General features: G+C 40.8%; 1 protein-coding gene across 1 annotated transcript; it reads right to left on the bottom strand.

Moving 5' to 3' along the window:
* Positions 1-24027: 24027 nt before the first annotated feature.
* Positions 24028-59943, bottom strand: FDX1 (ferredoxin 1). Its single transcript, XM_023208205.2, has 4 exons — positions 59522-59943; positions 53556-53680; positions 30474-30603; positions 24028-25161 (listed from the first exon to the last, which is right to left on the bottom strand). Exons 1-4 carry the CDS (start codon positions 59704-59706, stop codon positions 25047-25049), a joined length of 555 nt encoding a protein of 184 aa, XP_023063973.1. The 5' UTR covers positions 59707-59943; the 3' UTR covers positions 24028-25046.
* Positions 59944-65630: the final 5687 nt, after the last annotated feature.

The raw sequence follows: 65630 nt of genomic DNA, 5'->3' as shown, positions 1-65630 counted from the left end.
TTTTTTTTTTTTTTTTTTTTTTTTTTGAGACAGAGTCTTGCTCTGTCACCCAGGCTGGAGTGCAATGGCACAATCTCAGCTCACTGCAACCTCCACCTCCTGGTTCAAGCAATTCTCCTGCCTCAGCCCCCTGAGGGCCGGGATTACAGGCACCTGCCACTACGCCTGGCTAATTTTTGTATTTTTAGTAGAGACAGAGTTTCACCATGTTGGTCAGGCAGGTCTTGAGCTCCCAATCAGGTGATCTGCCCGCTTTGGCCTCCCAAAAGTGCTGGGATTACAGGTGTGAGCCACCGCACCTGGCCCAAAATATTAAGTTTTACAATTGCTTTTTTCTTTCTGTATTTTCCAACGCAACAATGACTTTGTATGTTTTAATAATTGGGGAAAAGTAAAACAATTGTTTTGACCATGGAATACTATGCAGCCGTAAGAAGGGATGAGATCATGTTCTTTACAGGGACATGGATGGAGCTGGAAGCCATCATCCTCAGCAAACTAACACAGGAACAAAAGACTAAACACTGCATGTTGTCACTTATAAGTAGGGGCAGAACAATGAGAACACATGGACATACTCGGCGGGGGAACAACACAAACTGGGGCCTGTCAGTGGGGGGTAAGAGGGGAGAACATCAGGAAGAACAGCTAATGGATGCCGGGCTTAATACGTAGGTGATGGGTTGACATGTGCGGCAAACCACCATGGCACACATTTACCTATATGACAAACCTGCACATCCTGCATATGTACCTCAGGACTTAAAAGTTGAAGAATGAAAAAATAAAATAATTGGTTTTGAATACATACAGCCTCAGATTGCCCTTAGTGATGACCTCCGTTTGTCACGGTTGCAGTGTGCTGACTGGGCACACCCTCTCCCTCCAGCTGGCCCTGAGCTGCCCACAGGGAGACGAGGTAGGCACACCCCAGGCTGGCTGCCAGCAGTTTTTGGATGGTTTCTAGCCAGGCTGCCCCATGGAAATGTTCCAAATATTTTTTCATCAGTTGGCTCCCTCAAAGAGTGAGACCCACATTTCCAACACGGCGGCCTAAATAATATAAGCTCCATTTTCTTGATTTATGGAGAAAAAGTGAAAGGGTGTCCATGGACATTAGGGCAGTCTCCTGTTTCCTAGCCTTGGAGGTAGAGTTAATACACAGAAGCATGATATGCAAATTCCCTGGTAAGATGTGCTTCACAGTGCTACGAATCTAATTAGTCTGACTAAGAGGGACACTTAGCTAAAATTCTCAAACCTTCCAGACAACAAAGGGTTGGCTGACCAGAAACCAGCACCCAAGAACCAAGATAACTCCTTGCATTGCCTCAGTTCATGAACTATCTGCGTGATTAGAAAAATAAGTTACCACAAAAATCACAGAGTACGAGACAGGAAAGAAGAGGAAAGTTTTCTTCTCCCTGCAACCAAATATGCATAGATAAAGGAGAGGTTAGGTTCAAAATGTTGTCAGTGTGACAAAAGCTGAATTTCTGCTTGGGATGGAAGATCAGGAAATGATTTTTGCAGTTTATTAATAATTTAATCATAGTCTTTGCAGCTGCCATCATGAATGAGTAATATCCTTTCCGACAGACACAGGCGTGGAGTCAAAGAGAAATGTATAAGCAGATACCATGGGCATCACAGGCTTCTGCCTTAGAGATCCCTGCATAAGACAGCAGCAGCATAATTTTCAGCAATAGGCTGGCTGGACATGTCTGTGTAATGCTGCTGCAGGTGAGTGAATGTTCCTGAATCCAGGTGCAATGGGAAAGCACAAATTTCCTTGGCATTTCCCATTTTCCCCACAGCAGCCTCTTCTTCATTTATGTATCTCTTCTTTCATCTTCTCTCCTCCCCTTCAAACATATTCCTCCACCCTGGATTGCATTGCTGTATTTCCTGCCAAGCCTTGGCTAGATAAGAGGTTAACTAATAAAAGCATAGGGTGTGCCCAGCTCCCCTGCAGAGGCATTCACTAATAATGAGAGGGTTCTTTGTGGAGGAAGAAAAAAAACACTGTTTTCCATTATGAAAGGTAGCTGTTAATATTTTAGTATAATTCCTTTCAGTCTTTACTCTGTGCATAATTTTTGTTTGGACTTTTGAGTATAGCTGAGTTGACATTGTATGTATGATTATAAAGCCTACTATGTTTTCACGTAACAAGCATTTCTCCAAATTATTATAGACTCATAGGAAGGATCATTTTTTTAGGGTACATGTAATATTCCACTCAGCTGATGGGCCATAATTTACTGAACTCTTTCTCTATTGTCATAATTCCTCTTAAGGGAGGAATTGTTGTAAACTTAGATGCTTTTTAAGTCCTAAAGTAACAATAATTGCTCTATTACTATATAATAGTAATAATAATTGAATACTCACTACATACCAGATATTCTAAACATTCTTTATGAACTCATTTAATCCTCACAGCAAATGTTAAAACAAGAGTACTATTAATTTTACTATCATGCGGTAGGTAACAGTTTGCAAACCTGTGAAATGAAGGTATGTTCCAGAGAACAAACGGAGGTTTCCAGTTTTACAGCAAAAGTTTCTGCCCAGATGTCCAATCAAATCTGTTTATGCAAATAAAAGTTGCAAACTTGCCTAGTTTCCATTGATTGGCACAGCTAAGTTCTGGTTGGTCAATACAACTGATCCTTGATTGGTTGATATAGCTGAGCCCTGATTGGTTGGCTCTGGTGAGCTCTGAAAGTCCCAAAGTTAAGCAGAGGTGGGATTTTTCTGGAAACTCAGAGTATCGCCATGTGGCGTTATTTTTAAATTTAGGCCTACTTAGCCTCCTGGGCTCCATCTTGAAGGACTGGCTTAGCCACCCAGGATCCATCTTGAAGGACGTTTTTAGGTTCACATTTGTTCACAGTGTAGAGATGGCAAGGAATTTGCTGAAGCTCCCAGCTAGGAAGTAGGAGAGCACAGCTTTTGAATCCATGCATTTTGGCTCCAGCACTTGCGTTCTGAAGTACAAGATGGATGATAAGAGGCAAGGGTCCAAGTGTCAGCTGGAGTCACAAGTTCAAAGTCCAAGAACAAGAGCAGAACTGCTTAGCATGAGACAAGGAGAGGAACTCTGTTGTTGAAAGAGTTCAACAACAGGAGGGGAGGTAGAAAATGAAGGAAAAGAGAGAAGAATCAAATGATGATGGGGAAAGGACCAAGAGAAGAACTTGACAGTGGTGGGGAGCCAAAAATAGGACTTTAGAGAAAATCTGTTTAAAGCAGATTTTTAATAATAGCTTTATTGAGGTATAATTGACATAAAGTGAACTACATTTGAAGTATACAATAAGTTGAAACTATCGCCACAATCAAGATAGTACAAATGTCCATCACCCTAAAGTTTGTGTTCCTTGTAAGCTCCCAATCCAATCTCTGCCTAGCCAAGCAACCACATCTTCTTTCTGTCATTATAAATTGATTTGCATTTTCTAGAACTGTGTATCTACATACGGAATCATATACTATATACTCCCTTTCTGTCTGGTATATTTCACTCTGTAGTTATTTTGAGATTCATTTATGTTTTAGTATGTATAAATAGTTTATTCCTTTTAATGCTGAGAAGTGTTTCATTATATGAATATGTCAAAAATCTGTGTATCTGTTCACCTGTTGATGGATATTTGGTTTATTTCTAGTTTGGGGCTATTACAATAAAACTGCTCTGAACATTCCTGTTCAAGTCTTTGTATGAACATCTGTTTTCATTCCACTAGGAACAGAATTACTGAGTTATATTTTTTGTTGAACTCTGAAACTGTTTTCCAAAGTGGTCATTCCAGCAGCATATAAGAATTCCAATTCCTCAGTATCCTCACCAATACTTGATACTGTCAGTCTTTTTAATCTTAAATATTCTAAAGATGTGTAGTAGCATCTCATTGTGATTTTAATTTGCATTTTCCTGATGACAAATGATGTTGAGCATTTTTTCATGTGCTTATTTACCATCCATATCTCTTTGTTGATGAAGTGTCCATTAAAATATTTTCCCCATTTTTCTTATTGAGTTGTTTTATTGAGTTTGGGAGTTATTTATATATTTGGATATAAATACTTTATCAGATATGTGATATGCAAATGTTTTTCCAGTCTGTGGCTTGACTTTTCATTCCATTAACAGTGTCTTTCAAAAAAGCTGAAGTTCTTAATTTTGATTAAGTCCAATTTATCAATTTTTTTCTTTTATGGATTATGCATTTGGTGTCATAGCTAAAAAATCTTTGCCTAATGCAAGGTCACGAAGATATTCTATCTTTTGTTCCAGAAGTTTTATACTTATAGGCTTTACATTTAGATCCATGATCAATTTTTAGTTCATGAGCAAGTATAGATCAAAGATGATGTTCCAGCATATGGATAACAATCATTTCAGCACCATTTGTTGAAAAACTATCCTCCTTACACTGAATTGCCTTTGTAATGTTGCCAAAATCAATTGACCATATATGCGTGGTCAATAGAACTCTCTGTTCTGTTCTATTTATCCACACATCTATCTTTACACCAGTATCACACTGTCTTGATTATAGATTTGTAAAGTATTCAATGAAGGTAGTGTATGTCCTCAAACTTCGTTCTTCCCCTCAAATTTGTTTTGGTTGTTCTAATTCCTTTGCATTTCCCTACCCGTGCCAATTTCTACCAAAAAAAAAAAGTGTGTTAGAATTTTCATTCGGAGTATGTTAAATCCATAAATTAATTTAAGGAAAATTGGCATCTTAACAATATTGCATCTTCCAATCCACAACATTGGTATATCTCTCCATGAAAGGGATTTTTTAAAATGTTATCTGGCATGTGCTGATTTCAGTAGCAGTCATCTGCAAAGTTATAAAGTAATAAATGTGTGCTTGTAAACGTGCTTTAGTTGTGTGTTTGTTTAAATACTATTGAAAGGGTTGCTGTTTGCTGACGATATGATTGTATCCTAAAAAGTCCTAAAGACTCCTCCAAAAAGCTCCTAGAACTAACAAAATAATTCAGCAAAGTTTCCAGATACAAAATTAATGTACACACATCAGTAGCTGTCCTGTATACTAACAGCAACCAAGCTGAGAATCAAATCAAGAACTCAACCTCTTTTGCAGCGGCTGCAAAAAAAAAAAAAAAAAAAAAAAAAAAAAAAAAAAAAAAAAAAAAAAACACTGCTGAAAGAAATCATAGACGACACAAACAAGTGGAAACACATCCCATGCTCATGAATGGGTAGAATCAACATTGTGAAGATGACCATACTGCCAAAAGCAATCTACAAATACAGTTCAATTCCCATGAAAATACCACCATCATTCTTCACAGAACTAAAACAAACAAACAAAAATCCTAAAATTCATATGAATCCAAAAAAGACCCCACATAGCCAAAGCAAGACTAAGCAAAAAACAAATCTGGAGGCATCACATTACCTGATTTCAAACTATACTATAAGGCCATAGTCACCAAAACAGCATGGTACTCATATAAAAATAAGCACATAGACCAATGAAACAGAATAGAGAACCCAGAAATAAAACCAAATACTTAGAGCCAACTGATCTTTGACAAAGCAAACAAAAAACATTAAGTGGGGAAAGGACACCCTATATAACAAATGGTGCTGGGATAATTGGCAAACCACATGTAGGAGAATAAAACTGGATCCTCATCTCTCACCTTATACAAAAATCAACTCAAGATGGATCAGGGACTTAAATCTTAGACCTGAAACTACAAAAATTCTAGAAGATAATATTAGAAAGTGCCAAGTTTCATGTTTTGAGCATCATGGTAAGGACTAAAGCCACCTGTGTAGAGCCAAGAGCAGAGGGCTCATGGGAAGGCAAGTCCCTAAGAATTAGTAGAAATTTGGCAGTGGACCTTTATGGGCAGTAAAACTGATGGTTCCGGAGAGACATTATCTAGATCTCAGGGGCCAGAAGATGACAGCTGAATCATAGACTGAGAGCCCCTTCTCGGAAACAGAAATCTCCATTAGCCATGCCACCTTGGATCTGTCCCCAGAGCGATAAAAGCACAAACATAGCACTTCAGAAAATCTGCCCACCCCTACTCCACATGATATATAAAGCTCTAGAGCACTGGATTGCAACTTATTGACCTAGCAACTAATGATACACATGCACTCAATCACCTTACAATCATATGCAGGTTTGGAAGGTTGCAGATGATGTGTTTAGGGAGTCTCTCTCTCTTTTCCTTTTTCTCTTTCTACTTTTTCTCTTTCCTTTTTATCTCTCTCTTCTGCTTTTCTCTCTTCGTCTTTCTTTCCCCCCTCACTCTCTCTTTCCTTCTTTTTAAATTTAAGTCCTCTTTTGATAAATATAAAAATCGTACATCTCCCTAACCATCCTCCCTTTGAGAATCTAGTATGCCCTTGGAAGATGTGTGTCTTGGCCGGGCGTGGTGGTTCACACCTGTAATTCCAACACTTTGGGAGGCCAGGGCGAGTGGATCACCTGAGGTCAGGAGTTTGAGACCAGCCTGGCCAACATGGAGAAACCCAATCTCTAGTAAAAATACAAAAATTAGCCAGGCACGGTGGCATGCATCTGTAATTGCAGACGGGAGACTGAAGCAGGAGAATCGTTACTCGGGTGGCTGAGGCAGGAAAACCGTTTGAACCCAGGAGGTGGAGGTTGCAGTGAGCTGAGATCACGTCATTGCACTCCACCCTAGGCAACAAGAGCAAAATTTCATCTCAAAAGAAAAGAGAGAGAGAGAGAGGTGTGTGTCTCTCACCTCACTTCTCCCTTGTCATTCACACTAAGCTGATGTACCAGGTGGAAAGTTCGCCTAGCTCTACTTGATTCCCAAGCTGTAGAGAAAACTGTTGACTTCTGAGGGTTGCTAAATGTTTCCCTGCTTGTCCATTTTTGTTGTTGTTGTTGTTTTGTTTTGTTTTGTTTTTTTAACATGGCAAGACTCAATCTCACAGTTTCTGGATCAGTCAGGGTAAGGGTTGGAATTGTTCATAGGACAAGGATTCTATTTTATTTTTCAGTAGCTTCCTTGCTGAGAAACTTTCAGTAGCTACTACCTTTCTTGTGTCCATTAGGAACTGAGCAACAGGATAACAAAACGCGTCCTCCAGCTGGGACTTGGACTCTACCTCGACAAAGGAATAAAATGAGTGTATCAACTACAACCAGCAAACGAGAACTATCTTAGCTTACTGTCATAGTCCTTGCTTCTAGGAATGACTCTGGTTGTTTTCAAAAGCATTCTTCTTGCCCACAGCCCTGTGAAGAATAACTTCCTTGAGGACTGTTGTTGTTCTCTGACAGTCCTCTTGCCTGGCTTTAACCTGTTCAACATTTTCATCAGTGAGTTGATGGAAAACACAGAAAATCATGGAATTATGATAGCCAGAGAGGATCAGTACTTACCAGGCATTTCATGTTTTCCAACCTGTACTTACCAGCCTCCCCTGAAGTTAGGTTGGGGTCATGTGACTGATTCTGGCCAAGGGACTATGAGCCAGGCACTTCCTCCAACTTACTCTTCCCTGCAGCAGAGACCTTGGGGGCCCTGTGTTCCAGATGACCCTATCAGAGAGAGGAGGGCAGCCGGACCCCCATTGACCCTCACATAAATGAGAAATAAACCTCTGTGTATTAAGCCATCAAGGCTTAGGGGGGTTTGTCAGTTAGGACAGCTAACGTTAATTATGATAATGAGTATAGCCAAACCTCGCACAGCTGAGAAGCTGTCTCTTGGCATAATGCCAGGTCAGGCTGAGCAGCCATCAAGTGCTGTTGGCTAAAATGGAGGGAGCTGATGCAAAAGCCTTTTTGCCTTCGATTCTTCCAAACTAGCAGTGAAATTCAGCTCAGTCACCACTCAGAGAACGATGACCAAGGGTAGAGAGCAGCCTTTGTGTCATGATAAAAATGGTGTCTTGAAACAGAAACTTCAGCAACCCCTGTAAACAAGAACTCTATCCCCTACTTGTTTACTATACTTTGGATTGCAGACTGGAGGAATAGCAACTTCTGCCTTCCTTTGGTCAGAACCCAGCTAAGCAGGCGTCACTTCCAGAGGTATACTAGGTTTCCATTCATGCCAAGGGGTGATATCAAAAGTTCTGCAACAGGACAAAGCAGTGAAGTACTTGCCTCTTGTTACTGCCAATCTCCAGCTTGTTATGGAGGAGGGAGAAGCCCTCCTCAGCTGGAAGACTGGAGGTGGTTTTCATGATTCACTGGTTACGTAATGCTGTCTCCCTTGGAAATCATACTGTAATAGGAATACTGGCAGCTCTACCTTCCCCACCAGCACCACCACCAATAAATAAATAGATAAAGCACTTTTCTCTGGCTCCAAGCTTACCTTAGTTTTGCCTTGGAGCAATCACAAAGAATGCATCAAATGATTGCATCAGGGCTAGAGTCTTCCTCAAGAGGAATAGATATTATCTACAGGAAGAATGAGGAAGCTGCAACTTACCCATATTTCCTCTTAGACAAGGATTGCTCTCTTTTTGGAGTGGTGCTGAACCAATCTATTTGGAGATCACCGCTTACATAGCAAAGTGAGCTCTGGGAGAAGGAAGAAAGGGACTTTTAAACTGCACAATAGACTCAGAATGGCAGAGACGTCCACGTCGAAAAGGAGGAGAAATACTCAGGACAGTTTTCTGCTCACCATAGAGCTCAGGCATTTTAGAATTTTTTCAGATTTGAGATGCAAAGGACTTTTGACAAGTTAGCCAAAATGACAGCCTGATGTGACAGGACCAAGGAACAATTTTGTCAAAATGGGCTTCTCTTTTTGCCATTTTACCTATGCAGCAGCTAAAGCTCATTAGTGTTACTTAAAAGAGACCAGTTCCAAGGAGTCCTCGATGCCTCCAGACAGTCCCCTGATGAGTACCCTAGTTTCTCCCAAGCCCTTGTAGTGTGCACTGTGTGTACAGTTTTAGGTCTGGATACAGCTTTCCACTGGGAGAGCCAGGCTGGGTGGTGGCCTCAAACCGTCGTACGAGGCATCCTTTTTCCAGGTTTCTCTGCAGGAAGCCAAGGCCACAGAGATCACTCCCTGGGACGCTCTCAGTCTGCTTTCTCAGCAGGATGCTTGGCTGTCATTCCTCCTCTAGCTCCAGTGACCCCTATAGCCTGAAGGGGATGAGCTCATCCGTGAGCCGAGAAGGATGGTTCTGAAATTGGACCACAGGTACGGTGTTCAACTGTGTGCCTCGTACAGAACCAAGTTTGTTTACTTAGAATTCCAGACACGGTGAAGCCAACAAACATTATAAGGTATATTGACAGATGAAGTGATGTTCTATCTGGGGTTTGTGTGAAAATAACCAGGGTACTGGGGATAGGCAAGGGTGAAGGGTAGGTAGAGGTTATAAAGTGATCACTAGTTGACACTTATTGAATCTGCGTGATGAGTACATGAGGTAATACCCTTATAGGATTGTTGTGTGGATCACAGGCAAATGGATGTGCCTCAGTAAACAGTAGCTATTATCCCCACTTTCCATTTGATGATGTGAGATTCAGAGAGGCTAAGTACACTTCCCTGAGCTCCCAATCCATACCATACATAGCTCATTCCAAAGTCTACGCACTTGGCCCCTTAGCTATACCCAGTCCCTCGCAGAGTGCCTGCCACACAGGCCACAACTCATCACTTACTAGGTGCCAGCCACGGTGTTAAGCACCTTGTATGGATTACCGTATTTATCACCACAGCCCCAGGATCAGGTACCATTAGTACAGCCTTTTACAGATGAGGAGGCTGGGCCAGTAGGGGATTTGAACGTTTTGCCCTAGGAAAAAGTCAGTCAGGGGTGGGACTAGGATTGGAGACCTGGTCCTCTGACTCTAGAATCTGCCCTCCTAACCATGGTACTGGGTTAATGCTCTCTCTGGGTTAGACTGTGTGCAGAGCCACTTCAAGGGGAGGGCAGGTTGTGGAGATGGCCCTGGGTGATCTCTGGGCTGTCTTTGGAAGCTACCAATAAGAATTGAGTTGTTTAGAAACAATCAACAATTATCCCCTTCTTGATACTTTTCTTACCAACAGGACTAAGTCAACTTCCCCTGGTCCCCACCATTGTCCAGTCTTTATGTATCTGTTTCCTCTGCTCTTCCAGGTTTCCATGCTGTTTCCCCATTTGGCTCCTTTTTTCCCTTTCAAGGTTGTATTTGCCTAATTCTTCCTCACTAAGAGCTGAGTGGACTGAAACCTGGTTATAAAGTCAAATATCTCAGTGATTCATCCAACTATCATTAGAGTGACAGACACTCAGCAAGGTGCTAGGATTGCAGAGATTAAAGACTGGCTCACAGTCTAGTGCTGCAGACAGAAGTTAATTCACAAATATCTACTGAGCACCTACTGTGGGCCAGGGCCTCTTGTAGAAGCCTGGGATACAACTCAGTCCAGGCAGAGTCCTCCTTCGCAGCGCTTTCATTCAAATTGAGGAGTATGGGGTAGACATCCTATGAAAAATATAAAGCAGAAAATGGGATTACAGAAAATAAACCAATACCTGTCATAAACTTAAGTGCTGTTCTTTTGTTAGAAGCAAGAGCAGTTTCCAGAAACACAAGGAAACAATGTCTGCACTGAGTCCTAAGACATGGGGAAGCCTGTTGAAGACGGCAGACAGCCACTGGGCAGTGTGCGTAGCAAGGAGTCAAGGCCTGGAGTTGTGTGACGGGGCAGCACAAACCAGTGTGTGTCTGGAGCTATGTCTAATAACAGACATAGAAAAAATAGAATATATTCTATTGCTCTTTTTTACTGTTTTCTCTTTTCTTTTTATCAGATGATAAGGGCTTCTGTTTGCAAGGTGCACTAGCTACAGACTGACTGAACATTGCAATGATAAAAAGGATAGAGGAAAGCAAGAGGGTACATCTGGGAGGAGACATTAAAGTGGTGAACAGAAATGTTTACGGGTCAGAAAATCACATTTGGAGCCATTTGGCATAGTGTTCTAGAACATGCCTTGATGAAGACAGAAATAGAATCTCAACAGAATCTCCTTCTTCTCGCATCTTTATGAGTATTGGCAAAGCTTCCTTACAGACAGCACGATGAGAGATTCGACAATCCAGATTCTATACCTGCTGTGTAAGTGGGCTAGGGATTAGATTTCATAACGCCCAGTTAGTGTTGCTAAAGCTTCCCACGATGGAAAAAATGCTCTCTATTTTGGGTACCTCGGCTCTGGACAGTTCGGAAAAGATTAGTGAAAAATTCTATCGCAATTCTTGGTTAATACAAAGAAAAAGTTGGGGGAGGGAGGAGAGAAAAGAGAAAGGAGAAAGAGAGACAATGCCAAAAAAATGAAAACTCATTTTAGCTCTTCTATTAAAGCCAGATGTATTTTAGGCCCTGTTTCTAGGCAACTGCATAATGATAATATTCTTGAATCCTTTTTTTAAAGACTCACAACTGTCAGAGTCAGTAAAGGTCAGAAGGTAATTATAAAGTAATAAGAATGACATCCGAGAGGCAGAAGTGCTCCAGCATCGCTGGCGAAGCATTGACATTTCGTATTTTGCATCCATTTTCAGAAACTCCAGGATTCTCCTTGGGGCACTTCATCACGCCCCTTTGACAAGATCACTGACCCAATCAAACCTGAAGAGGACACTGGCATTGAACCTGTTCTATCATCACACCCCGCAAATGATTCACTGGGGATTGATGAAGTTCCCACGGTGTGCATCACCCTCTGCTAGCTGTCAGGGAAGGTGTGTACCCAACAGCAAAGACAATGTCGAAGCAATAACGAACTTTATGACTGGAAATTGCCTTGGAGAGAAGACCAATAGACTCAATACACAGATAAGGAAACTGAAGCCGGAGACAGGAGGAGGGGAAAGGAGGGAAGAAACGAAAATCTGTTGAGTGCGATGGATGTGCCTACTCTGGGCTCACCGAGGATGGAGCAGATCTTCTAACTAGTGTTCACTTTGCTATGGTGTGTGTGGCCTTGGAACAAAGAAGGAAATTGACATTTATTGAGTTCCTCAAGTGCTTTGCTACTCTCTTTATTTACATTATCGTTTGATTTTCAGAATTGCATAGGGTTTACAGGCATCATTCCTAGTTCACAGAGGTCAAAGCTGGGCCTTAGAGAAGTTAAGTCTTCCTGACTCCCCATGCATATTTGATCTTGGAGGTCTGTGTTAAGTCCTCACTTGCAAAATGATGATAAAACCACATATCTTGCAGGGTACTTTACAAAATTAAATGAGGTCATTTATGTGACTACCTAGCACAGTGCTGGACATATGGTAAGTCAGAGCACTGAACTGCTTTTATCAAAACCTTCCAGTAGCTTCCATCCCGTGGAAGTAAAAGCTGGGCCCTTGCCCTGGCCTACAGGGTCTGCATCATCTGCAAACTCCCCTTCCCAGCTCGTTCACCTTCCTGACCACCGTTCCTGCTGCTCCCCTGCCCTCCCAGGCCATGTCCCGGAGCATGCCTTCCTGTGGCATCCACCTCAGAGGCCACCCTGTTCAAAATCTGCAGCTCCTTGCTCCCCACCCTAACACCTGTATCCTTCTTCTCTGCTTTACATTCTCTGTAGCACTTATCACCGCCTAAGGCACTCTCTATTGTTATTCATTTTCTATTCCCCCACACACTGGAGAGGAAGCTGCCAAGGCAGGAATTCATTTGTTTTGTCCTTGCTGAATCCTCAGCACCTAGCAGATGCTCCAGAAATGTTTGTTAAGTGAATAAACGGATATTCTCTTCCTTCCTCCCACCTTTCCTCCCTTGGTCACAGATGGTATTAGATCAGATGTCTCTGCCCTTCCAAAGTACGAAAAAAAAAAAAAAAAGAGAAAAACTTGAACTGTCAGTAAGTACAAAACACAGTTAACGGGCTCCAAGACAAAGGGCATGTCCAAACCAGAGACAAATAATCTTGCCTGGGCCTCTTTACCCACACTGTAAGTCCTTCCTGAGTTTGAGGTGTCTAGACTCTGTTTCCTTTTTTTTAAAGTGTTCACATGGCTTGTCCCTGTAGCACGAAGGCACCCTTTCTCTGCTGTCCAATATTTCGGTATTGACTGACCACTCGGTGTCAGATTCCATGCTCTGTGCTGGATGGTACACAGGATGTGCTTACAGCTTACTGGCAGAGACAATCACCCACCACCAGGCTCAATATACTATAACACGGCAAAGGCTAAGATGGAACTGTATCCTGTGGGAGGGGCGGTCCCAAAAAGCCGGGCGCTGGGGGGCATTTAATACCAGCTGAAAGTTCAGAGAACACTTCCCAGAGACATCTTGAAAGATAACTGAGAGTTAGCTGGGCCAAGACAGAGCAGGAGGGAGCTCCAGTCAGAGCTCAGCCTAAGCAAATGCAGAGTTATGAAACAGCATGATGTATTCAGGGAACACAAGGAGGCTCGAGTTATCAGAACGTAAGCTACAGGGCTCGGCATCTCTTACATGCTATACGAAGGGGCTTGGACTAATGGAATTGATCTAATTTGTTTTCAGATTGATCCTTCTAATGGAGGATGGTTTTAATGCAGGCTTATTAAAGATTTAGAAGGCCAATTAAAGCAAGACTCAGGAGATTATTTAAAATGCTTTTGAGGGAGAGAGAATTCCCTGACGACTTAAGCTTAGATGACACACCTTGCCCTTTCCACATGATGACAGGAGGGGACATGGATCCTTCAGAAACCTGTGTAGCCTAGAGGCCCCCTTAGAATCAGGCATATAACCTAGAGAGAGACTAGGTGGTCTGTTCCAGTCCATGGCCAACCTACAGGGTTCACTCCAGGTCCGGCCAGCCTCATAAGACCAGAGAATCCCTTAGGAGGTAAATAATCAAGTGTGAGGTTCCTTGAAATTCAAACTCACCCAAGACCCCTATTGACATTTCAGAGCCCACTGAGTACAACCCAAGTCCTAATAATTAGGAATTAAGACTGGGCACAGTGGATCACACCTGTAATCCCAACACTATGCAAAGATGAGACCGGAAAGTCAGTTGAGCCCAGGAGTTTGAGACCAGCCTGAGCAACATAGCGAGACCCCATCTCTACAAGAAATACAAAAATTAGCTGGGCATGGTGGCACATGTCTGTAGTCCCACCTACTCAGGAGGCTGAGGCGGGAGGATCGTTTGAGCCCAGGAGGTCAAGGCTGCAGTGAGTCATGACTGCATCACTGCACTCCAGCCTGGGCAACTCAGCAAGACTTTGTCTCTAATTAAAAAAATAAAATAAATAAAAATGTTAAAAATTAGGACTTAACTAACCCCCTCCCAAGGGATCCTCTAGACCAGGTTGTAGCCCATTGTATCTGTCATGGATGTTTTATTTGTCCCATGTAACATTAAAAACAAACTACTTAAAATCCTTGCCAACATAATAAAAATCAGATTTCACATCAAAATTTAGGTTCTGGTGGCCAGGAACCATGGCTCACACCTGTAATCCCAGCACTTAGGGAGGCCGAGGTAGGTGGATCACGAGGTCAGGAGATCAAGACCATCCTGGATAACACCGTGAAGCCCCGTCTCTACTAAAAATACAAAAAATTATCCGAGCATAGTGGCCGGCGCCTTTAGTCCCAGCTACTCAGGAGGCTGAGGCAGGAGAATGGTGTGAACCCTGAAGATGGAGCTTGCAGTGAGCTGAGATTGTGCCACTGCACTCCAGCCTGGGCAACAGAGCGAGACTCCGTCTCAAAAAAAATAAATAAATAATTAGGTTCCAGCTTCTCTTTCTAAAATTCTGAAACAGTGTCCTGCCCTGCTGTTTGGAAATAGCAAGCTAGAGTGAAACAGCAGCTCCTGACCCCTCTGGTCCTCCTTCCTACCAAGTGGACATAATCTCATTTGCCAGTCCCTCATGGCCTTTACAGGTGACCTGATCTTCAGAGACTGACCCTAAACATTCTTGGATGTCTCCTCCTCATTCAAATCATAGTCCCCAATCTCCAGTCTGGGTTTTTCAGGTGACCAAACTCATCATTTCTTTCAAGATTAAGGAGTCCTACCAATAAGCTCCCCTGCTAACTGTCCGGGGGTAGTATTTGGTTAGGCATGGAAGACACCTTGGAAAAGGAGGGCAGGGTAGGCACTACCTGAAGGAGAGGACAGAGAAAAGCATAGACTCAGGTAAGGAGAGAGGCTAGGCAGAGCACCCAGGAGAATTAGTGCAGAAGGTAGAGCAGCTGGATAGAATATATAAAAAAAAGACATGAATGGGGAGGGCATGACTTTCCTGACATAGGGGAGGAGCTAGAATGGAATTAATATTTTCGCAGGAAATACGAGTGGGACAGGGAAGGGATTCCTCCCTTTTCAAGCCTCATGGACAAATGTTTGACAGAAAAACATTAATGGCTATGCACTTCTAAGTTTCATTACTAATTAGAACTTAACTTGAGAGTTTTGAATGAGGTGTTAAGTTCAAGTTATTGGGCAGGGGTGAGATTTTTCCAGTTCAAAATTAATGCCCCTACAAAAGAATGAAGAGTTATGGAATGTTTCACCCAGATGGTTTGGCTCTTTGATATCTACAAACATTTTGAAATCACTTAAAATATTTTTCAGCTTTTCTATGCAGTTGCATTAGGTGATGACTGTTGGTTTACTTATTTCCTGTTCAGTTTTTCCTTTGCTCTCTCTCCAAACAACTTTTCTCTTGGAAGGCTGTAGTTGATCCACAAAATTGGACTTGTAGCATTAAAAAGTTGGCCAATAATGGAGACAGAAGAGTGCGAACAGGTCGTTTCATAATCCAATACCTTGTGATCAGTTGTTATCTTGCCACTCAGCATGGACTGTGAGCCTGATGACGGGCATTTTGAGGTGTGTACTTTAACTACATCAAGATGAGGCCATGGCCTCCAAACGATGGGGTTTCACGGTTGCAGAAGAGCTCCAAGACTATGCATTGAGTACTGCCCAAAAGTAACAGGCTGGCTGACTGAGAGCTGGCACAATGGTTGGACATAGGTTTTAGTCCCTGGTGGAGGAAAGAAAAGCCAGCAAAGTCAGCTTCCTGGGGTTACCTCTCTTTTGTCCTCTACAATAAAAGAAACCTCTATATCCTACAAGTGTAGCCACTTTGCAGTGCCCCTCAGGACACAAGTAGAGGCTGGTGGAGGTGGGTGCTGGGTCAAAGTATGTCCACTCCACTGTGTACATCAACAGTTTTGTAAATTCTGGCAGTCTTCTTAAAAGAACTAAAGAGTTTGACCAACTTACAAAAGCAGTCAAGACAGAAAAATACTTGAAACTTTGTCAGCGTCATCTTAGGATGACGGTTTTAATCATCACAAGACTTTAACCTCAAGAACTCTTGGTTTAACTGTTTTCCTTTGCTTTTTTTGGTTTAGTGAACCCATTTAATATAATCACACATATTAATCAAAAGCTCTGACCCAAGCTTTTATCCTTCTCCTCAAGCTCCTGCTATTGGGGCACAGAGATGAGCAAAGTAGACCTTTTCATAAAAGATTCGTTCAAGAAATTCAACTGATATTTATTGGCCACCTACTCTACATCAGGTACTCAAGGCATTTGGAGCACAATGAATAAAAGAGATTGGACTTTAAAAGAACATAGGAGCTATCACGTTTGATTTTGTAACTCAGATCTGATCTTAAGTAGACTGCATCACTTTAAGTTACTGTATACATGAGAATCTTTTTTTTTTTTGAGTAATTTCACTTCGTTGTACAGAACACAGCTCACTGAGGCCGGGCGCGGTGGCTCAAGCCTGTAATCCCAGCACTCTGGGAGGCCCAGGCGGGTGGATCACGAGGTCAGGAGATCAAGACCATCCTGGCTAACATGGTGAGACCCCGTCTCTACTAAAAATACAAAAAACTTAGCTGGGCGTGGTGGTGGGTGCCTGTAGTCCCAGCTACTCGGGAGGCTGAGGCAGGAGAATGGGGTGAACCCGGGAGGTGGAGCTTGCAGTGAGCCGAAATCGCCTGAGATCACGCCACTGCACTGCAGCCTGGGCAACAGAGCAAGACTCTGCCTTGCAAAAAAAAAAAAAAAAAAAAAAGATCATAGCTCACTGAGCAGCCAGAGCATGCTGCCTCACCCCACAACAGAATTATGTTGAATTATGTTGAATGTAGCCCTGCCAGGATTATTAAAATTTTCTCCAAAGTATATTTGCTTGTGCTCAAAGAATGGTTTCTTGGCTGGGTGTGGTGGTTCGTGCCTGGAATATCAGCATGAGCTGGGAGGCTAAGGTGGGTGGATCACCTGAGGTCAGGAGTTCGAGGCCAGCCTAGCCAACATGGTGAAACCTTGTCTCTACTAAAAATAAAAAAGTTAGCTGGGTGTGCTAGTGCGCACCTGTAATCCCAGCTACTCAGGAGGCTGAGGCAGGAGAATTGCTTGAACCTGGGCGTCGGAGGTTGCAGTGAGCCGAGATTGTGCCACTGTACTCTAGCCTGGGTGACAGAGCAAGACTCCATCTAAAAAATAATAATAAAACAAAATAAAATAAAAAAGAATGGTTTATCTACTGTGCAAGATCTACCCAATGTTCATACTTCAAAAAATTAGATCTGTCAAAAAATACGTAAAAAAAAAACTTTTCTGAGCTTGATTAAAAAAACACATTAAATTTTCATGTATGTTTTAATTTAGTGGCTGGGGAGTAGGGTAGAGTGCTATTATTCCTTTCTAAACAGGTTTCCATATGGCAGTTTGTTTTGGAATATTATAAGGAACTGTATGGGTTTCAAAGAACTGATGTTGTTCTACAAAGAAAACAATTTATAGTTCCATTTTTAGCTATGAGTACTTCCCTTCTTTTACTCTGATTAGTATCCTCCTTACTTTTTTTCAATTAAAGAGGCAATGAATTCTTTCCAGCCCACATCCAAACAATGCACAGCTGTATTCTGTCATTTGCTCCCTTTTCTGATTACAACCTAGAAATTTCCAACTCATAACTACTTCTTAAAGATATCATGTATGGGTGGTTATCAGTAGAATATTTCTCTGACATATTTCAATAAACCACTTCTATTTTCAGTACACTCATCAGATGAGTGGTTAGGCTTAAGAGTAGAAAGACCTTTACATGTTTGCTTTTTAAAAATAACTATTCTGAATGGAGAAGTCAAATAATCAAATATGTTTATAATTCACACCTAACAGGCTTCTACATATTCTTTAATATCTAAGATCTATATTTTTTCAAGAAGCAATATCCAACCATCAAATAGTGCTTTGCAGTTAACAAAACTGTTTCATAAAGGTAACATCTTTTAACTTAATTACAAAACTATGTCCAGTTATTATTTGGGTGAGACAGTAATTTGGCTAAGATACTGGGTATAATGATTTCCACTTAATAGAGGAGTTACCTGAGGCCCAAGAGGGATAAATGACTACATTCAAGAGGCACTGCCAAGCCTCAAGGAGACACCATATAATTCTCCATGCAATAAAGACTCTCATAGGAATATACAGTGAGCGTGTGTCTAAGATTTCTTTAATTCATCAATGAAGGGACCTGCAGAATGACAAAGGGTGGCTCAAAGAAGGACATGAGAAACTGACACATGCAGTCAATGGAAAAAAAGAATGTCGATGGGAAATAAGACTGCAGAGATAGATACAAAACTGGATAACACCCTTCAAGGCAAGAAAACCGTTAACTCTTGGAGTTACCTTCCCTACCAAAGAGAAACTTTTTTGAAACTTATCAATTTTTTCTAAGTTAACATCTAACTTTACAGAGTTTGGGTACTAATCAATAGTACGCAGTAAGTCAAAGTTACCGTCCCCAGCACAGGGGTCAGCAAACTTAATCTGCGTAGAGCCAGACAGCAAATATTCTAGGCCTTGTAGGCCATATGGTCATTGTCAAAACTCTTCAACGTTGCCACTGTAGCATGAAAGCACCTATTGACAATAAGGAATGAATGAGCATGGTTGTGTTCCCATAAAACTGTATTACAACACAGTTTGCTAACCCCCATCCTAATAAAACATCAAGTGATCCTTCAGTGACCCAGTTAGACAGTCCTCTATATACAACTTTGAAGAGACATGCAGTTCTTCATTTCCAATTTTCAGATAATTTGTAAACAGTATCCAGGTCTTCAAATGATAAATTTGATGCTTTTCCCCTAATACGTAAAAGAGCTGACTTTGCTATCTCTCTGAGGCTCATTCAGTCCTTAGAGTTCAGATAAGAAACAAATAAAGCTGTATGAAAGAAAAAGGTTAAAATTTAAAAATACTAAGAAAAGTGTTTTTCTGTAATTCTCAGTCTTTGGCTTGCTGGCTTGGGGAGAATATTCTGTGGACCAGCTATTCCTCTCCCATACCTTGAGGAATCCTCATTAGAATCCATGGGAAGCCTAACGCTGGTAAGACGTCACCAAGGGCTATCAGAAATGCATGAGGCCAGGTGCTTCCAAGTGATGGAAGAGAGCACTCATCTGGAGGCATGATCACAACAGAATCACATGATACAGGGAGGTGGAGTCCATGTGCCACCTATAGGACCTTCAGCACGCATGCCTCAGAACCACTAACCTACAAGATCAAAACTAGCAGAGGGACCTGTATTCAGCTCATCTGAAGGCAGTTTCCTTCAAGATACGTTAAAAAAAAAAAAAAGTTGATGAATTGAACACTGTCCTTTTCAATGCACTGGAAATTACCTCATTTTTCAAAAAAACATTCCTATGTAACCTCCTGTTAAGTTAGTTAGGATGCAGGCTCAGTATATTGGTCTGTATTGAGCTTATGTAGTCCCATCCGTAACAAGTGACTGCCACAGAGCCAAATGCTAAAAGCAGATTCCTTGTAAGACCAGGATTCAATTAATTCATACACTTGCTATACACCTACTGTGGGCTAAATACTATTATAGACATTGCAGTTATAAAATTGAACACAAGAGAGTCCTTATTCTTAAAAATATTAAGTGCTGGCTCAGGCCTGTAATCCCAGCACTCTGGGAGGCCGAGGCAGGTGGATCACTTGAGGTCAGGAGTTCGAGACCAGCCTGGCCAACATGGTGAAACCCTGTCTCTACTAAAAATACAAAAAATTACCCAGGCTTGGTGGTATGCACTTGTAGTCCCAGCTACTTGGGAGGCTGAGGCCCGACAATTGCTTGAAACAAGTGGGGCAGAGGTTGCAGTGAGCAGAGATCATGCCACTGCATTCTAGCCTGGGCAAGAGAGCAAGACTCTGTCTCAAAAAAAAAAAAAAAAGAAGAAGAAGAAGAAGAAGAAGAAAAAGGAGGTGCTGTTCTCTCAGGGAAAAACTGATGATGAAAACCGCTGGTGTGCTAACGGCTAGATGGAGTAAGTGCTACATATGCCAGACGTAGGAAATGCTCTAAAGGGCAGCCTGAAGCAGAGTAATGGGACAGACAAGAGAGTAAGTAAACCAAGCTGAGTGCTGATGATTTCAGAAATGGCTAGTAAGCAAGGGAGCCAGAAAGGCAAAAGGCTCTGCTTAATTTTATATTACTATCAAATCCAGTCTAAAAATTAAATGACAAATAATATCTTAGATAATAAGCCAATGGGAGTCAAGAGAAAAAGGAAAGAGACCTTTATTAGACAGTTTACTACTAACAGTCACTGCAGCAGTGATGCCCCTCATCGTGAGATCTTTTTTTTTTTTTTTTTTGAGACTCTCACCCTGTCGCCGGGCTGGAGTGCAGAGGGCAGTCTCAGTTCACTGCAACCTCCATGTCCTGGATTCAAGCAATTCTCCTGCCTTAGCCTCCCAAGTAGCTTGGGACTACAGGCGCGCACCACTATGCCCAGCTAATTTTTTTGTATTTTCAGTAGAGACGAGGTTTCACCATGTTGGCCAGGAGGGTCTCGATCTCTTGACTTCATGATCCGCCCACCTTGGCCTCCCAAAGTGCTGGGATTACAGGCGTGAGCCTCCACGCTTGGCCGAGATCCTTTCTATCAACTCCCCTTGGAAGCTGCTTCTGGTAGATGTAAATTATCCTTTAACTCCCCATTTCTGTTCTATTGTAGCCACATGTATCTGTGTCTGCTACTGATCATGCCTTCCTCCTGCCAGCTGGTTTTCTAATTTTTCAGATTCTAGAAATTATAAACAGAAAAAAATCCGTTAAAACTAACCTGATATCACGTGGCATATTGACACATTAAAAGAATCCTGTCATTGCCTAATCAAAGTCGTATTTCTACTCTCAATATTTCTCTAATAGAAAACAAAGTTTATGTGTAATGTATGAATGTCTTACTGTCATTTATTTACACTTTATAAAAGTTTTAGTAATGTAAAATACAACATTATTCCTATTTTAGGGGGTAATAGAACAATAAGTTGTGCTATAAATAATAAAGCCATCTAACAAATTCTCATCTAAAATGTGGCTTACCACAAAATTTCAGGTAGTTTAAAGAAGGAAAACAAAAGACTTGTGAAAAAGAAAAGATGGGAAAATATATGAATAGTTGAAGTCTCTCTTAGAAAACAACTTTTCAAGTAAATATAATCATTCTAGTAACTGCTGAATGACCACTACAGTTACCACATAGATCATCATATGATACTTAAATAGCTAGTAAGAAAATAGGAAAGCTGTCCTTTGAGACAGAAAAAATAGACGTATTAGAAATATTTTCACAGTTAAAGGCAAAAGGTTTTAGAATTCCTTAGAATGGTTCACTTAAGAAATTCAGTGGTTCTGAATTACTTAATTATAGGTTGGTTTTATCTGTGAAAGCCAAATACAATATTAAGTATCAGTACACAACCAATAATTACATAGAACTCTATACCAAAGGAAGATGCCTTTCTTGGTAGAAAAATGACTATGAAAAGTTTAAAAAAAAAAATTATACAGCATTGAAAGGGAGCCCACTATTTTTTCCTTTCATTTAAATCATAGTCAAGAAGCAAAATGTTGGGAGTTATAGAATAAAACAAGTGAGCCATCATAATAAAGCAGACACAAGAATCTTTCAAATATAAGAGAAAAAGCTAGCTCCTCTTAAGTGTAGAACATTGTTAGTTAAAAGGTCAATATTCACAGGAGATAAGGAGCTTATCAATAAGTTAACAGTTACTCTGATATCTCCAACTCATCGCTTCCAATGATGGGCCAGACTTAGTGCTTCACTTCTAATGAAAAGAATAGTTGGGAGTGATACTCTGTCACTTCCACAACTAGCTCATAAAGAGGATCCAGTTCTGCCTGGCATGCACGCTCCTCTGAGGAAGCCTGCCCTTAGAACCCAGGCGCCAGGTTGTAAGGAAGTCCAGGCCACTCAGAGAAGCCACGTGTGGGTGTTCCAGCCAGTATCTTCTCCTAGACGCCCCAGCTGATGCCAACAGCAGACACCAGTCACACGAAGAATACGTCTGAAGATGATTCCAGAACCTGGCCTTTGAGTCATCCAGCTTAAGACCCATACACTGTGGAGCAAAGACAAGCCATCCCTGCTCTGTACTCTGAATTCCTGACTCATACGAACTGTCTGAAATAATACAAGTTTCTCGTTTTAAGCCACTAAGTTTTGGGGTAATTTGTTTTGCAGCAACAGATAAACCAACATATTTACCTACAATACACATACATCAAATATTTTTCAAACTGAAAAATCACCTTTATACAAACCAATTATAGATTATATCCTCCATTTAATAATTTTAGGTTTTACCTAATAACACAAACTTCATGTTTTTGAACTTGTCTAATTTGAAACATAAGAAAATTTATACTCTAAATTTGAGAGCACTTTGGTTGAATATAATCATTAAAGTAGCTCTGGAAGGAGAGTTTAAGTAATCCACACACAAAGACGAGAATACTGAAGCTAATTAAGAGAATAAATTGGCTTTGAAGTACTTTAAAACTGTAACACTGCTATGGTTTGAATGTGCCCTCCAAAACTCATGTTGAAATTTAATTGCCAGTGTAATGGCATTAAAAGGTGGGTCCTTTAAGAGGTGATCTCTCTTAAGAGCAGAGCCCTCATGAATGGATTAATGCCGTTATCTCAGGTGTGGGTTATATCAGGAGTGGGCTCCTGATAAAAGGATAATCATTTTGCCCTCTTGCTCTCACTGGCATTTTCTTGCCCTTCCACCATGTAATGATGCAGCAAGAAGGCTGTCACCAGATGCCAAGCAGATGCTGGTGACATGCTCTTGGACCTTCCAGCCTCCAGAACCATGATCCAAATAAATCTCTTTTCTTTATAAATTACCCAGTCTGTGGTATTCTATTATAGCTACAGAAAATTAAGACAAGCACTCTCCATATAGAAAGCATTCAATAGTTAATAGCCAAGTGCAGTGGCTCACACCTGTAATCCCAGCATTTTGGAAGGCTGAGGTGGGTGGGTCACTTGAGCTCAAAAGTTCAAGACCAGCCTGGGCAACGTGGCAAAACCTCATCCCTACAAAAAATACAAAAATCAGCCAGGCGTGGTGACCTGTGCCTGCAGTCCCAGCTACTCAGGAGGCTGAGGCACAAGAATTCCTTGAACCTGGGAGGCAGAAGTTGCAGTAAGTTGAGATCATACTACTGCACTCCAGCCTGGGCGACAGAGTCAGACTCTGTCTCAAAACAAACAAAAAAACACTACTCAATAGTTATTAAGCATCAAATGAAAATCAGATTCTTCAAGTTCTTCCTAATCACTTTTCACATATGAATTAAAATCTTATTTTGCAGAACTAGTCAGTTTAGTTCAAGCAAATTATTTGCACATACATACATATTTTATCTTTTCCTAATAAAAGGTGAATTCCCTGATGACATTCCTTGTCTTGTTCACCTCTGTGTCCCCAATGGGCATAACACAATGCTGTATGTCAAGCACTGCACTAGGCAAATATTTATAAAAATGATCAAGCTGCAATAATACACATGAAGCTAACTCAATTGTCTTACAATTCACCTTCTTTCTATTAATTTGTTCTGCTCTTCCTCACAATTAGTCCAAGTTAGTTGATGTTTTATTGTATTTCCAAAGACCATACTGTGTATCCCTTTGTTAACTTTTATGAATTTATTTATAGTAAAGATAAGGATACAAATGTCTTCCACACATACATGGTAATCTGTGGTGCTCGCCACTCCCGCCCTCCTGGGACTGACACACTGCAGTCCACGCTGCTCACCCTGCAGCCCCATTCTTGCGTGAGAGAATGGCGCCACCTGGGGCTGTGCGATGTGTCAGCCTGCTCATTCCCTTCTCCAGCTCAGGACAGAGAAAAACAATTCATTCATAAGGTTTCCATTCTGTTATAGGCAGAGATTTATAAATCAGCATTATTTTTCAAAGAGTACAAAGTTAAACCGTTCTGCTTAAAAAGGAATAAACACATCCAATCATTATTCCTCTAGTTTAGTCAAAACAGAGATCAAACTTCTTTGACAGCGTTATAATTTCTATGTTCAGACTTAGACTTCAGAATCAAAATTCTGAAATATTTATTTATAAGGTTAATAACTATCTTTGAAGTTAAGCAGTTTACTGAGCAATTAAATATTTTTGTCCATACACATTCAGATTTAACTACCACTATAAATAGTCATAATTTCTCCAGTTTCAGTCTGAACACAGAGCTTATGGTAATAAGACACAGGTTCTAGTACAGATTTTCTAATTAGTGGTATGGCCCTAAACAAGCCAGGTTAGATCTCCGCCTTCACCCACATCAAACAGGAATAACAATATATTTCCTTAACCTATCTTCTAGGTAAACAGATGAGATTATATGAAAACATTTTGCTAAAGCTGCTAAACAAAAATAAGAAAAAAATATGTAAGGTTTTTCTATCACATTAACTATTTTTTAATATTTGATTGACATTTTTGTAATACGACCAAAATAAAAATTGCATACTTTCAAGAACGACAAAATTCTGTAGTTATACAACATGAATTAAAATAGTAAAAGCTAGTCATAATATGAAGTCCACTCATCCATGTTCTCATTTAATCACTTTAAGAAATAATAATTATAAAAATAGGTAAAATTCCATGAAAACATTCCCATTTGTTCTAGTTCAGGAGGTCTTGCCCACATCAACGGACTGTCTGGCATCAGCCACTGTTTCAGGCACTCGAACAGTCATATTGTCCATAGATTTTGTCAAACAGATTTGGCAGCCCAACCGTGACCTGTATGGAAAAGGGGGAAGATATGGTTTATTATTACATATATATATTCACAAGGTAATGCAGTTGTTTAAGATAGTCTTTATGTTTTCTTACCCAAAGCAGTCAGGGAACTTATTAACCTTTTAAATTTCCTTCATGTCAAAACAGATATAACCAACCCTATCAACTAGAGAGTAACAAAAGGTATATATGAATACAATAAACCTGGTGTACTAAAGCTGCATTTTAGCCTGTGGTTCCTATTATCTATTAACTGTTTCACCAGACCACTATTTTTTCGTCAAAGAGCTGACAAGCAAGGAAACAATCAGAAGGCATAATGGTGGGGAACTGAGGTTATTAGCAAAGCCAAGAAAATGATTAATCAATTCCTAGATAATTAAAACTACACAGACTATAAAAGGAAGCTACACTTTTTAAAGCCTTTAAAAGAAGAAATCTGGAATAAATAAGTCATCAATTATAACAGCATATTTTTTCTCAAATTTTTACCATCTCTGAAAATCAAGAAGCATCTTCAAATCAGTGGAATCTTCCAATCACTGCTACACTGTCAGGTAATGGTCATCTCACAGCTATAAATCTGGTGACAATATTCATATAGGGGTCTCTTCAACTTAGTTATGGAAAGCATATAAGTTCTGCATGTTGAATTTACCTACTTTTCAAAATAAGTATAAAAAGATTGCAAAATCAAAATGAAGAAGAATACAGAAAGAAAGCAGGGTATAAATTTGGAATTAACAAATATTTGTCATTTTAAGAATGACTATAATTTCCTTTTCTTTTTTTTTTTTTTTTTTTTGAATTCCTACTAATTTTCTTTTGTGTTTATTTTCCTTTTTTGTTTTTAGACAGGGTCTGGCTCTGTCACCCAGGCTGGAGTGCACTGGCATGATTTCAGCTCACTATAACCTCTACCTCCCAGGCTCTGGTAATCCTCCCACCTCAGCCTCCTGAGTAGTTGGGAATACAGGCAAACACCACCACACTTGAATAATTTTTGTATGTTTTGCAGAGACAAGGTTTCACCATGTTGCTTAGGCTGGTTTCAACCTCCTGGGGTCAAGTGATCTATCCGCCTCAGCCTCCCAAAGTGTTGGGATTATAGGCAAGAGGCACGGCACTCAGCCATTTTCTTTTCTTAGCAGTGATATATAATTCAAATCTTTGTCTAGAGAAGTCTAAATCACTCTTTCAATATGCAGAAAATATGTTAAGTGATAATACTGTGCCATATTTGAATTAGCAGTGCTTTTTTCTTCCTTAGTGGCATATAAAAAGAAATGTTAATCTTACAATCGACATGTCTTCAATTTGATGAAATGTGATACTCAGGTCTTGGTTTTATTAATGTATTCATCAAGCATTTATGGAAGCACCTAAAGGCATAATACTAAATGTCAGTGACGAAGACCAACTCAACTCCACACCTTCTTGTTGAACACCTCTTATTTTCTGGGCATTGGGATGCACTAAAGAGACAACATCAGAATTACAGCCAAAAAGACCAGCAGTGCAGAACCCAGCACTTAATACACCATGTTCACAGGCAACTTGCTTAACCTCACCAAATGCTGGTTTCCTAACCTCATCTTCAAGATGAGTAGGAGAATTCCTCACAGGACTGATGTGAGGATTGGTTGCTAATGCCAGCATTAATGAGTAAACTTTCAATCAAAGGGATGAGATGAGACACATTCAGATACTTAACATGTGAGACTGTGGCAAATGCCACCGAGGGAGAAAGCCAAACGGCTCTGAGAGGTCTTAGAAGAAAGCACTTACTTCTGGCCATGGGAGGTGGTGTTTGGCTTTGCAGGATAGGTAGGATTTACCATTTACTATTTAGTAAAAGATAAAGGAGAAAAGTATGTGAGGCAAAGGCAACACAACGCAGAGAAGCTCAAGCCACATTTAAGACAAGATTGGTGTTTTAGCTTGGCTGCTGCACAGCGTAAACAAGGACAAGGGGAATGATGGGCCAGAAAGGCGGCCAGAGGCACAGGCAGCTGTGAGTATCAGTTAAGGGGTCTGTGTTTCACTGGTGAGCAAGGAGGCACCACCAGGAAGTTTTGGAGTAAAGGCGTATGCTTAACCATGAGAAATACTGATTACTAATAGAAACAAATCCTTTCTACCAAGAGTTCTTTATTTGTAGAACTGGAAACAGCCTTCACAATACTCAATTATGCATTAAGCTCTGTCTGCAAGAGAGAAAAAGTGGCAAGCCAATTTGGACAAATTCACTAAGACAGCAGTGAGCTCTGGAGTCTGTTAATTACTCTTGGTATTCACATACAGATAGCAAGATGATGCTGGTCTTCAAGGAACTGTTACTTTAGTAAGGGAAACAGAGACGGAAACAGTTATCAGTGAAACACGGCAGGATACCAGAAGTGTGGTGATAGAAGAACAATAAGCCTGTTATGGGAACACAGAAAGAGACGGAACAAAAAGCTCCTGCTCACTCTAGAAAATAAGGCAGTGGCGCTGCGTGACTATCTCCTCACTCTCCTACTTCTTCTGCTTCCTTAAAGGTCTCTGGCTCCAAGATCCACCAATATAGACAGTGTCTCATACTTTAGAGAAGGAAACAGACAACAAGGCTCCCCTGATTTCACACTTTTGAGTCCCAAAACATTCTGACACCTGTGCAAACCTCGAAGTTATTTTCTCCAGTCACTCTTGCCACATATCCCTGATGGTGAAAATATACTGTGTACTGGGTTTAGTTTAGATCTGGGGTTTGGTTTTCAATTCAGAGAAGCAGCTTGAAACAGTAAAAGACTAAAGGCTTTGTGGCCCAACATAGCTGGATTTAAATCAGGGGTGTTACCCACTAGCTGTGCAGCCTTAAGCAAATCCGCGACAACTAAACCTTGTTTTCCCACCTACAATATGGCGATAGTACTGCCTAACCCTGAAGGTTAGAAATAATATTTAAGTGCCTAGGCATTACAGTAAATTCCCAATAGATAGGTCGAGATGATGGTAGTTACAATGCTAACAACTATCATTTAATGAACGCTTTCTCCACCAAGCACTGTTCTGAGAGCTTCACATATACTTTCTCATTAACTCCACACAGCAATACTGTGAGGTAGATACTATTATTATCCTCATCTTACATATAAGGAATCTGAGGCCTCTGTGTAGATTATCCATGCAAACTGGCGGCAGGGAGCAATGACAATCAGCCAATGTAAACTCACAGGTAATTCCTGAATCTCCCTTTCCATCAACTATTAATTCCGCAAGCAGTTGGTGACCACTGTTGTGAATCTGGCATTAGAGATACAATGGTAAAATAAGACATGGCTGCTCCTCTAATGGGAAAAGGGAGAGAGGTAACCAGTATGAAAAAAACAATGAGGCTGTCCATGTATCATCCATCCATCAACAATCAAGGTTAAGGACAACCAATAAAACATTGAAGCCAGGCACGGTAGCTCACACCTGTAATCTCAGCACTTTGGGAGGCCAAGGTGGGCAGATCACAAGGTCAGGAGTTTGAGACCAGTCTGGTCAACATGGTGAAACTCCCGTCTCTACTAAAAATACAAAAATCAGCCAGGCATGCTGGCGGGAACCTGTAATCCCAGCTACTTGGGAGGCTAAGGCAGGAGAATTGCTTGAACCCAGGAGGCAGAGGTTGCAGTGAGCCAAGATCATGCCACTGCACTCCAGCAAGGGTAACAAAGCAAGACTGTCTCAAAAAAAAAAAAAATGAAACGAGGTATTTTTGCTTAAAAATTAAAAACATTCACATAGTATTTAAAGTACATGAACTAAAAGGCTGAATTCCCTTATTTCTTTTTCTGAAACTTTCTGATACCCTAAAAATAAGTTTACCTGTGGTTATCAGCTTTGAACAAAATTCTTTCTATTCCAAATATATCAATGTGTTTTGTAAATGCTAGCTGTGAAACTCATTATACTCTTTCTCACAAAGTATTTCTACTAAAATGCTGTGTACTTAAGAATACCAGCCATAAAACACTCTAAAAGCTATTCCTTGCTCTCCATTATCTAGCTCTAAAACTTGGCAATTTTATCATCAATATTCTTGCTAGCTGACGTTTATTACAGACCTTTTGTATCTAACTGTAGCTCTCCCTTTTCCCTTTCTTTTCAATTAGAAAATTATCTATTACATGCATCTACAATTGTAACTGTATAAAAGGGCAAGCAGTTAGTTATGATTTAATTCTCTTTTTAAGAGACACAATTCTCAGAACCAAACCAATACAATCATTGGATTTAGTTTCTGTGTTAAGGGAAAAAAAGGAGGTGCTCATAGAGAACACGGCACTGAAGATGTGAGGGGACAGGCAGACAGTAGCCATAATCCACTCTGCTTTGGTGTCCAAAGAGATACTATTTCACCAGTTTGTCTTCCCAGGGTTATCAGTCTCACATCTACCAAGAGGGAAATGAACTATAAAAGGAACAAAATGATTCTTCTTCTCTAAATAAATACGAATGACCCGAAAATTTTTGTGAGGATTAAATGGGGTAGTTTAAGTATATAACAAAAGTGTAGCTATATAATATACATGAAATAAAACTATTATTACTATTTTTAATTTTTAAAAAAATATTTGTCATTAAGGTCACCAAACTAGAGTTAAACAAAGCCAACCTTAATTAAGTAATAAGCTCTCATTATCTTACCCCTTGAAACAATATACCAGCTAGCTACCTTCATTGACTCCAATTGAAAGACTAGATATTTTAAGAAAAAAATAAGGTATCACTTGATGTCACTTGCTACTGTAAATCTCACCACTTTCAAGAGTAACTCTACCTATTAATAACAAGAATAAGTTCTGATTAAGGTACACTTAGAAAAAGAACTATTCATTTTAACATAATTACTATTATATATTAAGTTTCTTTAAAAATTCTGTTCTCTTCAATAGGTAAAACTTTCCACTGTAATTGTGTTCAATTATCAAACCTGTCCTTCAAGAATACTATAAAAGCATTAAATTTAACCCCTCCATTCAGCTGTAATAAATATTAGTTCCTGGAGTAAAAAGAGACTAAAGAAGAGGTGTTAGGATCTATAACTTATACTTCCAATACTTCCAATTGATTTTTTTTTACTTTGGTAAAGTTTCATAAGGTCTAAACGATAGCAGTGAAAACAAAGAGAAATGCCACATATATGATACTCAAAATCTGTGACTGTTATTTAACTTGGTAGAATACTATTACATTCATGGGTCTGGTCTTACATAGACAACATAATAAAACATCTATGTTCCCAGATTATTAGTACAATTGAAGCAGTCCAAAAATCTTACCTGTCTGTGAGTCCATATGCCAGATCGAGCATGTCATTCTCCTCATCAGTGATTGCATCTAACTTCTCATATATGTGATCTTCAAAGATGAGGTGACAGGTTGAACAAGCCAGGGTTCCCTCACATGCACCTGACAAAAGCAACAAACACTGAACATACTCCCTTTTACATCAGATGATTCAAACCTGGTTCAGTAAAGGTTTCTAAATGTTGGAATCAGCGTTAGAATACATAAGTGAGGCCAGGCACAGTGGCTCACACCTGTAATCCCAGTGATTTGGGAAGCCAAAGCAGGCAGATCACTTCAGGTCAGGAGTTCGAGACCAGCCTGGCCAATATGGTGAAATCTTGTCTTTACTAAAAATACAAAAATTAGCCAGGCATGGTGGCACATGCTTGTAGTCCCAGCTACTAGGGAGGCTGAGGCAGAAGAATTACTTGAACGGGGGAGGCGGAGGTTACAGTGAGCTGAGGTTGCACTCCAGCCGGTGCAACAGAGTAAGACTCTGTCTCAAAAAAAAAAAAAAAAAAAGAATACATAGGTGACAGTTGAAAATGAAGAGAATAGGGGCAACAACCCTCCATCCCCTGCCGCACGCGCGCACACACACGCACGAGTTTGAAATCCCTCACGTTGTATTATTTCACAAAAGTTTTGGCTTGGTGCTATGAAGGAATACCTATGAAAATACATAGTCCTAACAGAGAGCTTAAAAATTAATAAGCTGACACATGCATATATATAAAAGTGTGTGCATTTTTAAACTTATATAGTAATTACTGACATAATAGCAACGTAAGTTATGATATATAAGAGGAACTAGAAAGCAATCAAACCTACCACTAAATTAAGTTAAATGTTTAAGTGTTACTGAGACTTTGCTTGAAAATCTCCTGACAAAGAAACCAACACCACATAAGTCAGCCAATTTTGCATTCAGCTGGCTTCCACCAAGCTAAAGTCTGCCACTCTGTAACTAGCACGTAGTGGTCCAGTGCTATCCCATGGAGTTTAATTCTTCTAAAGGATAGCTTTTCGTTTATTTGAGATTATTCTTCCTTCTCCCAGCTGAGCATCCTCAGGTCCTTCCCCTAGGTCCTTCCACTGTTTCTTACACTACACAGTTCTAAATCCCATCCCTCAGGCCAGTTGGGCTTTTCTTAAAATATGGTATCCAGAACATATTAGTATCCCAGGGGAGAACCCGACAACAGAGGCGTGCAGAATCAGAGTCTGGTTAAATCTAACTTTAAAAACAGTGATTCGGGTTTGTTTTTACACGAATTTTTAAAGCCACTGTACAATTTCAAAGACTATAGAATCCTCAGAGTAACTTCAGTTTGATTTATATTCTCTTTTGGAACTAAACATTCTATCAAATATACACAAGCACTATTAACAACTAGTAAACTTCTTAGTTTCCCTCTGAATGGATCATTTTAACTAGAGTTGTTCCTTCCTTATAATTTAAACATTTGTTATTCATATTTTACTGTTAAAAAAAAAAAAAAACAGGCCAGGCATGGTGGCTCACTCCTGTAATCCCAGCACTTTGGGAGGCCGAGGCAGGCAGATCATGTGAGGTTCGAGACCAGCCTGGCCAACATAGTGAAACCGTGTCTCTACTAAAAATACAAAAATTAGCTAGGCATGGTGGTGCGCACCTGTAATCCCAGCTACTCGAGAGGCCAAGGCAGAAGAATCGCTTGAACCTGGGAGGCAGGCAGAGATTGCAGTGAGCCAAGATCAAACCGCTGCACTCCAGCCTGGGCGACAGAGTGAGACTCCATTTCAAAAAAAAAAAATTTAAAAAATAAATAAATAAATAAATAAAACCATAGAGAGGTCTCTCTAAATCTTCATTTTTATTAAATCCAATTCAAAGCAATAATAGAATTATGGGAGAGGGAGACTATATAGTGAAGTACAAGAGTTAGGAACATGGGCTTTCAGCCAGACTTCCTCCCTTCAACTACAGCTTCCCTTTTTATTAACCCTGTCACCTTGGGCTACTTTACCTTCCATGTCTCAGTTTCCTCAAGAGTAACTATACTAACCTCACATAGTAGTTCCAAGAATTACACATGACTGCATACTTAATATATATGAATATATATACTGGCAACCATGACTGGCAGATAGTATGTGCTACATAAGTGTTGGTAAACATTATTATTATTATCTGGAAGTCACAGAAACTCTTAGAGTAATTGAACTTTATTTGTAAACATAAGAGGAATTAAGAATTAAGCCCCAGAAGTTAAAGAAATGGACTAAGGGCATACCACTAGTTAGAGATGAGTTAGGACTTCAACTTAAGTTTCCCAGTGCTGTAGGCAACTAATCATTATCGCCATACAATAATGTAAGTTACCTTACTTATATATTAAATGGAGAGAAAAGGCTCATATGCCAACAAATTCCTCCTGAAAAACAAAGGACACTGCTTTTTGTACCAGTGGCCAGTCGAAATGAAGAGTTACCATCCTGTTCTAGCTCTTCATAGGTTTCAAATTCTCCCCCTCTCTTCCCTAGGAAGCTTCCATTCTTTTAACCTTCTCTTAAAGGTAGTATTCTATTGTCTTATTTAAATTTTCATGGCTCAGGAACCTTAGCAATTGTTTCCACATCTTGCTTAAGTTGCTAAGCTCAGCGCTGAAGAGACTATTCTAATAAGAATTTGAAAAATGCTGAATATTTACAGATTAACTTTTCATGTCTACACAGTAAGTTCCTATTATACATTCTAGTCCCATATTTATTCTTTAAATGAACACATCACATTCATGATCCCTCATTATGTTATGATCCTTTTCGAACCTTTTCTGCCATAAAAACCTGTCAACAATTTATCCTTTCTTATTCTCTGTACTAGGAAGAAGTTCAAATATAATAGAAACTATAAGACTCAGAATGAAACCAGCCTATGTGAGAGAGCTAACACTAAACCAGAGAAAGCTCATGGTCAGACTGTGTTAGAACAGCTATCACTACAGAAACGATCTGTAGCAAGGGTTTACAAGACCCCATGGATAGCACTTAAGAAATATTCTGTCCTTGCCATGGTCAGGGCTCAAAGAAAAATTTAAAAAATAAAAAAGTAAAAAGAAACTTTCAATCTTGCAAAATTTTGTAAGAAGACAGATGATTCAGTTTTCTAGAGTTTGTTTTGAGATTTAACCTATATGGTTTACTAACAAATAAAGAATTTTTGAGAATATTGGAGACACCTATCCAAAAAGGGTATTTAGGAGGAAAAAAACCCTGCAAAAATAAGGTAAATATTTGGGTATAAAAAGAGCTTAAAACTCTGAGAAGAACAAGAGACTATTTAAGAGGGAAAAAAAAGTTCCTCCTTTTCTGTTTTCTTTATCTCATAAAATACTGCCATTTCATGATAGCTATGTCCTCCAATTACTACTTGTGTTCAGTTCTATGAGGTTTTTTGTTTGGTTTGGTTTGTTTGTTTTTGAGACAGAGTCTTACTCTTGTTGCCCAGGCTGGAGGACAATGGCGTGATCTCAGCTCATGGCAACCTCCGCCTCCTGGGTTCAAGCAATTCTCCTGCCTCAGCCTCCTGGAGTAGCTGAGATTACAGGCGTGAGCCACCACAGCTGGCTAATTTTTGTATTTTTAGCAGAGACGGGGTTTCACCATGTTGTCCAGGCTGGTCTCGAACTCCTGACCTCAGGTGATCCGCCTGCCTCAGCCTCCCAAAGTGTTGGGGTTATAGGCATGAGCCACTGCACCCGGCCAGTTCTGTGAGTTTTAATGCATGTATAGACTTGTGTAACCATGACCACACTCAGGATACAGAGCAGCTTCATCAGCCTAAAACATACCCTTTTACTGTTGCTTTGTTGTCACAGTCTACCCCATCCCTAACCCCTGGCAACCACTGATCTGTTCTCTATCACTGTAGTTCAGTCTTTTCCAGAATGTTCACATAAATAGAATCATACAGTGTATGACTGAAACTGCCTTCTTTCACTCAACACAATGCCTCTGAGATTCATCCAATGTGTTGCGTGCATCCATAATTTGCTCCCTTTCATTGCTAAGAAGCATTCCACTGTTTGAATGTCCCACGGTTTGTTTCTAATAGGTATTTGGTGGTGTCACATTGTGACTTTCATTCACATTCTCTACAAGAAATTAAAGGTGTAAAATATCTTTTTTTTTTTAACTTTGCCTCATTTTTTTTTCCAAAGCCACTTGGGAGTATGGCAACACCATTAGTCTCCTGTCCCTCTAGAAGAAAACTCGAAACGACACAGAGTCGTTCATACATGCAAGTTCAGTCCCGATGCCCCTCAATTATCTTTTTATGAGCTTATTTGCCATCTCTACATTCTCCTTGGTGAAGTGTCTGTTCATATCTTCTGCCCATTTTTTAACTGGGTTGTTTCTTACTGTTAAGTTTTGAGAGCATTTTACATATTCGGGATACAAGTCCTTTCACTGGATAGGTGATTTACAAGTATTTTCTCCCAGTCTGTAGTTTGTCTTTTCATTCCCTTAACAGTGTCTCTGGCAGAACAAAAGTTTTTAATTTTGATGGAGTCTAATTTATATATTTTTTCTTATATATAAGAAAAAATTGTGCTCTTCTAGTCATGTCTAATTCTTTGCCTACCTACCCACCGGTCCTAAAGATTTTTCTTTGTTCTTTCTTTGAGGAATTTACAGTTCTAGGTTCTACATTTAGATCTAAGTCAATTTTGCATCACTGTTTTTATAAGATTTATGAGGTTTAGGTTGATGCTCTTTTTTTTCCCACATGAATATCCAATTGATTCAGCATCACCTGTTGAAAAGAATACTCTTTCTTCACTAATTGTTTTGCACCTCTGTCAAAAACCAGTTGGCCACTGCCAAGAGGTGGAAACAACCCAAATATCTCTCAAGTGCTAAAGAGATAAAGAAAATGTGGTATACATCCATAAAATGAAATATTATTTGGCCGCAAAAAGGAATGAAGTATACAAACTAAAACACAAGATGAACACTGAAAACGTGGAAGTCGCTCACAAAGGACCACATATTATATGATTCCATTGATGTGAAATGTCCAGAATAGGCAAATCTATAGGTACAGAAAGTAGTGGCTGCTTAGGGCTAGGGAAATGGGGCATTGAGAGGTGGCTAGCTAAAGAGGACGGGGTTTCCTTTTGAAGTGATGAAAATGTTTTAAGGTGATGTTGCACAACTCTGAATATACTAAAAAAAATTCACTGTATACTTTAAATAGGTGACTTGTTTGGTATTTGAATGATACCTCAATAAAGCTGTTACCAAAAAAACTGCCCATCTTTTATGGGTCTGTCACTGAACCCTTTATTCTGTTTCACTGATCTACATGTTTGCTTGTCTCTCTGCTGATATTATACCATCTTCCTCACTGTGGTGTCATTGTAAGTCTTAAGACCTGTACTGTGCTTCTTCTAACATTATTCTTCTTTTAAAATTGTTTTGGCTATTCTAGTTTCTTTGCTTTTCCATAAACATATTTTGTTAGATTTAAACCTAAATTTTTCATTTAGGAAGCTATTATAAATGGATTTTTTTTTTTAGTTTTCATTTCCAAACATTCACTGTTAAGTACACAGCAATACAACTGGTGTGTGTGTGTGTGTGTGTGTGTGTGTGTGTGTGTGTGTGTGTGTTGACCTTATATTCTAGGACCTTGCTAAACTTACTTATTAGCTCTAAGAATTTTTTTGTAGATTCCTTGTGACTTTCCTCATAAACAATCATGTCATCTAAAACCACTTTTTTTTTTCAATCTATGTGCCTTTTCTTTCTTTCTCTGGCCTTAATACACTAGTTAAGACATCCAGTGTGATGTTAAATAGGAGTGGTGAAAGTAGAAATCCTTGCCTTGTCTTCGATTTTACAGGAAAGACATTCCATTTTTCACCATAAAGCATGATGTTAGTTATAGAGGTTTTTGTAGATTCCTTTTATCAACACCTTATTTTGCATAGAGTTGATATGGCACTGCCTTCTTATGTCCAGTTAAAACATGAGAACTGCCACCAATTCTCTATCTCTTTTGACACAGAGAGTTCGGAGCCATAATGAGCATCCCTATAGCTCCCAACTACGCTAGAGTCACAGCCCCAGATGCCAAAGCCTATACGCAGAAACAAAGTAGATAACATTGTCATTAGGCATCATCTTCTAAGTCTTCTTTCTTCAGCATCACAGAATTCCCAGGCTCCTATCCACCATGGTATCTTCTGCACTGAGAATCACCCATGCATATATTCCCACTATCAGACTCGGATGCAACACAGAGAAAGAAGTCTCTGTTTTTTTGTTTTGTTTTGTGTGTGTGTGTGTAGGGTGGGTCCAGGGAGTTAAGGTGTTCCTGGTGTGTGTGTGTGTGTGTGTGTGTGTGTGTTCATGTGTGTAGGGTGGGTTCCTGATCTGGGATTAGAAGGTACAGACTGGGCATTGTGGCTTATGCCTATAATCCCAGTACTTTGGGAGGCCGCAGTATGAGGATCTCTTGAAGACAGGAGTTTGAGAACAGCCTGGGCAACATAGCAAAATCCCATTTCTACAAAAAAGTTAAAAATTAGCTGGGTGTGGTGGCACACACCTGTAGTCCCAGCTACTTGGGAGGCTAAAGCGGGAGGATCACTTGAGCCCAGGAGGTCAAGGCTGCAGCGAGCTATGATCATACCATACACTTCAACCTGGGTGACAAAGCAAGACTCTTTTTGTTTAAGTTTTGGGGTACATGTGCAGGATGTGCAGGTTTGTTACATACGTAAATGTGTGCCATGGTGGTTTGCTGCACCTATCAACCCATCACCTAGATATTAAGCCCCATATGCATTAGCTATTTTCCCTAATGCTCTCCCCTCTGTGCCCTCCCCCAGCAGGCCCCAGTAAGTGTTGTTCCCTTCCCTGTGTCCATGTGTTCTCTTTTTCAGCTCCCACTTATAAGTGAGAACACGCGGTGTTTGGTTTTCTTTTCCTGCATTAGTTTGCTGAGGATAATGGCTTCCAGCTCCACCCATGTCCCTGCAGAGGACATGATCTCATTCCTTTTATGGCTGTGTAGTATTCCATGGTGTATATGTACATTTTCTTTATCCAGCCTATCACTGATTGACATTTGGGTTGATTCTATGTCTTTGCTCTTGCGAATAGTGCTACAATGGACATATACGTGCATGTATCTTTATAATAGAATGATTTATATTCCTTTGGGTATATACCCAGTAATGAGATTGCTGGGTCAAATGGTATTTCCAGTTCTAAATCTTTGAGGAATCACCACACTGTCTTCCACAATGGTTGAACTAATTTACATTCCCACCAACAGTGTAAAAGTGTTCATATTTCTCTGTAACCTCACCAGCATCTGTTGTTTCTTGACTTTTTAATAATCACCATTCTGACCGGCATGAGACCCTGTCTCTTTTTAAAAGTAGAAGAAAGAAGCAGCAGCAGCTACAATTACAAGAGTTAGAAGGTGCAATGCATTTTATCCCAAAAAAACAAGCTATAAATGGTGATTAAGTCAGTTGTGAAGAAATAGGTTCTGCATGTTGGCTCAAAAATTTAGCCAACATTATTTTTATGGGAAAACAAATTCCAAATAACAACCAGTTGACCTGAAAATAGACTATGGAAACAAAATGTATTCACAATTCACAAAATGGGGAGCTTTTTGTTTGTTTGTTTGTTTTTCACATACACAGAGAACCCTACAAAACAAACAGTAGAAGATAACCTATAAAACTATAAAAGAATAAAGGATATAAAATAACAATAACTACAAGGCTAAAACTTGCAGCTGATCACAATATGGGCATACTAATACATGATGTATATCAAGGAATAAGGTGCAAAATTTATATAACTTATTATGTACACTGCCCCAGAGTAATATTGGTGGCTGTCAGCTTTTAGTATCTTTGTAAGTGGTTGGCTATATAAAAGTAAATGAATAAGGAAAATGTGTATGTATATGTGTATATATGTATGTGCATGTGTATATATACATGGATATACACATATATGTAAACACAAAGTGCTCACGTTTTATGAGAAATGCATTCTCAAAGATTTTGAGAATTGTACAAGTCCCATATTTCAAGAATTATTTTCTCAATGAAACAAACTAGAAAGTGGATTCCTAAAGTTTAAAAATCTAAAATCCTCAAACATTTTTGTTTTAAAATATACTTAAGTAGAACAAATGTATGAAGTAAAATTCTTTACATTACTATACCCACCTTTCAAATAACCAAAAATACATCATGTCTTACAGCAGGCCCGGGCCACAGGCCACACAAGCAGGTGAGCAGGGGGCGAGCAAGGGAAGCTTCATCTGTATCTACAACCACTCCCCGCTGCTCGCATTACCGCCTGAGCTCCACCTCTGTCAGATCAGCAGCTGCATCAGATTCTCACAGGAGCGAGAACCCTATTGTGAACTGCACATGTAGGGGGTCTAGGGTGCACCCTCCTTATGAGAATCTAATGCCTGATAATCTGTTACTCTCTCCCATCACCTCCAGATGGGACCTACATCTAGTTACAGGAAAAGAAGCTCAGGGCTCCCACTGATTCTACCTTATGATGAGTTGCATAATTATTTCATTATATGATACAGTGTAATAATAATAGAAATAAAGTGTACAATAAATGTAATGCACTTGAATCATCCCAAAACCATCCCCACCCCAACCTCGTCCATGGAAAATTTGTCTTCCACGAAACCGGTCCCTAGTGCCAAAAAGGTTGGGGGCCACCGCCTTAGAAAATAGAATGGTAGTTACCAGCGGATGGGAGTGGGGGTGAGGAAATGAAATGAGCATCTGCTGTTCGAAGGGTACAAAGTTTCAGTTAGGAGGAATTTGTGTTTAACATGTCTAGCACAGGCCGGGCATGGTGGCTCATGCCTGTAATCCCAGTACTTTGGGAGGCTGAGGCAGGCAAACTTTTGAGGTCAGGTGTTCAAGACCAGCCTGGCTAACATGGTGAAACCCCATCTTTCCTAAAAATACAAAAATTAGCCAGGTGTCATGGTGCTCATCTATAATCCCAGTTACTAGGGAGGCTGAGGCACAAGAATCACCTGAGCCCAGGAGATGGAAGCTGCAGTGAGCCAACATCATGCCACTGCACTCCAGCCTGGGTGACAGAGTGAGACTCTATCTCAAAAAATTATTTAAAAAGAATTGTTAAAAATCTATAGCACAGCATGGTGACTGCAGTTAATAATAATGTATTGTGTATTTCAAAAGTTACTATCAGTAAATTTCAGATGTCTCATCACAAAAAATAACTGAGGCAAAGCACATTGTATACATGTATCAAAACATCACACTGTACCTACCCCATAAATACAATTATGATCATCAATTAAAATTAATAATAATAACATAGTTCATGCCTTAGCACCGAAAATAACCTGATTTAGGAACACGTAACAGCCATACTGATATTAGCCCCTGGGGCCAGCATTTTATCCACCATCCTGGCTTGGTTATACAACAATTTTCATGAACTTAAAAGTATATACATTTTAGTACTGCTTTGATTTTGTTGACATTTTGGCTAACAATTCAGAGTTCTTTCTCCTAAACTAACAGTAAGAGGTATCATGACAGGTTTTTGGCTTTCTTCCTAGCATTTTGTTACATCTAACCTCTGTTCCAAAATAACTCATTTTCAGATACATTTTTCAGTATTAGCACTTAATGCTCGGCTGAAACTGACACAGGCTTTAAAAATGATTTTAAATTAATAACCACAGTTTAAAATATCATCACCATAGTCAAGAAAATCATACAGATATTCAAATGTCTATAAACAGTGTGGTTCACATGGTGCTGACGAAGGATGGCAGGGATTTGTTTATAAGCTAAAATGGTACATCTTTAGCTGCAGTAACAAACATAAAATTTACAACTCACACAGCCTGCCAGCTTAAAATTATAGGATTCCTGACAAAAGTTTTGGTTTTCACAATACTTCTGATTTTGCTAGAGGAAGAATCTCAATACTGTTAATCTGCACAATTTCAAATATGCATATAAAATGACACGAAGAATAGTAAAACATGCTTACTAATTTCAAGGTTGGTGAACTCATGAACCAAGTTTTGCTTTTTTTAAATAGGAATAATGATAGTAAGCACTTGGGCAAATCCTCAGAAGTTCTAGCTGCGAAATTAATTCCTAGAGAAAGTCAGATCTCTGTAGACTGTTGTTCCTTTCCTTTCATGTAACTTCAGTGTTTGCCAATGGGAAAAGACATTTCATGTGTATGCATCTCATATTAAGATCATTTTGTATAATCTACTACGATGCTGACAATACAGATTGCCTGCCCCGACACCCAACCCCTTTCCCAAACAAAAATCTAGAGGATGGCTGCATGGGAATATTATATATTAGAAATGGAAATTATGTGTAAACATAAAATCTAATTTTCTAGAGTAAAGATTGATCTAGCATAGCCAGAAATACATTATATCAATAGGGACTCAAGTATGAAGGGAAAAAATATAAACTTATACAAACACAATCAGGATCTTCTGATTTGTATAATTTCCCTCAAAACAGACACATGAAGAAACTAGGTAATATTGAAGAAAAAAAATGTTAGTTGAGTAAACTAGGTAAGTTGAATCGCAGGTGTGTAACTGCCCCCTAGTGACAGAATATTATGATACACTCTGAAAACAGGTACCTGCATCATCCAAAAGACCTATATTAATATAAAAGTTGGCAATGAGAATGTTTATAAGTTTGCAGTTTCCAAAATGTATGACTGTCCCTTTTTATTCATTTGTTTATTCACTACTTCATTTCATATACAATGACGAATAAAATAGGAATGACTTTATCCCTCATCGAAGTTTATTGGGAAAGATACACAAGAAATACATAATTATAAACTGTGACAAATACTATGAAACAAATGAACAAGATGCTGAGAAGGAGGATAATAGGTTCAAGATAACAAGAGAACCACTACTTTGGACTGGGTGGCTGGGCAAAGCCTTGCTAAGGAAGTATATAAATTGAGATTTGAGAGATGAAAAGCTAAATTTTGGGGATGGGAGAGAGAGGGATGTATCTCAGAGAGAGGGTGAAGTATCTACAAAGTCTCAAAGGTAGGAATTTTGGGTGAGCTCAAGCTCTTGAGAAAAGGCCAGTATTGCCAAAGTGAGACAAAGGACAATAAGAAAAAAAAAAAAAAAGAGGAAGAGTGGCAGATAGGGCCAGATAATGCAGAGCCTTTCCTGGCTGGGAATACAGATTTTATCCTATGTGCAAAGAAAGTCACTCATGGTTTTGTTTTGTTTGACAGAGTCTCACTTTGTTGCCAGACCAGAGTGCAGTGGTGTGATCTCAGCTCACTGCAACCTCTGACTCCCTGGTTCAAGCAATTCTCCTGCCTCAGCCTCCCAAGTAGCTGGGATTACAGGCGCCCACCACCACGCCCAGCTGGTTTTCTTGTTTGTTTTTTGGGTTTTTTTTTTTTTTTTTTTTTGTATTTTTAGTAGAGACAGGGTTTCATTATGTTGGCCAGGATGGTCTTGATTTCTTGACCTCATGATCCGCCCGTCTCGGTTTGTTTTTTTCTTTTTTTTCCAAGATGGAGTCTTACTCTGTAACCCAGGCTGGAGTGCAATGGTGCAATCTCGGCTCACTGCAACCTCTGACTCCTGGGTTAAAGCAATTCTCCTGCCTCAGTCTCCCAAGTAGCTGAAATTATAGGTGTGTGCCACCACACCTGGCTAAATTTTGTATTTTTAGTAGAGACGGGTTTTCACCATGTTGCCCAGGCTGGTCTCAAACTTGTGACCTTGTGATCCGCCCGCCTAGGCCTCCCAAAGTGCTGGGATTACATGCATCAGCCCATGAGTGCCAGGCCCACTCATAGTTTTTAATCAGGGAACTGATACGTCTGATTTCTGTTAGGACAAATTACCCGGGTGCTAAGCTCCAGAGCAGAAGCAGGTTAGCACAGTGGCTGGCCAGCCCCACGTGCCGACTGTAGGGATGGAGCCAACAGGAGGTGCTAGAGATGAATCTTGGGGGCACAACTGGCAGGAGGTGCCAATGGACTGGATGTCAGGTGGGGCAGAAGGGGGAAAGAATGGTGCTCTACGGTTTCAGGTTCGAGCAGCCGGCTGGTGCTCATTACTGAGATAGGAAAGATTCGAGGAAGAACAGGTTACGTCAGGAGGAAAAAAGCCAAAAGCTGTTTTAAATATGTTAGATTTCCAAGAAGAGATGTAAAGCAAGAAGTTAGATCTGTAAGTCAGGGCTCAGAGGAGAGGTCTGAGCTAAGGATGTAAATTTAAGAGTTCATCAACATCTAGAAAGGATTTAAGGTCATAGAACGGATGAGATCACCCAGGGAGAAACTGTAAAGAAACTGAGTATTTTGGTCAGCCACGTTTGGAGTACGGTGTTCATCTGTGAGTAGGACATATGACAAGTGTGGTATTTAGATGGGCTCCTGCATTCAGCCTCAGGAATTAATGAAACAGCTGCCCCTATAATGTTGTGGTAATAAGCTCTTCTTTATAACGATAACACTGCACCCTTCCTGATTTCATTTCTTTCATCTTTATTCTAGAAAGAGGCTTAGGCTTAACTCTATCTTTGGTGAATCTAGTTTAGCTTACTTATCTCGAGCTTATCTTTAAATACAAAGATTTGTGGACATGTCAAGATACTTGATCTTTAAAGCTTTTCTTCTGAGTCTGAATATATGAATTTCTATGATACCAGCAGAATTCTTTAATTACATTTACATTAAATTTTCTATATTTCTTGGGCATTGGGAAAAAAGATTATTTCAGTGCTTATCTCTGTGTGATGATATCAAGTGTTAAATTCTTTTTAAATCTATTTTCAAAATTTGCTATAATGAACAATGAATCTGTATTAATACCTATGTTAACAATATTAGCTAATATTTATTTAGCAGTTGCTTGGATTTACTAATTTGATCTTTACAGCAATTTTATGAGGTAAATATTAATATTATCCCCACTTTACAGATGAAAAGATGAGGTATGAGTAGGTTAGATACCTAACCCAATGTCACAAAGCTGAAAAATGATAGAGCTGGGAAAGAAGCCCAGGCAGGACATTCGTCCATTCCAACCAATGACTTTCAGAAAACACTTTGTTTAACTGTGATTCAGAGTATGAATTCCATTTTACATCATGACCCAGTACACACATACTTGTAAATAGCTAACTAAACATTTAATAAGATAACACCCTTACAAAAGACGGTATGTTTTTATATGTTCTGTTCTTTTTGATTTCTTTAAAATGCTAGTTGGCTGGGCGCGGTGGCTCAAGCCTGTAATCCCAGCACTTTGGGAGGCCGAGACGGGTGGATCGCGAGGTCAGGAGATCAAGACCATCCTGGCTAACACGGTGAAACCCCGTCTCTACTAAAAAATACAAAAAACTAGCCGGGCGAGGTGGCGGCGCCTGTAGTCCTAGCTACTCGGGAGGCTGAGGCAGGAGAATGGCGTAAACCCGGGAGGCGGAGCTTGCAGTGAGCTGAGATCCGGCCACTGCACTCCAGCCTGGGTGGCAGAGCAAGACTCCGTCTCAAAAAAAATAAATAAATAAAAATAAATAAATAAAAAAATAAAATGCTAGTTGGGAGTGACTAAATTGATTTCATGATCCTGTAATAGTTGCCACCTGCAGTTTAAAAAAAAACTGGACTGTAATACATAGTCACAAGTGATGAAGAAAAAAATACTTTTAAAAACTTAAAAGAATACTTTCAAGTATTAAGAGCATAATACTTGTGTCTTAATTTAAAAGAAATTAATATAAAGCAATCCACAATTATTTATGCAAAAAGCATTTTACACTATTTTGAGAATATGTAGCTTCATGTAAAACAGCAGTTGGAAGCCATTTAAATAAACGTTAAAAATCTGTCTTCACATTTTTTATCAAATAGGACATTTAAAGAGCTTTTGCTAACTACAAAAATAAACAATATCTCATCAAAAAAATAGGCAAATAATACTGCCCAAAGCAACTTACAGATTCAACACTATTCCTATCAAACTACCAACATTGTTTTTCACAGAACTATAAAAAAACTATTCCAAAATTCATATGGAATTGATGCAGGGTAGATGAGCCCCAAAATTAGGGCTTAGCTCAGGAAGGTTCTTGGCTTTGCCCAGGAAAGGATTCAGGGCAAGCTGGTGGTGTTAAATAGCAACTTTCATTGAAGCAGCAGCGTACAGCAGCAGCAGAGGTAGGACTCCTTGCAGAGCAGGGCTACCCCACAGGCAGTGTGCCCAGAGTAGCAGCTCAGAGGTTGTTGTGCAGTTACATATATCATATACACACACACACACACACACACACACACACATATACACACATACATATATACATATATACACATATATACACATATACACACACACACACATATATATATTTATATATATTTTTTTTTCTTTTGAGACAGCCTTGCTCATTCACCCAGGGTGGAGTACAGTGGCGCTATCTCAGCTCACTGCAACCTCCACCTCCCAGATTCAACTGATTCTTGTGCCTCAGCCTCCCAGGTAGCTGGGACTACAGGTGTGCGCCACCACACCTGGCTAACTTTTATATTTTTAGTAGAGATGGGGTTTCACCATGTTGGCCGGGCTAGTCTCAAACTCCTGACCTCAAGTGATCTGCCCGCCTTGGCCTCCCAAAGTGCCAGGATTACAGGCATGAGCCACCACACCCAGCCAGCACTTACTCTTTTTAAGAGACTCCCTATTCAATAATGGTGCTAGGATGTCTGGTTAGACATATGCAGTAGTCTGAACTTGGACTCCCTACCTTTCACCATATACAAAAATTAACCCAAAATGGATCAAAGATTTAAACGTAAGACCTCAAACTATAAAAAAGATAACCAAGGAAATACTCTTGTAGACATTGGATTGGCAAAGGATTTTTGGCTAAGTCCACAAAAACAATTCCAACAAAAGCAAAAATTGATAAGTGGGACCTAATTAAACAAAGAGCTTCTAGACAGCAAAAGAAACTATCAACAAAGTAAACAGACAACCTACAGAGTGGGAGAAAATATTCACCAACTATGCATCTAACAAAGGTCTAATAGCCAGAATCTATAGGGAACCTAAATCAACAAGCAAAAAACAACCTCATTAAAAAATAGGCAAAAGACATGAACAGATACTTCTCAAAAAAAGCCATACAAGCAGCCAACAAACATGAAAAAATTGCTCCACATCACTAATCATCACAGAAACGCAAATCAAAACCACAATGAGATATCATCTCACACCAGTCAGAAAGGATATTAGCTGTTGGCCGGGCATAGTGGCTTACACCTGTAATCCTAGCACTTTGGGAGGCCAAGGCAGGCGGATCACTTGAGGTCAGGAGTTCGAAATCAGCCTGGCCAACATGGTGAAACCCCATCTCTGCTAAAAATATTTTAAAAATTAGGTGGGCGTGGTGGTAGACACCTGTAATCCCAGCTACTCAGGAGGTTGAGGCAAGAGAATCACTTGAATCAAGGAGGCAGAGGTTTCAATGAGCCGAGATCGTGCCATTGCATTCCAGCCTGGGCAACAAGAGCTAAACTACATCTCAAAAACAAACAAACAAACAAAAAAGAAATTATTAAAAAATCAAAAAACAACAGATGCCATGTTAAATGATGTGGCAGGGAGGGAAGATAATCTAAATCCAATCATCTTTTTTTATACAAGAGATGCTAGTGCTGAAAGCTTCACATAATTTAAAACTTCAGTTGAGATAATTTTCCTACAGAAAAAAAAAAAGGTAGAGGGGCAGGGCAGGGGTAAAGATGAATTTTCAGCACCCATAAACATCAGTCATTGCAGACTGAGGTACACTGCCACAGTTTTGTGCCTTCAACGATATAACCAGTTGTATTAGTCCATTTTCACGCTGCTGATAAAGACACACTTGAAACTGGGTAATTTATACAGGAAAAAGGGTTTACTGAACTTAGTTCCACAATGGCTGGGGAAGCCTCACAATCCTGGCAGAAGGCAAGGAGGAGCAAGTCACATCTTACATGGATGGCAGCAGGCAAACAGAGAGCTTACGCAGGGACCCCCCCCACCCCTTATAAAACTGTCAGATATTGTGAGTCTTATCATAGAAAAGCATGGGAAAGACCTGCTCCCAAGATTCAATTACCTCCCACTGGGTCCCTCCCACAACACGTGGGAATTCAAGATGAGGTTTGTGTAGGAGGGGACAGAGCTAGACCATATCATTCTGCCCCTGGTCCCTCCCAAATCTCATGTCCACACATTTCAAAACCAATCATGCCTTCCCAACAGTCTTAACTCATTTCAGCATTAATTCAAAAGTCCACAGTCCAAAGTCTCATCCAAGACAAGGCAAGTCCCTCCTGCCTATGAGCCTGTAAAATCAAAAGCAAGTTAGTCACTTCCTAGCTACAATGGGGGTACAGGCATTGGGTAAATACAGCCATTCCAAATGTGAGAAACTGGCCAAAAAAAGGAGCTACAGACCCCATGCAAGTCCAAAATAAAGTGGGGCAGTCAAATCCTAAAGCTCCAAAATGACCTCCTTTGACTCCATGTCTCACATCCAGGTCACACTGATGCTAGAGGTGGGTTCCCACACTCTTGGGCAGCTCCACCCCTGTGGCTTTGCAGGATACAGCCTCCCTCCCAGCTGCTTTCATGGGCTGGCATTGAGTGTGGCTTTTTCAGGCATACCATACAAGCTGTCAGTGGATCTACCATTCTGAGGTTTGGAGAGCCGTGGCCCTCTTCTCACAGCTCCACTAGGCAATGCCCCAATAGGGACTCTGTGTGGGGGCTCCAACCCCACATTTCCCTTCTGCACTGCCCTAGCAGAAGTTCTCCATGAGAGCCCTGACCCTGCAAAAAACTACTGCCTGGAACATCTAGGCATTTCTATACAACTTCTGAAATCTAGGCGGAGGTTCCCAAGCCCCAATTCTTGACTTCTGTACACTAGCAGGCTCAATACCACATGGAAGCTGCCAAGGCTTGAGGTTTGCACTCTCTGAAGCCACAGCCCTAGCTCTACATTGGCCCTTTCAGCCACAGCTGGGACAGCTGGGACACAGGGCACCAAGTCCCTAGGCTGTACACAGCAAGGGGATCCTGGGCCCAGCCCACAGAACTAATTTTCCTCCTAGGCTTCTGGGCCTGTGCTGGGAGGGGCTGCCATGAAGATCTCTTGACATGCCCTGGAGACATTTTCCCCAGTGTCTCAGGGATTAACATTCAGCTCCTCATTCCTTATCAAAATTTCTGCAGCCAACTTGAATTTCTCCCCAGAAAATAGGGTTTTCTTTATTGCATTGTCAGGCTGCAAATTTTCCAAACTTTTTTTAATGCTCTGTTTCCTTTTAAAACTGAATGCCTTTAACAGCACCCAAGTTACCTCTTGAATGTTTTGCTGCTTAGAAATTTCTTCTGCCAGATACCCTAAGTCATCTCTTAAGTTCAAAGTACAAATCTCTAGGGCAGGGGCAAAATGCCACTAGTCTCTTTGCTAAAACATAGCAAGAGTCACCTTTATACCAACGACCAACAAGTTCCTCATCTCCATGAGACCACCACAGCCTGAATTTCATTGTCCATATCATTATCAGTATTTTGGCCAAAGCCATTCCACAAGTCTCTAGGGATTTCCAAATTTTCCCATATTTTCCTCTCTTCTCCTGAGCCCTCCAAACTGTTCCACCATCTGCCTGTTAACCAGTTCCAAGGCTGCTTCCACATTTGGGGTATCTTTTCAGCAGCACCCTACTCCTGGTACCAATTTGCTTAATTAGTCCATTTTCACACTGCTGACAAAGACATACCTGAAATTGGGTAATTTATACAGGAAAAAGTATTTAATGGACTTACAGTTCCACAGGGCTGAGGAAGCCTCACAATACTGGCGAAAGGCGAGGAGAAGCAAGTCATATCTTACACAGATGGCAGCAGGCAAGCAGAGAGCTTGTGCAGGGAAACTCCCTCCTATAAAACTGTCAGACTTGGGAGACTTATTCACTATGACAAGAACAGCATAAGGAAGACCTGCCCCCAGGATTCAATTACCTCCTACCGGGTCCCTCCTACAACACATGGGAATTCAAGATGAGATTTGGGTGTGGACACAGCCAGACCATATCACCAGTATTGTTTTCCATTACCCTACACCAAGTGATTTTTTTGTGAGCTTTAAAATATTCCTACTGTAATGCCTTTTTAAAATCCTATTTTCTAAGCACTTTTGTCTATCCAGTATCTACTCCCAAATCAACAGCACCAAATGTCAGGCTGATTGTTTTGCCTTTTTCTGTGTAAGATCATGTTTAGCATCCATTCCAATGTTATTGATTTGGGATATATTTCAGTACCACACCATCACTAAATGAAAGTTTAGTTAACACTGTTTTGAGATATTAAGATTTAAATTTTTCAATGGCATAACAGCCACAACTTCCAATGCACACAAACAACAGCATGGTTTACCCACTTCTGTCAAAGATCAAGAAATATATCTACCAGCTAAAGTGGCTCCACCATATGGCAGAAATCAAAAAATTCTTTGAAATAAATAAAAGCAGAGACACAAGTACCAAAATCTCTGGGATGCAGCAAAAGCAGTGTTAAGATGAAGTTCAGATCACTGAATGCCTACATTGAGAAGTTAGAAAGATCTCAAATAACAATCTAACATTAACCTAGAAGAACTTGAAAAACAAAAACCCCAAAGCTAGCAGAAGAAAAGAAATAACTAAACTCAAAGCATAACTGAACAAAACTGAGACCCAAAAATCTATACAAAGGATCAAGAAAACCAAAGGTTGGTTTTCTGAAAGAATAAACGAAACAGATAGACCAGTAGCTAGATTAACAAAGAAAAAATAGATGATCCAAATAAGCTCAATCAGAAATGACAAAGACGGCATTACAACCAATCCCATAAAGATACAAAGATCCTAGAGACTATTATCAACACCCCATGCACATAAACTAGAAAACCCAGACACAGACCAAAGGAACAGAATAGAGAACCGAGAAATAAAGCTATTCATCTAGAAAATCTGATCTTTGACAACGTCAACAAAAATAAGCAATGAAGAAAGAACTCCCTATTCAATAAATGGTGCTGGGATAGTTGGCTATTATATGCAGAAGAATGAAACTAGACCCCTATCACTATATACAAAATTAGACTCAAAACAGACTAAAGACTTAAATGTAAGACCTAAGGCTACAGAAGTACTAGAAGAAAACCTCAGAAATGCTCTCCTGGAAATTGGCTTTGGCAAAGAATTTATGACTAAGTCCTCAAAAGCAATTGCAACAAAAACAAAAATTGACAAATGGGACCTGATTAAAGAGCTTCGACACATTAAAGAAACTGTCAACAAAGTAAACACCCTACAAAATGAGAGAAAATATTCACAAACTATGCATGAGACAAAGGTGTAATATCCAGAATCTATAGGGAACTTAAACAGATCAACAAGCAAAAAACAAATAACCTCATTAAAAAGTGGGCAGAGGGCTGGGCATGGCGGCTCACACCTGTAATCCCAGCACTTTGGGAGGCCAAGGCGGGCAGATCATGAGGTCAGGAATTTGAGACCAGCCTGGCCAACATGGTGAAACCCCATCTCTACTAAAAATACAAAAAAATTAGCCAGGTGTGGTGGCATGTGCCTGTAAACCCAGCTACTTGAGAGGCTGAGGTAGGAGAATTGCTTTAACCCGGGAGGTGAAGGGTGCAGTGAACCAAGGTCATGCCACTGCACTCCAGCCTAGGCAACAGAGTAAGACTCCGTCTTGGGGGCGGAAAAAAAAGTGGGTAGAGCAGGCGTGGTGGCTCACACCTGTAATCCCAGCACTTGGGAGGCCAAAGTGAACAGATCACTTGAGGTCAGGAGTTCCAGACCAGCTTGGCCAACATGGTGAAACCCTATCTCTACTAAAAATACAGAAATTAGCTGGGCATGGTGGTGGGCGCCTGTAATCCCAGCTACTCAAGAGACTGAGGCAGGAGAATCACTTGAACCTCGGAGGTGGAGGTTTCAGTGAGCCAAGATCACATCATTGCACTCCAGTCTGGGTGACAGAGCAAGACTCCGTCTCAAAAAACAAACAAACTAAAAAAGGCAAAGTAAACACCCTACAGAATGAGAGAAAATATTCACCAACTGTGCATCCGACAAAGATCTAATATCCAGAATCTATAGGGAATTTAAACAGATCAACAAGCAAAAAACAAATAACCTCATTAAAAAGTGGGCAGAGGTCAAGTATGGTGGCTCACATCTGTAATCCCAGTACTCTGGGAAGCCAAGGAGGGCGGATCACTTGAGGTCAGGAGTTCAAGACCAGCCTGGCCAATGCAGCAAAACCCTGTCTCTACTAAAAATATAAAAATTAGCTGGGCATGGTGGCACACCTTTATAATTCCAGCTACTCGGGAGACTGAGGCATGAGAATCGCTTGAACTTGGGAGGTGAAGGTTGCAGTGAGCCGAGATTGTGTCACTGCACTCCAGCCTGGGTGACAGTGAGAGTTCGTCTCACTGTCGACGAACAAGTGGCCAACAAACATGACACATAAAAAAATACTCCACTCTGCAAACGAAAACCACAATGAGATACCATCTTGCACCAGTCATAAAGAGTATCATTAAAAAGTCAAAAAATTACAGATGTTGGCAAGGCTATGGAGAAAAGGAAACACTTAGCCAGTGCTGGTGGGAATGTAAATTAGTTAAGCCACTGCGGAAAGCAGTTTGGAGATTTCTCAAAGGACTAAAAATGGAACTACCATTCAACCAAACAACCCTACTACTGGGTACATACCCAGGAGAAAACAAATCATTCTACCAAAAGACACATGCGCTTGTAATGTTTACCTCAGCACTATTCATAATAGCAAAGATATGGAATTAATCTGGCTGCCTGTCATGGTGGATTGGATAAAGAAAATGTAGTACATATATACCACGGAATACAAAGCCATTAAAAAAAAACAAAACTACGTCCTTTCCAGCAACATGGATACAGCTCAAGGCCATTATCCTGAGTAAATTAACAGAGAACCAGAAAAGCAAAGTGTTCTCACTTAAAAGTGCAAGCTAAATACTGGGTCCCATGGACATAAAGTTGGGAACAGTAGATACTGGGCACTACCAGAGGGGGAAGGGAGAGGGGCAAGGAGGAAAACTACCTATTGGTACTGCGTACTGCCTAGGTGACAGGACAATTCAGACGCCAGACTTCAGCATCACATGATACATCCATTTAACAAACCTGCACATATACTCCCTGAATCTAAATAAAAGTTGGGGAAAAAAAAAAAGACTTGAACAGACACCTCTCAAAAGAAGACACAGACACAAAAGCAGCCAACAAACATATGGAAAAATGTTCAACATCACTAATCACCAGAGAAATGGAAATCAAAACCACAATGAGATATACCAATCTTGACTTCAAGACAGGTTTGAGTCTTAGCCCTCTCACTTGCTGCGTGTATAACCAGGGAAACTTAATTTCCATGAGACTCAGTTTCTTTAACTATCAATGGAGAGCTTAAAAAAAAAAAAAGTCTGCTTCATTTAACATATGCTGGAATGTAGTATACACTCAAATTCTAGTTGTTATAATTATTTTAAAACTAGCAAAAAAAAAAAAATTAGATTTAGATATCTAAGGCCAGGCATGGTGGCTCATGCCTGTAATGCCAGCACTTTGGGAAGCCAAGGCAGGAAGATCTCTTGAGCCCAGGAGTTCAGGACCAGGTTGGGTAATGTGGCAAAACCGTGTCTCTACAAAAAATACAAAATTCAGCCAGGTGTGATGGTGCACCTGTAGTCCCAGCTACTAAGGAGGTAGAGTCAGGAGGATCACTTGAGTCCAGGAGGTTGAAGCTGCAGTGAACTGTGATTACACCACTGCACTCCAGCCTGGGTGACAGAGCAAGATCCTGTCTCAAAAAATTTTTTAAAAGATATTAGCAAATATTATTGAGTGCCAACTCTCGACAAAGTCTACTGTACCTGAGTAACCTCATGGAGTTGTCTTTCAAAAACTAATAATCTAATAAGAGAGATAGCCATTCTCTCTAAAAAGGAAAACTGTTAAAAGCATTAACAAAGAGAGGTAGATTTAATAAATTATGGGAAAACTGAAGAAAGATAAATTAATTCTGATCTAGAAATGGTTCTTTAAAGGTAATGTGAACACTGCCTTGAAAGAAGCAGAGTCAGATACACTCCTTGAACCTTATTCCAAGACCAGTGGTTCTCAAACTTGAACATGCATCAAAATCACACAGACAGCTGTTACAACACACAATGCTGGACCTATCCCAGACTTTGTGACTCAGTAAGTCTGGGGCAGGGGCAGGGGTGGTGGGTGGGGGAGGAGTGTCTGAGAATCTCTATTTCCCAGGTGACACTCATGCTAATGGTCACGGAAACCCTCTGAGAACTGCTAATCTAGACACACAGTGCTTGAACAAAACTGACAGGTGATATACAGGGTATGCCTCAGGAAGTGTAAAAGGGCAGCTGCAGGAACACAGGCTTTGCACGTGTAGTTAAGGCATATGGTCAGAAGTCTAAAAATGAAAACTTTCTAAATAAATCACTTTCTAGGATAAGTTACCTTTCCTAGGAAGGTGAGCTGACATTCAAGATATTTAAGTACCCCTCTATGCTATGACATTTATTCTCTCTAAGCTGGTATCTTTTAACTCTACTCCATACCATCAGCTTTGCATCACACACATAAACAGTAAGGTAATGAGGCCACAGCAGATTTCTGGTCATGAGTTATTTAATCTATAAAGAACAGAACAACGGTGTCACTCTATTATTATTTACAAACAAGAATATAACACTAACATATCTCGAATGTTAATATTTTACCTAGCATACTATAGGTTAAACTTCTTAGGAAAAAAACAAAACAAAAATTTGAAACCTAACAGTTTCACTTATGCATTTTAAGAAATATTTCATACTCACCAAAGCCATCAATATCTAGATTATTTTCAACCACAACATCTAGCAGAGAATCACCAACTTTTCCTTTGGTTGTTAATGTTTCACCATCACGGTTTATAAAGTGGACTGTTATTTTATCTTCTGAGCTGGAAAAGAAAGCAGTCCTTTAGTATTTTTAGTAATTTCAAAACATAATTCAAAATATAAGGCCTTCAGAGTAGATGGGAATACAGGTGCCCAGCACCATGCCTGGCTAATTTATTTTCATTTTTTGTAGTGACAGGGTCTCACCATATTACTCAAGCTGGTCTCAAATTCCTGGCCTCAAGCAATCTTCTCAATCTGGCCTCCTAAAACTCTGAGATTACAGGCCTGAGCCACTCTGACTAGCCGGAAGTATTTTCTTTTCTTTTCAAAGCTTATTTGGGAAGAAGGCATCACAAATCAAAGGCATATATATCTACCCAGCTACCAGGTAATAAGCTCTACTACCTTACAGGAAATGGCAATCACTACCTGGTCAAATGGCCTCAGTATATGTCTCCCTAATAGTCACAGTTATAAAACACTTGGCAATTATTATCACTCATGAACTCTATTTTACTCTCATACAAGCCAGTGCAATAGCTTGCACCTGTAACCCCAGTACTTTGAGAAGCTGAAGTGGGAAGATCGTTTGAGGCCAGGAGTTTGAGACCAGCCTGGGCAACATGGCAAGATCCCATCTTCACAAAAAATAAAATAATTAGCCAGGTGTGGTGATATGATCTGTAGTCCCAGCTAATTGGGAGGCTGAGAAGGGAGGATCCCTTGAGCCCAGGAGGAGGAGGCTGCAATGGGATATGACTGCACCACCGCACTCCAGCCTGGGCAACACAGCAAGACCCTGTCATTTAAAAAGAAAAGGCCAAGTGTGGTGGCTCACACTTGCACAGGAGCACTTTGGGAGGCCGAGGCTGGGGACTGCTTGAGCCCAGGAGTTTGAGACCAGCCTGAGCAACATAGAGAGACCTATCGCTACAAAAAATAAAAATAAAACTGAGATGGTTGTAGGTGTGTGAAAAATAAAGGGCATGGTGGCATTTGCCTGTAGTATCAGCTACTCAGGGGGCTGAGGTGGATCACCTGAGCCCAGAAGTTCAGGGTTGTAGTGAGCCGTGATTACACCATTGCACTCTAACCTGGCCAACAGCTCAAGGCCCTGTCTCAAAAAAAACGTGAAAAAACGTAGTCACATAACTCTCTGAAAAACACGAATGTGTCCATAAAAGACTAGACCAGGGTTGTAGTGAGTTTTTAAAAAGCAAATCATGGCCGGGCATGGTGACTCATGCCTGTAATCCCAGCACTTTGGGAGGCCAAGGCGGGCTGATCACCTGAGGTCAGAAGCTCAAGACCAGCCTGGCCAACATGGTGAAACCCCATCTCTAATAAAAATACAAAAATTAGTCAGACATGGTGGTACATGCCTGTAATCCCAGCTACTTGGGAGGCTGAGGCAGGAGAATCGCTTGAACCCGGAAGGCGGAGGTTGCAGTGAGCTGAGATCACACCACTGCGCTCCAGCCTGGGTGGCAGAGTGAAACTCTGTCTCCAAAAAAAAAAAAAAAGGAAATAATTCTGCTCTCAACACAGCAACTGCTGTGCAAGTGCTACATAGACTACTATTGCTGAGAGACGTTGTTTAATAGTTTTCTGCGTATTTGACATCTCATTTCTGTCCACATTGTATACTTACAAATCAAAGGGATTAGAAAAAGTTTTTTATTTGTTTGAATCTGTAAGATAAATACCTCCTTACATGTTCTATAAGATAGTATGTTAGCTATCAGCTAGCTGACTTAAATTTCCTTCACTTCTCACAAACATTCCTCCAAAACTTGAGAAGACATTATACTAGCAACTAGATCCTTATTCCTCCACCATTGGTCATTTTAATTTTTCCTCACACTTGAAAAGATTCTCTTCAACTTAAAATAATGAGTTGTTATTCTTACTACTACCAATAGATGGCAACAGCCCATCAAACAAATCTTTAATATAAGTAAAACTCAGAATCAAATAATTTCAGAGCCATCACTATCTCGAAAGTTATCAAGTCCAATGATCCCATTTCACAAATGAGGCAACTGAAGCCTCACTGGATAATGCCCTCCCTAATATTATAACACTGGAAAAAAAACCAGGATTCTATTCATTAAAACTCATCAAAAGGGTGTGTGTGTTCAGGAATGTTCCTCAAAATTCAGGAATGTTCCTCAAAAGGGCCTGCGCTCTCCAACTTCTTTTCACAGCCAAAAATGCTTTAAAACTAGTATTCCCACATATTATTCATGATTTTCAATATGAATAACTGCCATTTTTTTCAAAGTAGAATGACTGAAAATGAAAATACCCCAGAGGCAGGGAGACCACTTTGGAGCTTATCAAAACAGTACAAACTAATCAAGGACGGAGAACACAGTGACTTAACAGACATCCAGGAGGTAGACCGAAAGGTTTTAGTGACCATCTACTTAAGCTAAATTGAAAAGTGGGGAAGAAAAACACTGGGATTTCCGGCTCACGCAATTAGGTGGTACCATTTAACCTGGATTTAAGACAGGAAGCAAAGGCGCTTTGGGGAAGACGGAAATAAGTTGAGGATTAGAGCTGCTGAATTTAATAATGAAAAAGCCGGGTAAGAATGTCCAAAAGCCAGATGGAAATAAGGGTATGGGTCTGAGCTCAGTAGAGAAGTCTAGAGATTTGACATCAACGAATGCTTGGTAGCTAAAGCTACAGGAAGTACATTAGAAAGAATTCTATCATTTATACACACTGAAAGCCAGAGGTTTTAGCATTGTTGTTCTTCTGAAGCATTCTAGAGTTAAGCTTACAGCAAAGGAATTCAAAATCTCTTTTACATCAGCCTCCTCTTCTATAAAATCAGGACAACATTAATCTTATAGTTCTGACAATGTATGCAAAATATGTAACACATAGTAGAATTCAACAAACACTGATTAATAACTTTTATTTAAAGACCAAGCCCTTTTGCTAAGAAGTCCAACCTGTTGGTCTGTATTAAAAGTGAACATCCCTACAAAAAACTGCCAAGTAAGTATTAACAGGTTTACCAAAGAATAGGAGAGGAAGTGGAAACGAGAGAAAAAAGTAATTCTTCAGTTGAAAGAGTATGGAACCTAAGAGTCAGAAGATGTAGACACTATGCCGGGAGTGGTCACTTACACCTGTAATCTCAATACTTTGGGAGGCTGAGGCAGGCAGATTACTTGAGGCTCGGGGTTCGAGACCAGGCTGGCTAACATGGTGAAACCTCATCTCTACTAAAACTACAAAACTTAGCCACGTGTGGTGGCACGTGCCTGTAATCCCAGCTATTCGGGTGGCTGAGGCACGAGAATCACTTGAACGTGGGAGGCAGAGGTTGCAGTGAGCCATGATGGCACCACTACACTCAGGTGAAGAGTACACCAAAATCACCACTAAAGAACGTACCCATTAACCAAACACCACCTGAACCCCAAAAACGACTGAAATTTTAAAAATAAATAGAAATTAAAATTTTTTTTTAATTCACAAAAACTTCTTGAGTTCTAGTCCTAGTTTTGCCAGCTACTTAATATGAAATTTTTATTCCCATTTACCTACCTTCCCTATCTCATAGAATTGTCTTAAGAGTCACATGAAATAATACACGTGAAAGCTCTTTGCTACCTAAAATCACTGCAAAATGTAAAGTATTGTGTCACGGTATTTTAGAGTAAAAGGAGTTTTTCTGACTCTCAATTACTGATAGCTTATCGAGTTGTTAAAATTCAAAGACAGAACTACAGTTTCTAGAACTGCTCTGCCTGTCCCTAAGAACTTTGTGCCATAACAAAGATGTTCTACACATACCTGCAATGTCCAGTACAGTAGCCACTAGTCACATGTGGCTACTGAGTACCTGAAATGTGGCTAGTGTAACTGGGAGATTGGATCTTTAATTTTATTTACTTTTAATTATCTTAAACTTCAATAGCCATATGTGATTAGTAGCTACTGTATTGGACAGCACAAGTTTCATTAACACAGTAAGAACTGGAAAATCCAGTTGTAGCTCCAAAGTCTGTAACAGAAATGATAAGACCATGAATGGAAATTGTGCCAGGCCGGGCGCGGTGGCTCACGCCTGTAATCCCAGCACTTTGGGAGGCCGAGGAGGGTGGATCACGAGGTCAGGAGATCGAGACCATCCTGGCAAACACGGTGAAACCCTGTCTCTATTAAAAATACAAAAAATTAGCCGGGCGTGGGGCGCCTGTAGTCCCAGCTACTCGGGAGGCTGAGGCAGGAGAATGGCGTGAACCCGGGAGGCGGAGCTTGCAGTGAGCCGAGATTGCGCCACTGCAATCTAGGCTGGGCAACAGAGGGAGACTCCGTCTCAAAAAAAAAAAAAAAAAAGAAAAAAAAAAAGAAATTGTGCCAATAAAGAGGGCAGCAGGATTATGAGGAAACAGATGTGCTCCCCTTTAAGACAACCTGACATATCCAAATCCAAAAAAACAAACCTGAGAAAGATAACTCCCAATTATTACAAAAACATTCATATTCCCTTCTACCAGTTACACAAGTATGTTCAGTATCTGTCCCAATTTATACAATTGTCTAGCACTCATCCATTGTATAACAGAAAGCAAGGCATTCACACAGATCAAAGGCAGGGAAGTTCAGAGGAAACAGGAACAAATAAATCTGGCTTGCCTTCTTCCTCATTTCCCCCAAAGTTCACACTACAAAAATGTATGGAGCACCCACTAGATAACGGGATTAGTGGGGAAAAGATGACTGAAAGTCTTACACCCTGCTCTCAGAGAGACCTTCTCAAGAAGAAACTAGAAAAAGCAGCATATAAATCCAACATACTCTCCCTTTAGTTCGCTATTCCTGCTACCCTACATCATGGGGTCAAAGGGCTGTTGAGAGATCTGCTTTATATAAATCGCCACCATGTTGCTAGCCTCCTTGCTGCTAGAAATCATGTGTAAATTTTATCTCTAGTATATCTAGGGAGTGTCTTTGAAAAACAAATACGCCCAAGAACCTAAAACTTCAACACATTTGGGGGAAATTGTTCACATCCCTTAAAATATTTAAAACAAAACCCTCTCAACATTGTGAGCCTAGGAGGTTGCTGCTGCGGCAGCTGCTGCAGCTACCACCAAGTGGCATTTACGGAGCCCTCACTATGTGCCAGGCACAAGACGACCCGTATCGCTGTATCAACTCATTTATTCTTCAATTAACCGTAGGAGGTCTAAACTGTTATCATCTTCAACTTGCAAATGGGGAAACTGGGTTCCTAAGGACTGACGAAGTTAGGCAGGTCAGACAATCCGTGCCAAAGCGAAGTTTCAAGTCCCGGCGGATTACTTCAACGCAGGGGCTTTCAACACTTGAGCAACTAGCAAAGGGCCTAGGGAGCAGCAGAGGTTATGGGCTTGGTGTATTCTACCTGGACAGCCCGTGACAAAGACCTGGGACCTAGGTGTCCTCCCAAAGCAGGGCAAGGCCGGGAAAGAAACGGCTGGCAGGAGTGTCAGGCCAGGACAGCAGCAGGGCAGCCTGTAGCGAAGGTCACTGCCAGTTTCGGGCAGAGCAAAGGTCAGATCCCAGACAAATCATACGGAGAACAAGCAGCCGCAAAGTCCCGGCTTTCCTGTGGGCACGGGAGGCGCTGGGAAAGGTAGCTGGGCATCCTGAGTCCCCGATTCCCGCCGGGAGTGGGTAACACGGGAAGGAACTTTGCGGTGCGACGGAAGGCAGGCAGCGACGCCACCGAGCAGCGAGACGGAGCCGCGTGGGCACCCCAGAAGAGCGAGGCGAGAGGCAGGCCTCCGGGGTGTGGGCCCGATGCGTAGAAGGCGGCGGAACCAGACTCGGCCGAACCAGCCAGGCGCCACCCACCGGGGACCCCGGCCCGCGCCCACACGGCGCCCTACCTGCTCCGCGCCCGCGCCGACACGCTCAGCGGTCGGCTAGCCCCGGCGGTCCCGCCCGGCCCCCGGCTCCTCAGCAGGCCGCTGACTCCAGCGCGGGACCCAGCGTGGTGCAGCCACCGGCCGGCTGGGCCGCCGAGTACCGCAGAAGCGGCGCGCAGCAGCCGGGCGCCCCCAGCGGCAGCCATCGCCCGCGGTCCGGATCTGCCGGAAGCGACGCAGGCCGCGGGCTGCGGCCGCTAGAGACTCCAAAGAGGCGGGGGCCGCAGCTGCGGCGCAGACGCCCGAGGGCCGTGGCGAAGGGCGCGGGGCTGGAGCGGCGGAGAGGCCCCTCTGGGAGCAGCGCGCCGAGGCCTCGGTGCCTTCCGGGTGACCTATAAAGACACTGGCGAGCAGAGTGCGGCCCCGCCCCGCCTCTCCCGCCCACGCCGCCCAGTCCCACGGGGCGGGGCCAGCGCAGGGGGCCTTTACCTATCCTCTAGGTTCCCTCGTAAGCTGGGTGGTTTTTTAGCGCCTGGTGTTGCCGTGCGGAAACAAAGTATTTTAAAAGATAGCTGGACGTCTAGTGGAAACCGGTTAGCTAGACCACTGTGTTCTGTTCCGTGTCCCCCTATCCCCCAACCGTTAAAAAAAGAAAAAACTGGGAAATTGTGTCATCTTGGAGTCAAGTTAGAGCAGAAGTGAGTTCTGCACACTGTAAAACAAGGACAGTGGGAAATTTTGGAAAATCTCAGAATGCTATTATGCAAAGAAATAATTATGACTGTAAAATTGTAAAGGACAATAATGAATAGGCTTGGGGCTGCTGCAGAGGACAGGTAGCCATCCTAGACCTTGACTGGCAAATAAATGCTGGCTGAGTACGTGAAACTCACGAGACTGAACAGGAAACTTTGTGATGAGCTGAGATTTCTTTTTTTTTCTTTTTTTTTTTTTTTGTGGCCCGGGCTGGAGTGCAGTGGCCGGGTCTCAGGATGAGCTGAGATTTCTAAAAGACTTTCACAAAAACCAGAAAAGATGAACTTTAAAATACACTTTATCATGGTTAATATGTTGTGGGAAATGCATGGGCTTTAAGGTCAGAAATAGCAATGTTCAGATCCAAGGTCTACTACTTTAGAGATCTGAGACCTTGGAAAAATTATTCTCCTAGAGGATCAGAGTTTCCATAACTCTCAAACACAGATAAGATGTTCCAGCCTTCAGGGCCATTCCGATGTTAAACAAATACGCAAAACATATAGTGCGTCACAAACCAGGAAGGCTACACTTCCTGGGCCTTCCTCCATCAGGGTACTCATAATGAGGCTAAAGGCCAAAGTCGAGGGGATATTGCAGATATGCTAGACACAATCAGATACTTTTTTTTTTTCTTGACATGGAGTCTCTTTTGCCCAGGCTGGAGTGCAGTGGTGCGATCTCGGCTCATTGCAACCTCCGCCTTCCAGGTTAAAGTGATTCTCCTACTTCAGCCTCCCGAGTAGCTAGGACTACAGGCATGTGCCACCATGCCCCACTAATTGTTGAAGATTCAAAACAAGAAAGTGTAAACCTGAGTAAAGTCTCTGCGGACAATGTATGGTGCTTTCTCGAACCCAATGGCAGAGAGAAGGCAATGGCTCCTAATTGCCTCAAATCTTTGGGTGAAGAAAAAGTCTGCGAAGGGCACAGCAAACCCTGACAAGTAATCTTGAAGAGGAGGTTGTAAAAGAGCAGTTAACTTTTTTTTTTTAATAAGATCAAACCTCCAAGGTCGGATGAATTAGTTGTAGGAAGATAATTGGAGAGAAAAAAAAATTGTAGACGTTCTCTCTTCTCTCAGCCCTCCTGTAGCAAATACAGTTTCAACTCCTTTAAGGCACTTGACAGTTTTCTGCTTTGTAGAGTAGTTATTTGTATACATAGAGTAGTTGTATATATAGTTCATCTTAGTAACGCCGACAGCACCAGCTACAGGGTCTTGAATGTATCAAGGGTCCAATAAATATTGGTGAATAAATTAATGTTATGTAATTTCCATTAATAATCATCGGAATTCATTAAGCCTGTATATGAAGATTAAAGATAGAGAAAATGTTCTCCAGGTTTTCAGAGGTGGATGAGGGGTAATGCCAAAAGTTGCAAATACCAGTAGTCAGCAGAATTCCAGAAGAGATTTGTAAACACGGTCATGACTACAGATAAAGCAACATGGAATTCCTGAGGACATGCTTTTGCTTATCTGTTTGCTTATTGTTTTCTTGTCTATAAAACTCCCACCTCTCCATTCCCTTTTTTGTTTTTTCTTTTCTTTTCTTTTTTTCCTTAGAGATGGGTTTTTGCCATGTTGCCCAGGCTGGTCTGGAACTCCTGAGCTCAAGCAGTCTGCCCACCTCAGCCTTCCAAAGTGCCAGGACTACAGGCGTGAGCCACCATGCCCAGCCCATCTTTTACTCCTTTCGAAATCCATTCGTTGTTTGAAGACTTTTGTCTTAATCTGTTTATGATGCTATAACAAAATACCACACAGACTGGGTAATGTGTAAAGAACAGAAATTTATTTTCTCACGGTTCTGGAGACTGGGTCGCCCAGGTGCCAGCTGGTTTAATGTCTGATGGAGAGGCCCAGTCTCTGCTTCCAAGATGGTGTCCTGTTCCAAGATCCTGTCCTGTTGTCCTGATGTGATGGTGTCCTCACATGATGCAAGAAGGAAGGGCAAACATGTCTAATTTCCTCCAGTCCTTTTATAAAGGTGTCAATCAAGAAAAATTATGAGACAACTCTCAATCATTTTAGGAGATTGATTTGCCAAAGTTAAGGATGCACGCCCAGGAGACAGTTCTATGCCTTTTCTGAAGATGATTTTGAAGGTTCCAAATTTAAAGGGGAAAAGGTGGGATTTTGAGAAGTACATAATTTTCATGTATGAGGAGGATAAGGAAAAGTAGTCATTCATGCCTGTGTCTAGCTCAGTGAATCTGATTTTATATATATAAGATGACATAGGCAAATGGAGCAGAGGAAAAATGCAGGAAATCTACATTTTTACATAAGGTAGCATAGACAAAATGGGGCATGGGAACAATGAGATATGCATTTGTGTCTGGTGGGCAGCGGGGTGACTGCATCTGTAAAGATAATCTATCCATTTACATTGCCATGGTGAAATTTTAACAGAACTACCTTAAAAGATCTTGCAGCTCACCAGGAATTTCTTTGTGGGCAAAATATGGAGGAGGCATGTAGCTTTTCATCTTGTAGCCATCTTATTTAGAAACCAAAAGGAGGAAGCAGGTTTGCATGACCCAGTTCCCAGCTTAGCTTTTCCCTTTGGCTTAATGAGTTTGGGGTCTCAAGAGTTAATTTCCTTTCACATTTTCCCTTCTTTTTCTTTAAAGTCTTTTGGAGAAAGCATTTCAGAAGGAATACAGTTTTCTGACCTAGGTTGCTTTCTCTTCCTTTTCTTTTGACCTGGTTTCTCCTCACTAGGATGGTTAACTCCTGGAAGCTCAGGTCCCACGTTGCTAGGAAGGCTCATTCCTAAGATGTTATGTACCATGAAGATTTAAAAAAAAAAAAAAAAAAGTGGGAGAAAAGAAGGAAAAGGAAAAGAAAAAAAAATACACACACACACACACACACATATATTTGTATGTATGTCCCTAGACCAGATTTATAGCAACATATAGGAAGCAAACCTAGAAGGTGGGTCAGGTTATATTACTGCCTCCTCAATTACAGCAATTCCCTGGGCAATCATTACCCTAGACCTTTCAGTTGTGTGTGGACTTATTTGCAAGCACTTACCATAACAACACTGTAAGCAGAAACAGGACAGAACAGAAATTATTATTAGTATTCCTATTATAAGCAACAGCTTCTGCCACCAACTTCCCCAGGATGCAAACCAATCACTCAACCAATTGATGAGTGAGGGTTTTGGATCTGACAGGTTGGTTATCTGGCTTTTTGTATCAGTCATAAGTCGGGTTATGTTCTTCGATTCATGTGGAATATACACACAACATTCAGTTTTTATGATGGTGCAGGCCCCCCGCTGTGTTGCTGGGAGTATAAAGCATGACCTCATTGTTTAGCAACGAGATACTCATCTGGGTATCATTTAGGGCCTTCTTGGTGTAATTCATTAAGGCGTCTATATGCCATACAACGCCTTTAGTACCTACCTTCAATCTTCAAGTGATCATGCCACTGGAATACTGAACGTGTTCAGTGAGATCATAAATAAAAAAGGCTTGCTGATTTGGGCAGGGTCTGAATTATTCATCCTTGTGCTCAGCATAACCTAGGGAACATTATCCTAATCACCCTGGAGGTGACCACAGCCATAAGTTAGTACCACACAGCCAATATGTCCCATTTGGCGCTAGCCAATAAATACCTAGTTGCTACAATCAATCAGTGGCATGCCAGTCAGTGTCTTGTAATATGATAATGTGGTCACGGCGTTCTCCTGGTATCCACCCCACATTTCTCGTACTGTCTGGCCATAAATCTTTGGTGTGGTTTCTTTGTTCCCAGCGTTTTGGCTGAGTTGGCCAAATGAAAGGGTAGGCCAGATAAATTCATCCCAAATTTGCATTATTCCATTTTGAAATGGGCTGTTGTTTGGGGGCATAGTTACCACCTTTTGTTTTAGTTGTGGGGGATGCTAAAGTGAGAGCTAATGAGCTGGTCCTTTCCGTTGAAAAACTTTTCCCATCTTCCTTGTTCTGTTATGCCAGCACTAAGAATACCAGACCATTTCTGTGATGTAATAAATTTTTGGTATTCTATTGAGTCCTAACCTTAGAAGGAGGATACCGACCATGGCAGGCCAGAGCCACTGGAAAGAGGCATGAGTCTGCATATCCAGCAGGTGTCCTTTTGTAATCTGTCTGCATAATCCTGAGTCCATTGTAGAAACAGGTTTGTTTCATTGGAGTCAGTGGGTGGCAATGGCAAGAAGGTGTAGGGATATAGGGTCAATAATAGCAAGGTTGTAAAATTCATTTTAGCTACTAAAAGGATGTTTAATCAGACAAGGCAAGGGTCCTGTTCTTATAAGACAGCAGTTGCCAGTAGCTCTAGGACAATAATTATAATGGTTATTATACGATAAACATAGGCATTCTTTTGTATACAGGCCTGGTCCTGTGTCTTGGGGTTAAGCCGTCCACAGCAGCTGTCGTCTGCTTCTATTCTGGATTGAAGGCCGATGTTTAGTGAACTGGAGGTGAAGGTCTTTGATGGGAGTTTACCGTCCACTCAGGAGTTTGTGTCTTTTTAAGATGAGAGATGTGAATCCATGAGGCTATACCCTCTAATTTTGCTGCACGTGGGTTAGTTAATAGCACCTAGTATGGGCCTTTCCATCGAGGTTGAAGAGAATCCCTTATTAAATGTCTTTTTCAATAGACAAAATCTCCAGGCTGCAGAGCTTGACCAGGCACCTTATCTTCAGGGAGCGCACTGTGATCCCAATATCCCTCCCAATATTGCGATTTATCTCCCTTGAGAAAAGTTGGATTGGTTATTTTCATTCCCATATATATGGGCCTTCGAGTTATAATTTCATAAGGGGACAGTTGATGTTTTCCAGGAAAGGTGGAGTATAAGCAGCACTAGGGGGAGTGCTTTGGGCCAGGGGAGGTGAAATGCCTCTGTGAACTTAGCCAATTGCGTTTTATTTATTCCATTGGTCCTCTCCACCAGGCCTGAGGACTGGGGATGGTAGGCACCCTGAAAATGTTGAAATATGGCCAAATTTTACAAAGATTTTGAAAAATCTGGCCAGTAAAGTGAGTTCCCCTATCACTGTGGAGTTCACAGGGGACTCCCCATAGTGGAGTAATTTTTTCTAGTAGGATTTTCCAACTGCCATGGCTGCTGCTTGCCTGCAGGGAAAATGGGAAAACATGCAGACCATTACTAACATGCAGACCATTCCCCAATGGGAAAACATGCAGACCATTACTAAAACATACCAATAACCTTGAGTTGATGGCAGCTGGATAAAATCGTGCTGCCATACCAGGTCCAGCTGGAAGGGAAAAATGACCCTGGACCCCATGGAGGGGTTTTCTTGGGTTATATTTGGGACAAATAGCACATTAAGGGTAAACTTTTTGT

This window comes from Piliocolobus tephrosceles, chromosome 13 (assembly GCF_002776525.5).
Source record: "Piliocolobus tephrosceles isolate RC106 chromosome 13, ASM277652v3, whole genome shotgun sequence".
NCBI lineage: Eukaryota > Metazoa > Chordata > Mammalia > Primates > Cercopithecidae > Piliocolobus > Piliocolobus tephrosceles.
This window is presented reverse-complemented; position numbering and strand designations above follow the sequence as displayed.

Bases quoted from the DNA above. Each gene is read 5' to 3' on its own strand.
- FDX1 (XM_023208205.2), bottom strand. From the start codon at position 59,706: ATGGCTGCCGCTGGGGGCGCCCGGCTGCTGCGCGCCGCTTCTGCGGTA. The intron at 30,604-53,555 runs GTGAGTATGAAA...TGCTTTTGTCAG, and splicing joins TCTAGATATTGATGGCTTTG to GTGCATGTGAGGGAACCCTG. The intron at 25,162-30,473 runs GTAAGATTTTTG...TTTTCCATACAG, and splicing joins GCATATGGACTCACAGACAG to GTCACGGTTGGGCTGCCAAA.